At 52.8% G+C, this 69,275-nt stretch overlaps 2 protein-coding genes and 1 pseudogene across 10 annotated transcripts; 2 read left to right on the forward strand and 1 right to left on the reverse strand.

The window, feature by feature from the left end:
* Positions 1–7,464: 7,464 nt before the first annotated feature.
* On the reverse strand, positions 7,465–11,896 carry JMJD4 (jumonji domain containing 4). 5 transcript variants are annotated; one of them, XM_010375705.2, is made up of 6 exons: positions 11,409–11,896; positions 11,045–11,210; positions 10,296–10,421; positions 9,808–10,075; positions 9,327–9,425; positions 7,465–8,961 (listed from the first exon to the last, which is right to left on the reverse strand). In XM_010375705.2, the coding sequence occupies exons 1-6, from the start codon at positions 11,806–11,808 to the stop codon at positions 8,677–8,679; spliced, it is 1,344 nt and encodes a 447-aa protein (XP_010374007.1). In that variant the 5' UTR covers positions 11,809–11,896; the 3' UTR covers positions 7,465–8,676. The 5 variants fall into 5 exon arrangements, with proteins under 5 accessions (XP_010374007.1, XP_010374006.1, XP_030791375.1 ...); XM_010375704.2 differs by having other exon boundaries at positions 9,279–9,425; XM_030935515.1 differs by having other exon boundaries at positions 7,468–8,961; positions 9,244–9,425.
* On the forward strand, positions 11,393–56,725 carry SNAP47 (synaptosome associated protein 47). 4 transcript variants are annotated; one of them, XM_010375703.2, is made up of 5 exons: positions 11,393–11,896; positions 23,511–24,051; positions 34,608–35,098; positions 42,541–42,665; positions 56,020–56,725. In XM_010375703.2, exons 2-5 carry the CDS (start codon positions 23,555–23,557, stop codon positions 56,164–56,166), a joined length of 1,260 nt encoding a protein of 419 aa, XP_010374005.2. In that variant the 5' UTR covers positions 11,393–11,896; positions 23,511–23,554; the 3' UTR covers positions 56,167–56,725. The 4 variants fall into 4 exon arrangements, with proteins under 4 accessions (XP_010374005.2, XP_030791377.1, XP_030791378.1 ...); XM_030935517.1 differs by having other exon boundaries at positions 11,832–11,896; positions 34,857–35,098; XM_030935518.1 differs by having other exon boundaries at positions 11,848–11,896; positions 23,752–24,051.
* On the forward strand, positions 48,803–56,725 carry LOC115899088 (annotated as a pseudogene). The gene is made up of 2 exons (XR_004058703.1): positions 48,803–53,263; positions 55,366–56,725. The product of XR_004058703.1 is annotated as an uncharacterized LOC115899088 (transcript).
* Positions 56,726–69,275: the final 12,550 nt, after the last annotated feature.

Genomic DNA, 69,275 nt, shown 5'->3' on the forward strand with positions numbered 1-69,275 from the left:
AAATCCCCTGTTAGGAAACCTCTTGGGTTAAGGGAATTTTCAGTGGTTAATGATAAATCATCTTTTCCTAACAGAATAGCCCCAGTACTCTAAGATTTTTGAGTTACTAAGCTAGCTTTTTTGCTTTTTTTTTTTTTTTTTTTTTTTTTTTTTTGACTTAGGATAGTTCTGAAGTGGTGAGGTGTGCTCACAATGAGGTTTCCTCAAAAAGTTATTTTTCTAATTTTTTCTGTTAGCAAAGCAGTTGCTGCTACAGATTGAATGCATTTGGGCCATCTGCAGGTTACTGGGTTAAGGATTTTTTATAGGAAAGCTACAGGTTGTCAGTGGCCTTAGTGCTTTCGGGCTACGCCCTTGTTTGCACTGACAATAAGGTGGTATTAGAGTGTTACAGGGTCATGAAGAAGACCTCCAATTATCAACTATAGATTTTAAATTTACCCTGGCTTTTGAAGGAATAGGGTACACTGTTTTTTTCTTTACTACTATTTTTCTCCTTCTTTTTGTCTCTTTTTCTCTATTACTTTCTCTTTCTGACTCCCTCTCTGTCTCTCTCTTCTCTCCTGTCTCTCTCTCCCGTCTCTCTCTCTCTCCCCCCTCTGTCTCTCTTCTTCTCTCCTCTCTCCTGTCTTTCCTCTGTCTCTCTCTCTCTCTCTTCCCATAGGGTAGGGACCTATGAGAGTGGAGCTACTCTTTCTTCCCCCAAGAAGAAAGGAAAGGCTGGGGGAGGGGGTGTTTTTCAGGTTTAACCCTTGAAATTAGCTGAAGGCCCAACCCCTCAACACCAGGGATGTCTCATCTTTCCTGTCCCGGAAGGCTCAACCCCTCAAACCAGGGGGTGTCTCACCTTGCCTGTCCCAGAAGGCTCGACCCCTCATACCATGGGGTGTCTTGCCTGTCCTGGAAGACTCAACCACTCAAAGAGGGGGCATCTTGCCTTGCTTGTCCTGGAAGGCTCAACCCCTCAAACCAGGGGGTGTCTTGCCTGTCCTAGAAGGCTCAATCCCTCAGATCAGGGAGTGTCTTGCCTGTCCTGGAAGGTGAACCTGTTTCTCCCCTTTCCCCCTCTGAAGGTCCTTTGCACACTTCCCACTCACACTGTCCTCTCTGGCTGCTCCCCCAAGGTATGAATCAGGCCCTTTTTAGTGTTGGCATACCAGTATAAATCCTACGGCAGGATCCACCTAAGCCATGTAGCTATAGAACCAGAAAGGACCCACTCACTCTGTCCAGCAGGACTTGTCACCATCCACACGAACAACACCGCAAGCAGTGTTGTTTGTGATCATTCATGCACACACACATTTAGCCCGCCAGAATTTGACCACCAAGGAAGAACTTCACCAGCTCCTGCAGCTTCTCTTTCCTTGGTCAGTGCACAGAATGAGGATCCTTTAAGCTAGGTTGCTGGCCGATTCCTCTCCTCCTCCTCCTCCTCCTCCTTCTTTTCTTCTTCTTCTTCTTTTCTTCTTCTCTTCTTTTCTTCTTCTTCTCGCTGCTGAGAGCTCAAGTTATTCCTTGCACTGGGTGGGTCTTAGATTTCTCACCCCCGAGGCTGCTACAATAGGGCAGGGTGCACCTCCTCATGAGAGAGAACCAGAGACTGTCCCTGGAGGGAGATGTAATCCTAGATAAGCCCCCAAATTGTTATATATAAAGTTTCAGTGTGGCAAAAGAAATAGCACTCAAATATAAAATTTTCTTTTTAATTCTCAGCAAGGCAAGTTACTTCTATATAGAAGGGTGTGCCCTTACAGATGGAACAATGGTGAGCGCACACATGGACAAGGGAGGGGAAGGGGTTCTTATCCCTAAGGCACGTAGCCCCTGCTGCTGTGTCATTCCCCTATTGGCTAGGGTTAGACCACACAGGCTAAACTAATTCCAATTAGCTAATTTAAAGAGAATGACAGGGTGAGTGCTTTGGCAGGAGTCAGGGCAGAGTAGGTAGCAGGTAATTGGAATGAGTTAGGGTGGAGCGGTGATTGGAATGTAGGATGGAGCAGGTGATCAGAATGAGTCAGGGTGGAATAGGTAATTGAAAAAGGTTGCTTTACGAGAAAGTTAAGTTTAAAAGTAGAAGGCAAAGAATTGAACATACTGACATATTCTTTGAAAAGAAATTTAGAACTCATATCTAACAACTCTAAGCCCCCAACCCTCCCCCAACCATCTGAATGGACTTCTGTGCCATGACATTCCAAAGTTAACCAGAAAGACTGGAGCTGGCAATGATAGGAAGTGAGGGTCAGACATGCCTCATTATACCTTCCAGCATTAACATTAGCACAGACCTTATGTCTGACAGGAAATATTTACAATCTATTCTCTCCAAAGCCTGCTACCTAGAGGCTTCATCTGCATGATCAAACTTTGGTCTTCTCAACCTCTTATCATAACCCAGACATTCCTTTCTATTGATAATAACTCTTTCAACCAATTGCCAATCAGAAAACTTCTAAATCTACCTAGAGCCTGGAAGCCTCACTTCAAGTTGTCCTGCCATTCTGGACCAAACTAACGCATATGTTAAACGCATTTGATTGATGTCTCATATCTCCCCAAATGTATACAACCAAGCTGTGCTCCAACCATTTTGGGCACATGTTCTCAGGGTCTCCTGAGGGGTGTGTCATGGGCCATGGACACTCATATTTGACTCAGAACAAATCTCTTCAAATATTTTACAGAATTTGACTCTTTTCACTGACAAGTGTGTGTGTGAGGTGGATCTGAACTAGGCAGGAGATCCTGCACGGGGTTTTCTTGGAGCCCCTGCCATCACTGCGCTTCCTCTTCAAACAACAAAATGTGGAGTTTGAGTCATTGACTTGGTCTGGCCTTGAGTGGTGACATGGAGGGTGGAGCAAAGTAGGGGTAAAGTTTGGGGGGTGGTGGGTAGGAGTATGAGAGGTTTCACTCTTGCCCAAGACCTCCTTCTGGTTTTCTATTTTCCTGGTGCATGCCCTGCCTTGTTCAGATTCCAGTATCCTGTTAGAAATGCTTGTTCCCTGGTGCCACAAAGAAATAGCACTCGAACATAAACTTAATTCTCTCAGCAAGGCCATTTTTACTTTCTCTTAGTAAGGGTGCTCCTTGCAGATAGAACAATGACGAGAGCACACTTCAGCAAAGGAAAAGCAGACATATTTATCCCTTATACATTTGGGTTGTCTTTCTGCTGTGTCCTGCATCCATTGGCTGAAGCTGGACCTCACAATCTTAAACTGAACCTGATTTGCTAACAACCTGAAACTTCCGTAAATAGGTAAGTGCAAGGGAGAACAAAGGAGAGAAAATTGCTTATGAAAGGTTTAAAGAAGCAATAACATTTCCAAATAAGGAAGTGGAATAAGCTATGAACTAAGACTTGCAGGGGCCTGTCCGGACATGCCAGACAGGCTTTGTTTAAGGCAAAGCAACTAACTGGGCTAAAGTGTAAGAACTAATAGTTGATAGGGGGCTTTAGACTAAGAAGCTATTATTTCTAGTGTCTATTATTTTATTTTTAAACTAAGACGAGCTCTGAAGAGGAACTTATCTACTTTTCACACTCTCTTATCCTACAATTGACCCTCAGTGACTCCATTCTGTGGAACCTGGAAGCTAGCCTTGATCTTCCCAGGGCCCTCTTGCCCCTGTGAAAGGAAAGTAAATCTCAAGACCCTAAACTAAATAAGCCAAAGTGAAAAGTCAATCTGGCAACTGGGTCACATAAACTTGCCTCCCATTTTGTGTCTAAATAAGATAGCTACAAAGATTAAAAAAAAAAAAAAAAAAGCATTGCACCTCTCTCACAATTTGCCCACAAATTGTGGGCCCCAAGATTTTTACCCGAAAACAGTTCTGTTTCATTTCACCCTGACAATGTACATTGGTAGCTTATATTCACAGGTATGCAACAAAGGACAGAACTCAAAGTCATCCCTCTGCCTGAAATATATGCATATCTGATTGCTTCCTCTGCCCTATGTTTATCTTATGTAAAAATGCAGATTCACCAAGCTAGACAAATGTGTAAGTGACTATTTCTTTACCCGCCCCCCACATGTAAATTGTGTATTCATTGAATGGCTGATCAAAGACTCAAAAGGATGCAACCACTTGCCTCTTATTTACCCACATCCTTTTCAAAAATTTCTTCCTCAATCCCCAATACCCACCCTTTTCCCTTTAAATGTTGAGGTCCCCAGATCCTCCTTAGAAAAACCATGGACCACAATTTTCCCTGTGGTTCTGTATTCTTTTCTAGGCACATCCTTAACCTTGGAAAATAAACCTCTTAAAATGATTGAGACTTGCCTTGGTCATTTTTTTTTTTTTTTTTTTTTTTTTTTACACCTCAAACTTGGAATCCCTAAGCCCCCTTCCTCAGACACCTGGACCCCAGGGACACAAGGGCAGGGAAGGGTTTTGTTACTGGGTTTCTTAGCTGGGGCTGCAGGGCCCGTGCTTGCCACCAGGGGGCAGCGGGCCCAGCTGTGCTCAGAAGGCACCTGAAGCCAGGGAAGCCCCCAGGGTCATCCTGGCCCCCGCCGCCCGCCCTGCCTGCCCCTCCCATCCCGTCCTCTCCCCGCCTCCCGCCCCTCCCCTCCCGATCCTGCCTCCTCCCCGCCTGTCCCTCCCGCCCCCACGTAGTGCCCGACAGGAAACTTCCCACCTGGCACTGCCCCCAACCAAAGTCATGAGGGCAAGACTCCGGTTCCTGCCCTCACAGGGTCCCAGAAGCAAAGGCAGTGAGGACCTGGCCCACGTCCCTGCTGCAAGTCCCTGGCACGGGGTGTCTGATTCTCCTTCGCTGTGGCGGGAAGCTGGCTGGATTTGAAGGTAATACCCAAGACCCCGATTCCCGACACGGGGCAGAGGCGAGGGGAACGGTCTAGGGAGCAGGCAGGCCCTGCCTTGAGGCCGAAGGCCTCCGATGTGAGCAGGCACGCATCTCTGAATGGGGCTGCGGGGGTGGACACTCTGGTGCCTTCCTGCAGGGGAGGGGGATGGCAGGCTGCAGAGGAAGGCCAGAATCCACCGGCCTGCGGCTCCCTAGGCGGGGCCAGGGGTCCAGGCAGGGTCTGTTTGGGGCGTGGGGCCCCAGGTGGGGTCTGTTTGGGGTGTGCTTATGCAGGATTCTACCCCTGGATTTTCCTCTAGCTTCAGGACAGGGTCTGGCTCTCCCAGAGGAACAGGGTAGGAGCCCAGCTCCAGCTGTTTTCCTGTAGGTCAGAGCCTGCAGTGGGAGGGTAACTGGGGCCTGTGGAAGGGGACTTCTGCCCCCAGGCAGGAGAGAGAGGCCCAGGTCCCTGGAGTTCCTGCCTCCAGGGCTGCTGAGTTTGGGGGTACAGACCACAGGACACTGGACATCTTGCTCCCTACCCTTGGCCAAGCTCAGGCCCAGGGCTTAGGGAAAAGGACTGTCCATGCTCCTCTAGTGGCCCAAGGTTGTAGCCATTGGCATTGACCACATGACTGACCACCTGGGCTAGGCCAGGGTCTCCTGGATCAGCCCTGCAACTCTGAGGATAATGTCTTTCCCCACCCCACATCCCCTCTCCCCTTTCCTGGACAGATGGGAGGGAAGCCTGTGAAGCCAGGGCTTGGAAACGAAGCCTTCTACGCCAGTGGAAGGAATCACTGACTTGGAAACCAGGGCCTACCTTCTGTCTGCCCGGGGATCCAAGATGCAGCTGGTAGTTGCAGTTGGGTGGAACGCTGGCACCATTATCTGCCACAACCACCCACAGTGGTGGATGGGCGACAGGGCTGAGGCTGACACTCTGGAGCATGGATGAACAAAGGGTAGGATGTGGCCCTGTATGTGGCTATCAGAGATGCCCCAGACCTGGGATGTGGGCTTCAGGGTAGCTGGCCAAGGAGTTGCCCCTTCCACTGGCTCAGTGGGCGGAAGGGCACACGCACGAGGATGGTCTTGGTCCCTGGGGGAGACACCTTCTCCAGAGGCCACAGCCCTCTGGATGCAGGGAAACTGGCTTTGCCACAGCCAGCAACAACTTGACTTGGGGCTGCTGTCTCTGCCTCCACGGATTCCAGCCAATCACAATTGCAAGCTCAGGGCAGGGCAGGCACGTGCTAGAGGTGCTCATAGGCCCCATCATGCTCCCTTGCTCTGTGTCCTCCCAGGCCAGAGTCTGTGCAGACACAGCAGGGCCTGACTTTTCCAGCCTTCATGTGGGGGCCCACAGGTCCCACTCCCCAAGGAATCTGGGCCACTGCATGCCCTCACCCAGCCATGGTGGGGTGCGCAGCCATTGTCCCCACACTTGCAAGTATATCCATCTTTGTGCAGCAAACACGTAGCCTTAGGTCGAGCATCTGCATTATCTGACCTCTTTCCTCTGGAGCACCAGTTAGCTGCAGCCTGCCTGTCCTTTCTCACACTTGATAGGGATGACACGCAAAGGGCAGGGCCTAACTGCCACACATCTGCAGCTCCTTACCTCGCCCTCCAGGAGGCTAGTTCCCAGGGCAATGCAGCTTTTCAGGCTTCTTGCAGAGGCGCGATTCACTCTGTGAAGACCCTCACATGTGCTGACAACATGCATCCCCAACCCTGGACAGGATCCCAGGGCAGCATACTTGGGAAAGGGGCATCCTGCCTGACACTTCAAACTGCTGTATAGCCACACTCTGCACAGCGGCTGCCCCACCCTGGAGTGAGGTAGGCAAAAGGACTCATGGTCTTTGACTATGGAGTCATCGATGCCAGCTGCAGTTCAGCCGTTGCCCTGTGGAGGGCTCTATCTCCCCCACAGAGCTTCTGGCATTTGCTGCTTTGCTGCATCTGTAACAGCCCCGGCCCGAGATTCTCAATGCTTGCTTTAAGAAAGTGACTGAGGCTAGCAGGGCTCTCGGGAGTGTCTGTGCACTGCCTCCTGACTGCGGAAACACGAGGGCCTTCACACACAGTTCAGGAGTGCAGGACCACGCAGCCTGAATGATAATGGGCTGCGACCTGTGCTACCTTGAGCTGCCAGCTCGCATTGGGCCCTGGCTGCCCTGGGGTCCTCAGTGCTGCCTTCATCATGAGAAGCTGAGGGACACCTAGCACCCACCACCTGGTGGTGCCCCTCCCCTGCAGGTGCTGGACCTGCCGCTCAAAGGGGAGCCCCAGCTCAGGCAGAGGTACCTCAGCTGCCTGCTGGCAGTGCCCAGGGCACATACCCCAACCCTTGGCCTCAGCCTGTGCGGTAGGTGCCAAGAGGCCCAAGCCCAGAGGTTACTGGAGGGGCTAAAAGGGTGTGCTATGCCCACACTCAGCCTGGGCCTGGTCCTGGCAAGTCTGCAGTCATGCATATTTGCTACCTCCCCCACAAAGCACCTTTGCCGCCTGTGGTTTGGGCAGTGCCAGCTCCATCTGTAGGAGGCCGGATGATGTCTCAGGGCATTTCCGTGCAGACCAGGGATCCCTGGGAGCTAGCAGGGGGGCCCAGCATACAGGTCCCTGGAAAGTTGTTGGCTGGAGCTCATTCATTGGACAGACACATATGAAGCACCTACTGTGTAAAGCTGCTTTTGCAGGCACTTCACATGATTCATTGAACAGAGCAGACAGAAACCCCGGCCCTTCTTAGGGGCTTCCATCCTAGACAAGTGCCAGCGGCCCCAGTGGATGCCATGGGCAGGCAATGCACACAGCCATGGCACGTGCCATCCCTGCGGATTCAGATGCCTCCTCCCCTGCTGGGGTGGGGCAGCCAACCAGGGGCCAACTGAAAAAGTGCTGCACTCTGGGTCAAGGACAGGGCTGGCAGAGTGCCAGTCTCCACAAACTGTGGATCCACTAGAGGGTTCAGGCCTGGGGCATCCTCTGCAGGAGGATCCCACGAGAGTCCATTCCCCATCACAGGCCTCCACTGCTCACCGCTGTGCCTTGATTGGCCTGGACAAGCCCACCCACACCTCCATCATGCCCACTGTGAAGAGGGGCCGGAGACCCACCACTCCTGAGAACAGCATCCTTGCGAAGACCCAGCTGTGAGCGCACAGCAGGCACAGCCCCTCAGGCCCAAGTGAGGATTCAGCAGCAGATGGGATTCCACCCCCACACCCGTGGCCTCTCCAGGTGCCCACAGGCCCTGCGAAGGCTACTCCAAAGGTAGGGAAGTGGCAGAGGCCAGCCCAGCCCAGCCCAGCCCTCCCCTCTGGGTACCCAGAGGAAGGCCCTGGCCACTGGCTCCAGAGCCCATCACCTGGAGGTGATGGAGGCCAACCCAGTCCTGCCTGGAAGCCCTGGTGAGCTTGCCCAGCGCTGTTCCAACCTCTTCCTGAGCCCACAGGGCAGAGCCAGGGGGTGGCCCAATGGCCTGAGACGAGGGGACCGGGCTGAGAGGAGACTCCAGAGAAGGCACATCAGACAGACTCCTATCAGCTCAGGCATCCTGGCCTAAGGAGGCAGGGCCCCCAAAAGAGCCAGGTCATGGTGCCATCTCCAACCTCCCAGCAGACCTGCTGCAGGTCAGAAGGGCCACATCCCTTCTTGGGTCCCTGACCTCATTGGTCCTCACCTGAAAATGGGCACCCAGGCAGTGGCCATGAACAGGCAGGCCACGAGCCTCGACAGGGATGGGCCCCAGGTCACAGGGAGGGCAGTTTATTTCTGGAAGGGCCCTGGAGCAGGAGGCTGCCTCTCGTCCACCCGTCCTTCTGTCCTCAAGACAGGTGCTATGGGGCCACAGTGGCATCAACAGCCTCCCTCAGCTGCTGCAGCAGCTCTTTGGGCTGTGGTGAGAACGCACTGGTGTCCACTCTCTGGAAGTTGGGGTGCGCAACCAAGGAGGCCAGCACCTCTGTGATGCGCCCAGCATCAAAGGCTGCCTGTTCGAAGCCCAACCCAGCACTGTCCTCAGCGGCTGCCTCCCTCAGGACCAGGAGCCTCTTCTCAGCAATGACCTTGAGGAAGTGGTAAAAATCTTCAAAGTTGATGCCCGAGCAGGACCTCATGATGACCTGGGCAGAGGGAAGAGGCCAGTGAGCTGACACCATGGACACAGTCCAAGCTGCAAAGCATCCGACATGCGCCCAGTCCCCAAGGACGAAGAGGGGACCAATAAGACAGAGCCACTGAGAAGCCGGACAGTGACCAAGGGAATCTGAGCCTGAAAGCCTGAAATGCAGCCTGAAAGCCTCCCCCAGGGCTCAGCCCAGGCTGTCCCACAGTCACAGCCAGCACCTACCCACAGCTCGGCCTGACAGCCACACCCGCCCTGAGCCTGCAGGCCTCCCAGGGACCTGGCACTGATAGCCTCCACACGCAGCTGCTCCACCTGGCAGTGGTGGTGCCAGTCGGGCATGGAGTCCCTCCACTCGCTGACCTCTTCCTGCACGGCACATAGCTCCTGCTGCAGGAAGCGCCACATGTTAGCCAGGTTGAAGCCATTGACCCAGTTGTGGTTGATGGAGATGGTGTCGTCCTGGAAGGGGCACAGTACAGGCAGGCCTGAGCCCATGGCAGGTGCCTCCCAACCAGCCCACATCTCCTGCACCAGGAACCCACTGTGGGGTCCAGCCCTCTGCAGCCAAGAAGGCCTTCCTATCTCCCAGCAGGGCTTGCTCAGCAGGGAAGTGGGTGGTGGGCTCGGACCACCTCAGCCAGTGAACCCAGAGCAAGCAGACCCAGGGACCGGCAAGGGGTGAAACAGAAGTTAGGCCTCAGTGACACCACCTTGTGAAGGGGTCAGCCTCACCCATGTGCCACCCCATTCCAGCCCCACTCTGGCTGGGAGAGTGGGTAGGTGGTGCTATCGTCTTCCTGCAGGAAAGCCCCTCACAGGGGGCAGGAGAGCAACACATTACCAGGTTGTGCACCTGGTGGTGCCACCCACTGGGCACAAACACCATCTCGCCCGCCTCCTGCGTGATCTCCAAGGGTGGGCCTGCAAGCTGGCTCCGCGGGTGCAGGTGCGTATCGCAGAGTGCCGGGGAGGTCACGTCATAGGGCAGGTTGCCGTGGCGGTCCCGCAGGGCCTCTTCCTGCCCTGGGGGGAAGAGGAGCCACTTCTTCCTCCCACAGACATTGACAGACCAGCTGAAGGAGCGGAAGATGTCAGCATGGAACGGGGACCTGCAGCAGCAAGAGCGCCTGGTTCGTGCCTGTAGGGGCTGGTATGGGCTTTGTTTGGCACCCCAGAGGCCTGGTCCAATTGAAGGAGGGGTGGCCCCTTGGTCTCGAGGAATGGCACCCACTGTGAAGCCTGTGCCAAGCAGACCCCTCCTGCCACCCTGAGCCTCCCGGGGTCCGCTCCGTCACCAGGTCCCTTTGGGTTCCACATCCGTGGCCTCACCAGCTGCCTGCAGGCCCTGCGTAGACAAAGCGGTAGTCATCCACATCCAGTGCATCCCAGAACTCATTCAGCCAGTCGGATGAGAAGTACACAGGCAAGGTGAAAACGTCCTCCACCGGGAAGTCCCTGTGAGGAGGGCGCAAGGGCACCACCGACAGCACGTGAGGCACGAGGACTAGGGCAGCACGAGTGGGGCAACTGAGATCACTTGGCTTCAGTGGAGCTTTCAGATGGTTGCAGCCCCCAAAGAGCCCCAGCACCTACTCTGAGCCAGCTGCTGGTGGGGGAGTGGGGTGGGGGCAGTCTGACCACAATGGTTCTGCTTATGAAAAAGTACTAATCATGCCTATAATCCCAGTGCTTTGAGATGCTGAGGTGGATGCATCACTTGAGCTTAGGAGTTCAAGAACAGCCTGGGCAATATGGCGAAATGTAGTCTCTTAAAAAAAAAAAAAAAAAAAAAAAAATTAGCCGGGCGTGGAGGTGCATGCCTGTAATCCCGGCTACTAGGGAGGCTGAGGGGATCTATCTAAAAAAAAAAAAAAAAAAAAAAAAACATATTGATCTCCCAAAGAAGAACACTTGCAGCCATGCGGAAGACAATCCAGTTTCTTTTACACCGATTAAAATGCCTCACGGGGAAAAATAGCTCCTCTTTGTGCAGCTAGGGGCCACCTTCATCAGAAAGGCCTCTGGATTCCCGCAGCGATAGGGAAGGTAGCGCCTTGGTGCGTCCCAAGCCCCATTACCTGCACAGGTGCCAGTCTTTGAGGTAGAGACAGCCCCTGGGAGAGGAGTAGCCCCCCTCGATGTACTCTTTCCAGTAGGTGATGTAGTCTCTCAGAGGCATGTGCTCTTTGGGGTTCGAGTTGTATTCTTGGACCCCACAGTTTGCAACTGGTACAACCACGTCTCCTGAAATGAAAGTCAGGCACGGTCCATGCCATCTCCCTGGGCCCCGTCCTCACTCCAAACCGTCTGCAGAGAAACTCTCCGGGGTCACGCGTCTGGCCCCCCTCACCCTCCCTGGTGCCCCTCTCTAGGCAGAGGCCTCCTGGGCCTGGGTCCCGCCGGCCTGTCCTCCCCGCCCGGGGTCTGCGCCCGCCGCCCCACCGTAGGTCCGTAGCAGGTGGTCGAAGTCGGGCCTCCCCGCGGGCGTCACCCAGCGCCGCCGGCTGCCCCAGCCCTGCGTGAAGGCGCTGGAGAACACGCAGGGCAGGTTGGGCAGGAGGAAGCCCCGCACAAAGTCGGCGTAGGAGAAGGCGCCCGGCTCCGAGACGAAGGCTACCCGGCCCGGAGCCTGGCCGATGCCGGGGACACCACCCCCCAGGCCTCGGAAGTGGCGGTCAGCGAGGGCGAGCGTCTCGCGGTCCATCCAGCTCGGCACGGGTCGAAGGACCCTTCTCCTCACTTCCGCCGGAGCGGAAACGGTGAGGACCAGCCTCGAAACCAGAAGACAGAGAGCGCCGCGTTTCCGCTGGACCAGCGCCTGGGGCTTCGGCCCTACACGCATGCGCGCGGCTCGCCGCGGTCTTCACTGCGCAGGCGCCGAGGCGTAGAGGCGCAGCAAACGCCTGTGGGTTACGTCTGGCTTTCCCCAGGTGAGCGACGGCGGTGGTCTGTTGGGGGCCCGACCCAAGCCGTAGCGTACGCCCTCGGCTCAGTCCGCGCGCTGTGGCTGACAGCCCGAGTCCTCCTTCCCACATCCCCGGGGGGTGGGGAGTATGCGGGCTGCGCTGGAAGAGGGGCGGAGACAGAGGCGGTTCTAGGGGTGGGAGTGCGGCGGTGCGGGGGCGCCCAAGGATGGTGGGACCCAGAGGGAGAGCTGGGGGGCCCTGGGATGGTGGGATCTAGCGGACATGGTAGGGTCCTGGAGGGGACGGTGGGGACCTGGAGAGAACGGTGGCACTTGGAGGGGATGGAGACAGTGGGGATCTGGAGGGGACGGTGGGACCTGGAGGGGATGGGAAGAGTGGGGACCTGGAGGGGATGGTGGGGTCTGGAGGGCATGGGGACAGTAGGGACCTGGAGGGGATGGTGGGATCTGGAGGGGATGGGGACAAATGGGGACCTGGTGAGGACGGTGGGGACCTGGAGAGGACGGTGGCACTTGGAGGAGATGGGGACACTGGGGACCTAGAGGGGATAGTGGGGATCTGGAGGGGACGGTAGCCCTTGGAGGGGATGGAGACAGTGGGGACCTGGAGGGATCAGTGGCACCTGAAGGGGACAGTGGGGTCTAGAGAGGATGGTGGGGACCTGGAGGAAAATGGTGGGGGGGGGGCGCTGGAGGGGGCAGGGTAACCTAGATGGGAGAATGGGGCCCACAGGGGACCTGGAGGGCATGGCATGGGGCCCCAGGGGATGACGAGTGTCTGGAAAAGATGGTGGGGAATGAGGGAGGGTGTGAAATGAAGATGTGGTGGGAGTGTGGGTAGGCATTTGGGGCTGTGTACACATGAGCGGGGCTGAAATGGGAGGACATTGGAGTAGTGACATGAGTAGTGTTTTGCCGAATTTACAACTGGAGTTACCCCAAAAGTGGCGGCAAGGGAGTTTCCCACACTGTCCTCAGGTGGGACCAGTTGGGATACCAAAGAAAGAAGTGCTAAATGCATGGTGAGCCCAGGGCAGTTTTTTTGGGGTGGGGGAGGTGGGGAGACGGTGTGCAGTGGCGCGATGACAGCTTACTGCAGCCTCCACCTCCTGGGCTTGACTAATTCTCCTGCTTCAGCCTCCCAAGTAGCTGGGACTACAGGCATGAGCCACTGTGCCCAGCTTAGTTTTCTGGTTGTTTTGTTTTGTTTTGGTTTGGTTTGGTTTTTTTTTTTTTGTAGAGACAGGGTCTCTGTTGCCCAAGCCAGTGTCGAACTTTTGAGCTCAGGCGATCCTCCTGCCTTGGCCTCCCTAAGTGCTGGGATTACAGGTGTGAGCCACTGCGCCAGGCCCTGCCTAGAACTTTTGTTAGGGTAACTTTCATATAGAGTGGGCTGCAGCAGTCCTCGAGATGGGCAGTAAGGGAAAAGGGATGTCCTGCCTAGGTATGTCTCTTGGAAGAGGGATGGGTTATGCAGTTTATAGGAAGGTTTCAGGAATTTGGCTCAGGGCCAAGGTCATTTTCTTTGTAGTAAACGTAGATACTTTCTTCCATGCCTGGAAATGTTCAAGGCCCTGGATTGGGTTGAAGCCTGGTGGGGAAAACCTGTGGTTGGGGCACAGAGGGGTCAGGGTACTCTGATTTTCGACCAGGACACAGAAGTGGGGGCCAAGGGGGACCCTTTGTGATGTATGTCTTGGTGTGCTGGAGAAATCAGCTCAGACTTACCCACATGGATGCAGAAGGGAAGATAGCAAATTTATTGCCCACAAAGCCTGGCAGGCTGTGTGCGCATAGGCGCTCTGTGAGAGAGTGCAGAGTCTGGGCAGCATTTCCCAGGCATCTTGACAGGGAGACAGAAGGAGGAGCAGTTAGAACCGCTCATCTCTCGCAGAGAAATGAGAGGCAGCTTGTGCTGGTTTGCACACAGTGAGAGGCCTTTGAGTTAGGTTTGGAGGTCTGATGACAGTCTATGGGCCATCAGACCGTGACTGTGTCTTGTAAAATGTGGACACTGGGGTGTCTCATTCCAGACCAAACAGAGGCATCCTAAGGGGGAGAGGGGCACCTGCCTTCCCCTTATGAAGCAATGGAAATGTTTTATTTACCCTTATGAGCGGGGAAACGGGAGGTTCTAGGAGTGCTGGGGCTCTGGGCCTTGCTGGAAGACTCTTTCCAAGGGGTGTGAGGTTTACCCAGGAGAACAGGGAGGAGCAGAAGAGGGAGGACTAAGGTCTGAGGAGTTGGAGGGAGGACTAGGAGGAAAGTGAGTTTTGGGAGTCTGAGTCCAGGTAAAGGTGGGATATGGGGGCAGGAGCAGGAGGTGGAGAGTTGTTTTGGGGATTGTGTGATTCAATGTGTGCTACGGTCCCTTCCTGGTCAGCCCCATTGTGACTTGTGTGGTAACGGTATGCAATCGTTTGTTGGGTTTTTTTTACACTAGAGAATCAGAATGTCTGGAGAAGCTACAGTGCGGAGAAAGAATCACCTCCAGTTCCATCCAGAGATGACCGGGTTTTTTTGCTTTGTTTGTTTTTTGAGACGGCATCTTACTCTGTCGCCCAGGCCGGAGTGCAGTGGCACGATCTTGGCTCACTGCAACCTCCGCCTCCCAGGTTGAAGTGATTCTCCTGCCTCAGCCTCCTGAGTAGCGCCTCCCAGGTTCAAGTGATTCTCCTGCCTCAGGCTCCTGAGTAGCGGGGATTACAGGCGCATACCACCATGCCCGGCTAATTTTTGTATTTTTAGTAGAGACAGGTTTCACCATGTTGGTCAGGCTGGTCTCAAACTCCTGACCTCGTGATCTGCCCGACTTGGCCTCCCAAAGTGCTGGGATTACAGGCGTGAGCCACCACGCCTGACTGAGATGACCGGTTTTTATTTCCTGGTGCAGAGCCAGTTTTTCCACGTTCCTTCACATTCATTCATTCCTTCATTCTCGCTCTCTGCTCTTCTGTCCCCCTAGTCCTTGCCTATACGTTCATGCACAGGTGCGCACACACACACACACATACACAGAGTCTCTTTCTCCATCGTGTATAATATACATATGTAAACTTTTGCTGCTTTTAGCCTTTTGTTTTTTACTTGACAGTATGCTGTAGCATCTTGCCACATATTGACCTCAATATTGACAATTAAACTGACCTTAATCGACCTTGGTCCCTAGTCCGCAGGGTGCCCCCTGGGGTCAGTGTCACTGCTGTATACACAGGAGGCCTGGAGTGTTATCAGCTCTCATGGGACTGGAACACAGGCTTGTGTCACCCAGAGCCCCCTAGGTCAGCCCTGGGATCGCTTGGGAATGGCAAGAAATCCACATTCTTGGGCCCCACACAGTACTCCATTAGGATGTTTTTATTGTTTTTGTTTTAAGACAGGGTCTTCCATTGTCACTCAGGCTGGAGTGCAGTAGTACAATCTTGGCTCACTGCAACTTCTGCCTTCTGGGCCAAAGTGATCCTCCCACCTCAGCCTCCCAGAGTGCTGAGATTACAGGTGTGAGCCACTGTGCTGGCCAGGATGGGTTTTAAGTCAGCACTTTGGAGAAAATGCAGTACGCTTTGTGCTGAATGTGTGCTCCTCTGTCACTGTGTTGAATGCAAACAGCCCCAGTGAGCGTATCTGCACCTTATGGCTAGAGTTGGGAACCTCTGAGGGAGTGGAAAGAGGGTCTGGGGAGCAGGGGAGGGGACCCTGGAAAGATTGGCCGCACCCTATCGCCCCTGTGGGCACACACAGCCACCACTGTTCTCACTGAGCTTCATGGTCGCAAGTTAGTGGAAGGTGTGCAAGATGTTTGTTCTGTGACTGTGGAAATTAACTAAAAATAAGTTGTTTACTGGGTACTGAGCCTCACTCAGGGGATCCTTGAGTGATGGAAATGCTGAAAGAGACCCATTGTACAGATTGTCCTGCGTGCTGAGCCATCCCTGTGCTGCAGACTTCCTCCCCGAGAGCGTCACTTGTGTGAGTTGGCTGCAGACACCCTTGGGCCCCTGGCCATGACCTCCCTCAAGGATTCAGCTGTGTGTTCTCAGGGTCAGCCCAGGTCCCCAGGCCCATACCTGCACTGGAGGAGGCAGGTTGCAGATTGCAGCGGGCAGGGACACTGTGAGGGCTCCAGGACTTAGACTAATTGCAGAACTGTGTGGTACAGGAGGGCATTGGCACAGCCCTGTTTCCATGTGGTGTGGTTGTGGTCGACTCAGCACAAATTCACTGGGTGCCTATGGTGTACAGCGGGCCTTGCAGCCCTCCCATGACAGTTGCCTTCTCTAGTGTGACAGACATGACAGCACCAGCTCTCTTGAGTTGTGCTTGGGCCGTGGTTGGTGACAGTGCCTTAGGAAGGTGAGGAAGCCCTCTGAACAGAGACCTGAGGAGTGGAGCCACCAGTGAGACTTCCTGGCATGGAAAGGCTGCTGGGAGCAGAGGGCAGAGGAAGGCCAGGGCGGGGAGGCCGCACATCCCGTAGAGCCCATGAGGCTGCGGTGAGGAACTTGGATCCCATTCCAAGTACACAGGGAAGGGCTTTGGGCAGAGAAGTGACATATTCTAATTCTGTTCAATGACTGTCTCATTGACTGCTGGAGGGGGAGTGGGTGATGGGGACAGGATGAGGTCAGGAGGTTGCCTGAGAGGTTGTCCAGGTGTGGAGGGAGGGAAGACTGCCTTGGATGGTAGAACTGTGGAAAGTAACTAAAAGTAGGTTGTTTCCTGGATATTGAGTATCACTCGGGGTCACACATATGATGGAAAGACTGAAAGAGACCCATTGTACAGATTGCAGTGTGTGATGAGTGAGTCCCTGTGACTACGACTCCTTCCCCAAGTGTGTTGCTTGTGCTGGTTGGCCCAGACAATACCTGTGCCAGGTCAGTGGTGTGGTCTTGGGGTAGAAGGCGGGGACACAGCTGCCAGGACATGCTCATGGCATGTTTGTGAGGGGGAGGAAGAGAGGAGTCAGAAGTCCTGGGCCCGTGGTGCCTTTACTGAAAGAGGAACCGACTCTGGTGCTGCTACACTGGGGTGCCCATTAGGGGTGGGAGGAGATGCCCAGCAGGTGATAGGGGAGGAGCTGAAGGAGGGGCTGTGAAGTTGGGGTACCCATTAGGGGTGGGGGCAAATGCCCAGTGGGTGATAGGGAAGGGACTATGAAGTTGGGGTGCCTGTTAGGGTCAGGGACAGATGCCCAGCGGGTGATAGGGGAGGGCCTGTGAAGTTGGATTGCCCGTTAGGGGTTGGGGCAGATCAGCAGGTGATCAGAGGTCCAAGTTTGAAGCGTGAAGGAGTCTGGCTGGAGTGGGTGTTTGGGAGGTAGCGGCTTGTGGGTGATGTTGAGTTTCTGGCCTGTGTTGTCTCACCTGGAAAAAGAGGGTGTGCCCTGTGCAGTCAGGTACATGAGGAGGCTATGGCCAAGGAGAGTGGATGCAGGCACTCATGGAGATAGGGTTGGAGACCTGGAGAGAGTAGTGGCCAGGGAGCCAGGGTTCAGTGACTCTCAGCAAGGCCCCTCGGCTCAGGGACCAGGTCCAGCTACCACGTTTTTGTAAGTGAGGTCCCGTGGGGCAGCACACCCTGTGTCGGTGTCTTGTGTGTGGCCACTTTCATTCCACCCCAGCAGAGCTGTGTAGTTGTGACAGAGACCATGCATGGTCCTTCACAGAGAATGCAGTGCCTGGCATGGGAGGGGTGGAGAGGTCTTGGGGCTGAGAGAGAGAGGGTGGGATCAGGGCCCCAGGAGGAGGGTCTGGCCTTGGAGGTGAACAGGGACCATGTTCTCCCATGGCCTCTGTGTGGGGCCAGGGGTGTCGTCGGGTAGGAGAATGCCTGGCCAGCGTGGGGATCGTGTCCAAGATTGGGCTGCTTCTGATGTTCCATGGGGTGTCCTCGATTCTGTCGTTGCACTGCATCTCTGTTGGCTAAGGTTTTCTGGGAATGAAGCCCTGGAAACCTGCAATTGGAAAAGCGAGGCTACAGGTTTCTCTTCTGGCTTCTTCCTGGGTTGTTGTCAAACTTGAATACTTTCCTTATATTTATTGTTTAAAATGTGATAATGAGAAGAGCCTTGGTTGTTCGTGTCCTAGTTGTTTGGTCTGTTTTCCCTTCTTTCTTTTTTTTCTTTTTTTAAAGAGACGGAATTTCACTCTATTGCCCAGGCTGGAGTGCAGTGGTGCAATCACGACTCACCGCAGCCTGGACCTCCCAGGCTCAAGTGTTCCTCCTACCTCAGCCTCCTGAGTAGCTGGGACCACAGGTGCACACCAGCATGCCCAGCTTTCTTTTTGAATTTGAAACATTTTAGAGCTGGTGACCTTAGGTCTTCTGGTCTTATTTTAACAGTGGGTAAACAGGTCCAGAAGGTAAGGTGATGTTTCCAGAGCTGTAAACTGTGCTGCAATACCAGTAACAGGATTTCTCCGGGAAGTTTGTGCATAATTTCCCTCCACACTCCTGGAATACCTCCCAACCATGCCTGCTTAGCAATGGTTAGCACACGTTCACTGTCCATGCCGTGTCTAGCTCTCTGTATGGAGGTGGTGGTGGTAAGGTGTGGTCCCTCCCCTCAAAGGCCAGGTATGGCTGAGGTCTGGGCAGCCTCTTCAGCCAGGAGCACAGGCACAGCAACTCCAGGGCTGAGCAGGGAGGGCCACGGCCCCTCCTGTGGGTACTGGCTTGCCTGACTTTGGGGACCATGACTGAGTTGGTATGGTTTTTCCTCCTCCTAATTCTGAGAAGCAGACATCTTTGTGTACCCATAGTCCAGAACCTGCTGGGTGGCCCTGCAGCTGCTGTGGCAGAACAGCATCATAGGTCCTGTGTGTGGCCTGCCGGGCCCTCGCCATGGCCCTGATGGGGAACAGGTGGCCCTGGAGGGGGCGGGTCCTGTGTATGGCCCACTGGGCCCTTGCTGTGACCCGGGGGGTGCTGGGGGTGTAGCTAGGTTGGCCATGGTACTGAAGGTCTTGGTGCCCTCTTCTGTGTCTCCTGAGGGGTCATGTAGGGTGCTCAGGTGAGAGTTCCCCTGTTGCAGAGGAAGGTGCAGTGAGATACCTGCTGCCTAGGGCTCCCTCTGGCCTCCACCTGGTGGTGACAGATGGTATCGCCTAGGAAGGGCAGCGCTGGCCCACCCGTGGATCTGCTTGGCCTTGGTATGTGCCAGGCACTGGTGTGCCAGGCCCTTGGTGTGTGCTGTAAGCCCATCTGTCAGGCCCTCCCCAGAGGAAGAGGCCAGTCTTAAATCTCCCAGAGCCTTCCTGGGCAGGGAGAGTGCGAGGTGCTTTGTGTGTGTTGATGTTGGGATTGCCTGCAGTCTGGCTGAGACAAGTTCTCACAAGGTCTCCCGTGGGCTCCAGCCTCCCTGAGCCCCGGCTCTCCTCTGTGACTGGGTGCTGTGGTCACTGCTAGCCTTGGCCCGTTGCTACCCCTGCATTGCGTGTTCCTCAAGACTGCAGAAGCCTCCCCTTCCCGGCAGTCCCAGGCCTTGCAGCCTCTTCCAGAAGGTTCTCTGGCACCTGCTCCCTTCACTGCTCAGTGGCAGTCAGAGGCCGTGTCATCATTGCTGGCCTTTAAATGTCTCTATCTGTCTGCTCCCCTGGACCTCCCTTGGTGCCTGGACTGTGTCCTGTGCCTCCTTAAGAGCTGCTTTCTTGGAGTTGGGAGACATGGTCAGCCAAGGTGCCCTGGGTTCCTCGAGCTTTCATCGTGATAAGCTGCCTACAGGGTCCCTCAAACCCTGACATTTTTGTTATTTCTAAGTCTCGTATCTTATTTTGTGTTGATGATAGAATTCTGTTACTTAATATAGCAGCTTCCTTTTCGGCTTCTCCTAATTTCAGGTATAGTCAACCCTCAGTACCTGTGGTTTGCTCCCAGGACCTCCTGCAGATGCCCAAGTCCCTGGTGTGAAGTGGCGTGGTATCACGTGTCCCCTCTGCACATCCTACCGTCAGCCTTACGTCATCTCTGTCACTTACAAGCCTGCCATGGTGGCATGCTGTGGGGGTAGTTGGTGCTGTGTTGCTTAGGAAATAAAGACAGGAAAAACAGTCTGTGCATGTTCAGTGCAGGGACAGCTCTTTTTTTGAGTATTTTTTGACCTGTGGGTTGCTGAATACACAGATGTGGAGCCCAAGGATGTGGCGGGCTGGCTGTGCTGGTAATTAGTGATTAGTTCACACGACCGATGAGAGCTGGTGATCTGGACTGATGTACAGAGTGGACACCAACAGCTGATTGGCATGTATGCGTGTCTGGGAAATTCAGTCCTGACCTTTCTACAGAGATATAATAGGAGTACTGGGAGGTATTTGTGGAACACTTGAGCCACATCAGCGTAAAAGTTAGATTCATTGTGCTGTGAAGGAGTTGGGTCATTTCACTTTAATGTGACACCTTACTTTTGTATATATTGAGCACATTTCGAGTGAAGTTTCTTCTTCCTCTCTTCCCCTTCTCCCTCTCTCCGCCTCCTCTCCTTCCTCCTCATCCTTCTGTGTGTGAGTTTTTGTGGTTAGGTGTTGTCTGTGGCCAGTTCTGTTCAGATACTAAAGATACTAAAAACAGAGAGACCAATGGCAGATCCTGGGTGTGGCGACGCCCTGGCAGTCATGAAACGGGTGGATTCAAGACAATGGCAGGCTCTAGGCACTCTTGCCTGCCAGGCCAAGCCAGTGCTTGTGGGTGCTCCTGGGTGCTCACAGGGATAGTCCTGCCTCAGGGAATGGCTATGCTGTGCCGAGCACCTGAGAGTGCCCTGCCTGACCTCATGAGGCTGTGGGGCCACACAACTGTCAGCCCTGCTCAGGGATAGGGGCAGGAGGGAGGGGTTCACTCACTTGCCTGAGCCCGCAGACTCGGGTGGAGCTGGTTGCCCTGACTCTGCACCTATGTTGCCGGTGAGAGAAAGCGTGCCAGGATCTGTGTGGCCTGTGTGGCTGTGCTCTTCTCCCTGGGCTTTTGCATGAGGCAGTGGTTTGAAATGCTCTTGGAATTGTAGCACCCAGCTGAAATTAGTTCTGGTACCCCCGTCATGCATGCGTTTATTAATTTTAATGTGATTTTCTGTTGTTTATTATAAACATCCAATAAGCCTTTTATTGAACCATTATGTACAGAAATACCAACGAATCAAAACAGAGCCTGCAAAATCACAAGTGCACCCGGGGCACGGGGTGGACAGAAGCAGCCCTATAGAGGCCCCTGCAGGGCCTTCCCCTCTCCCCAGGTGCAGCCATCTTCCTGACCTCCTAATGTTGAACTTTTCATATGCTTACTTCCCAAATGAAATAAAATTTGTACAAAGTCTTGATGTTCCCGAATAGAAACATCTTAGGGTGTTGTGAGCTGAGAGTGGGTGTGTGGCATTTGCTGCCTAAATATTTAGTGGCATCAGAGAGCAGTCTGGTGGGAAGGACCCACACCCTGGAGCAGAATGGCCTTGCAGATGTCATATGCATCACCCAGGGGGTGCAGTGGGTCTGAGATGGCTTCCACCTTCCTGTAGGGGGCCCCAGCCTTCGTGGTCTCTGCCATCTTGGCACAGTGGGCTTCCTGTCTGCCTGGATCCCAGGTGGATGCTACACACGTGGTGGATCTGCATCCCAGCTGGAGAGCCCTGGGTTCAGGAAATCCCTCATGCTGTAATGGGCATGTCCGCAAGGCAAGCCTGCTTACCTCTGCCCCCAGAGGAGATGGCATCCTTAGTACCCAACTCACATCTTCTCTCTGGCCAAGAGGGAGAAACCAGTCGCAGCCCCAGGCTGCTTGCCATGCAGGCATTCTGGAAAACAGTCTGGGCCGAAGCTGCCGTGGACACACAGGGATGTAAGGAGAGCTGCATCCCATCCACATCCACCCAGTCTCGTCCTGTCTAGGCTTCCAGCAGGATTTCTCATTGATTAGCCTGGTTGGGACCGAATCTGTCTGGTCACAGGGCATTCAGTCAAGGCCACCCCCTCAGCCATGTCCCAGGGGCCCAGCTGCACAGACATCCTAAAGTCCCAAACATCCATCCCATTCACTCAGTGACAGGTTGTTGCCAAGGAGGGTAATGAATGAAATGGGGCCCTTCCCCCTCACAACTTCCAGCCAGATGAGCAGGTGGCACTCTCCATGTGCTGAGTGCCATGCCCTGGAGGGAGGGCGGATGTGGGAGAAGCTGGGTGGCGGCTCTGCCTGTGGCCACATGGGCAAGCTGTGGACTGGGGAGACTAGCGAGGCAGCCACCACAGTCCAGCCACACCTCCTTCCCTGCAGTGGTTGTGCACCCTGTGGTCTGCGTGTGACAATATATTGTGTGTTCTCAGATGGCTGCGTACTCATATATCATATAATTAGGGTCCCATTTGATGCAGTCTCTTCAAATGCAGGTGTGGCTTTTCAGTGTGTCTTATCTAGCCTTGTGTTGGGGACATGGTGTCTAGTGCAGCAGTTGCATGAAAGACCTGGCTCTCGAGAGTGTAAACTGCATGAGCTGCAGGAACCAGGGACCGGATCAGGGTAGGTGGTGCCCAGCAGGGCATTTGGCACACAATGGGACTCATGAACATGCTGCCAGAAAGCGGAGGACCCCACAGCCTCTAGCTGTGCCATGGAAAGCCCACACTTTTTGATGTCTGGGGGAATTACACTGGCTGGCTGTCCTGTTTGTATAAGTAAAGTCATGTTACAGCGAAATTCTGTGAGAGAAGTGGGAGAAATGGCACTCTACCCTTGGACCCCTCTCTGCTGTCAGAACCTTGGCTAGGCATCCCCGGCCTGGCTCTGACCCTGGCAGAGTCCTGCACTAGTGCCTGGATCTCGCACAAGGCCCTCGTATTAACTTGCACAAGGCCCTTAACTTTACGTTATCTGTACGATGAGAGAGTTGGGCTGCATGTTCCATGAGGGTTCGTTCAAATCTATCATCCAAGACTTTCCAAACTGTACTGATAAATGTAGACGTGAAAACATGATAGGACACCTTCATTGCTTGCAGCTATGTAAAACTACATACATACAGTAAGTTAGTACATGTACGTGTTACTACTCAGTTCTGTAGAACGCTGTAAGGTTAGCTGGGGTTATGAGAAGGGAAAACACTTGTCTGCAGGATTGTTTTCTCTATGCAATGAAGTTGATGAATGGAAGTTTCCGAAGGGGAATGTGCATCTAAAGGGAACATCACGGCCAAAAGACAGTGCTCTTTGGAATGGTCTGAGAGTACATCCTGGGACTGAGGTCTAAGGCCCAGGGCCCTGGCAAAGTCTCCAGTGATGTCCTCCTCAAGTCTCGTCCAGCAGTGGACACTGATCCAAGCAGGGTGGCTTTGCTGGGTGCAGGGGCACAGAGTGTGGTGAGGGAGATGACAGTATGAACCCTCTGCCTAGGGGATGGGCATGAGTCTGGGACTCAGGGGTCCTGGTTCCAAACCAGCCCTCCTGCTCTGGCTGCTCCTCCTTCACCTGCTGAGAGGGTACAAGGGCTTTGTCCTGCAGCCACAGGTGGATAGAGAGTCAGCCGTGTGCTGCAGCCTGTGTGAGCCCAGAGCTGCAGGGGAGGCGGCATCCTTTCGTGGTTGCTTGTGTCTCCAGTCCACGGGTGATGGCACAGCGTTACTGTCTCTTCTCCTTCAGAGGCAGAAGAGGCCTGACCTTGGTGCAGACAGACCCAGGAACAGATGAGCAGGGACATCTGCATCCACGCCTGGCCGTGCACCTACTACCTGGAGCCCGAGAGGCGATGGGTTGCTGGACAACTGTCCTTAACGTTGCTGTCACTCAGGTTCATGACTGACAGCACTGGAGAGATTCTGGTCAGCTTCCCCCTCTCCAGCATAGTTGAGATCAAGAAGGAGGCTTCTCATTTTATCTTCAGCTCCATCACCATCCTGGAGAAGGGCCATGCCAAGCACTGGTTCAGCTCCCTGCAGCCAAGTCGAAATGTGGTCTTCAGCATCATTGAGCATTTCTGGAGGGAGCTGCTGCTGTCTCAGCCTGGAGCTGTGGCAGACGTGTCTGGCCCCAGGACCCGGGGCAAGGAGCTGACGGGACTCATGGCCGGATCCCAGAAACGCCTGGAGGACACAGCGAGGGTCCTGCACCACCAGGGCCAGCAGCTGGACAGCGTCATGAGAGGCCTGGACAAGATGGAGTCAGACCTGGAGGTGGCGGACAGGTGGGCTTGCTGTGTACACTTTGCAGGGCACACACAGAGTAAGATGCACATGTGTGGGGGCTCATTGTGCCAGGCACCGTTCCAGGCCACTGCAACATATTTGCCCACATCCAGCATTCTGAGATCATGGCTGTTCACCTGCTGTACATGCTTAGTGGGTACCCACAGTAAGATCCAGCACTTGGAGACGGAGGCTGTGAATACACTGTACGCTCTGCTGGAAACACACAGTGAGATCCGAGTGAGTGCTGGCTCACTGGGTTCCTGGCACCACTGCTCTCCACTGCACCATGCTGAGTCCACACCCAGCAAGCAGAGACTGTGCTGTGACCTCCTGTTTCTGGCTTCTGTGTGGTGATGGGGATAGGCCCTGGCCTCTGAGGTCACAGAGGGTAGAGTGAGGTCTATCTTGATGATGGCCTCTGTTAGTGAGGTGTCCCCTGTCAGTGTCTGTGGCTCGTATGTGGTAATGGGGATGGGCCCTGGCGTCTGAGATCACAGAGGGTGGATTGAGGTCTGTCTTGGTGACAGTCTCTGTGAGTGAGGTGTCTCCTGTCAGCATCTGCCATTTGTTCATGAGCTATGTTCTCCTGTTATGTTTCTTAGTATGAAAATCCCCGTGTATGTCCAGAAAATTTCTTCAGTTTGTTTAAGAATGCTTTTCTTTTTCCAAGTCCCATTTTTGCTTTCTGAGTCCTGCTGTCTTCTGTTTGGGTACTCATTTCTTATTTGGCTTTCTTTTAGTGTTGCTATTTTAGTGTATGTTTCTGGTTTTTATCTTCCTACCATTTCTCATTTGTACTTGTAATTTCTTAGAACTCTTTTGTGTTCCTCCAGTTTCCTGGAAAAACCTTTGGGTCTTACATCATGGCCTGGGCATCTTCTCTGGATATTATTAATAGTCTTGTTTTGCTTATGGTTTCTTGGTTTTCAAGGTGCTTGTTTACTGCCTGTTTTTTTTTTGTCGCAGTCATTTTTCCTGAGATGGTGTGTGTGGGGCTGAGGTATCAGCCCCGGCCCCTTTACTGGGACCCTCAGTTCCTCATCCTGGGGTCTCCTGTCTGGAGCATGAGTCTTGGAGGGCTGCTTTCTGGCTCAGGTAGAAGGTTCACTCCCTCTGCCCTCGGGTTCCATCCAGTCCCTCTTCTGGGACTGGGGGGTGCCCACTTGGGTGGGTCCATCTGGGAGCTGAGGGTCTCCCAGTGCAGTGCCACATGGACTTCTGCCTGCGTGTTCCTGGTTCTTCCTGCCCCTGCTGGGAGGGTGCTGGTACTCCCTCCTCGTCACCCCATAGGGCTCTGGCATCCTAATTGCGTCATCTCTCAGCATCCCACTGCTGGCATACTGTCCGCCTTCCTGGATTTGCCAGTCTGCCCCCTTTTCAGTGTCAGGCTGCCACTGTGTTTGTCTGTTTCCTTTGTCTTTGGAGAAGTGTGTGTTGAGTTTGCCGTCCTCTATTGCTCTCTGCCCCTTTTTTAAGGACATGTCTTTGAGAGCACATGTGTGTGCGCACGCGCGTGTGTGTGGCTGTGTATTGTCTGTGTATGTGTGTCTGTGTGTGTCTGTGTGTTGTCTGTGTGTTTGTGTCTGCATGTGTATTTGTGTGTGTCATCTGTGTGTGTGTGTTTCAGTACACATAGTTCAGGTTTTTAAATGCTTTCAATTATTTTTATTATTTCTTGAAAAGTCGTTTTGAAGCGTGTTGTTTCTCGTTTTGTGATTATTTGGAGGAAAGTGAGAACTTCCTCCCAGCACCCACAGCTGCAGTGGGCAGAACCTCTGTGTCCCTGGAACCCCACCTCAGCATTGGCCACTGTCCCTCAGCCCTAAGGTAGGGTCGTATTGGTGCATCAGTATGGCATGCGGGTTAGTTGGACTGAGGTCACATCTTCTATTTGACTAAGAGGAGATCCTTTCAGTCAAAGATTTGCTGGCACAAGACTGGAGCCGGAAGATGACAGAGCCCCCGACAATCCCAGCTCCTCTGTGTAACTGGCAGGTATGTGTTCTACCCTGGCCAGAGTCTGCAGGGGGCCAGCAGCTGGAGCCGCAGGGACAGTCATAGGCCCAAGGCCATGACTCTGTTGCTCGGATCAGTTCTTGTTCTTTTAAGGCCTTCAGCAGGTTGCATGGGGCCTGCCCACATTACAGGCCCAGCTGCTTTCCTGGGAGTCTGCCAATTTCTATTTAATCTCATGGACACATACACCATCACAGACACGTGCAGAGTAGTGCTTGACGACTGGGCCTCGTGGCCCTGCTATATGGGCACTAATGTGACCATCCCGGCCTCCTGGTGAGGTCCCAGCCTCCTGGTGAGGTCCCTGCCCTGGTGAGCTGGGACCAGCCCTCTGCCCTCCAGCCCGTGGGATTCTGGAGCCCTCCTCATGGTGCCTCCACCCTGGCTCCTCCCTCCCCTGACTCACTGCTGAGGGGTGTCCCAGGGCTGGACCCTGAGAGTGTCTGCAGGGGGAGGTCCGGGGATATTCGCAGAAGACTGAGCCCTAGCCATAGGTGAGGGTGCTGTGGTCCTGGAGCGGAGGCTGTGGGTGCACAGTGTGGCTTTCCTTGCTTCCTGGGGTGTCGTCCTCCTCCCAGTCACAGACAAAAAAATGCCATGGAGAAGGAGCATCTTCTTCTGTGCCCAGCCGAGTTTCCACGTGGCCACCTGGCATCGGTGCCAGCTTTGTGTGCACCCAGAGACTGTGTAGAGGGAGATTGGGAGGAGGCTGCCAAGGCAAGCGACCTGCAGTCCTGCCAGGCTCATGACCTCAGTCCTCCTGCCTGGCGGGAAAGAGCTCTGAGCACCAGCGCTAAGAACGAACCAGACACGGACGCAGGCAGGCACAGGGCCTCACTCTGACGTGCTCCTCGGCACATGAGAATGGGGGTGCCGAGGATCAGCTGAGAGCGCGCCTGGCCGGCAGCGAGGCCTGTGGTGGACAGGATGGGTGGTGGGACAGGTGGTGGGGCTGACGCAGGGTGGGCTACTCCTGGGAGACAGCTACTGAGCAGGAGAGAGACGTGGTGGTGCAGGCCGACGCAGGTGAACATAGGACGGCCTGTCCCATGAGAGTGGGAGACACGAGGTGGGCTTTTCACCTCACAATCAAGGCCACAGTGGTCAGGGAGCACTAAAGGGGCCCAGGTGCTGGGTCAGATGCTGGTGTTGTGGGTGGAACTCTTGTTTCTTTGGCTCAGCCCATCTTTGGGTAACCCACTACATTTCCAGAAGGGACAGGCCCATCGCTTGGTGCACGGCTCATTTCCCCAGGCCCACAGGCAGGGCTCCCAGCCTCCAGTACATGCAAGAAACAGAACAGACACAAGCAAGACAAATCTGACACAGGATTTTGAAAAGCAGGTCAGAAAAACAATGTGAAAGATTGGGGCCAATTACATAAAGACTTTGTTTTTAAGTATAATTATTTTTTGCAGCTTTATTGAGGTATTGCTGAGAAAACCTGTGTATGTTTCAGGCATGTGGCTTGGTGATGCGATGTTTGTACCCACTGTGAAGTCGCCACCACAGTCATGCCCATGAGCACAGCTCTCACCTCATATGCCTGTCATTTTGTTCCCTTTTTCTTTTTTTCCTTGAGAGTGTTGAGAACACCTAAGATCTGTGTTCTTGGCAGATTTCAAGTGTACTATTAGTATGGAGAGCTGCAGCTACCATGTCATTACTGCCCAGAGCTTGTTCATCCTGTAACCAAAGGTGGCCCTTGGCCACCCTCTCCCAGCTTCTCCACCCGCCCCACATCTGCCCTTCTCTCTGCTTCTGTGAGTTTGGCTTCTTGAGGTCCCACATGCGTCATGCAGGGTTTGTCTCTGTGTCTGGCGCCTTTCACTCAGCATAATGTGCTCCATGTCTGTCCATCTTGGTGAAATGGCAGGATTTCCTTCTTTTTTATGGCTGAATAAAATTCCATGGCGTATAGACACTATATTTTTGTACCCGAACTCAGGTCTCGGCCACTCATTGCTTGAAAGCCAAAACCCAAGAGATGAGCTTTGGTGAAAGGAAAGTTAGCTTTATTAAGGAAGCCAGCAACCTCTGGGTGGTAGACTCGTTTTCAAAAACCACCTCCCTGAGTTGTGACTACAGGTCAGGGGGTTTTAAGGGAAATTAGGGGAAATGATTAAAACACCCTTGTGAAACCTGCAAAGTCTCAGATGGGCAGTTAATCCTTGCTTTCTTGGTCAATGCTTTGTGGCCTTCTGCAGGCATCATCAGCCTGTTCTCATCAGACTGATCAGCCCGTTCCCAGAGCTGTTGGTTCCCAGAGCTGTTGAGTCCCAGAGTGAGTTGTTGGTTCCCAGAGTTGTTGGTTGGTGTATTTTCTTTTATTTCTGTTGAAGGTCCTGTTTTCCCAAGGCATTTTTAATAATCTACAGACTCAAGCAAAGCAATAATTATATTCAAGTAAACAAGCTTTTCTCTAAGTTGGAGTCAGTACTGTTCCATTTTCTCAATCCATTCATCTGTGGATGGACATGTGGTTTCCATGCCTTGGCTATAGTGAAGCACGATGCAGTGAACATGGGAGTGCTGGTGTCGCTTTGAGATACTGGTTTTATTTCCTTTGGCTATTGTGGAGGCTAAAGCAACTCCATCTTGGATGCTAATCGGCTTTGTTAACATCTGATTAACCCCAATTCTGGGGATGCCTCTTAAGATTTCTACCTCACTTATTGTTCCTTGTGTAAGGGCAGGTACTTACCACATACCCTGCCCTTGGGCAGGTTCATGTGGCATTCTTATCTTTTCCTGCGGGGTCTGTCTTACATATATGTCCCCTGTGGTGCAGAAGCCCTGGGTCTGGGGGCCATGGCGTGGGATCCACTGCCTCATCTCACTGCTGCCCAAGACACAGACCTGCCTTCGTGTCCATAAGTCGCTGTTAGATGCTTCCTTCTGAGAAGCGGGGTCTGTCATCTTCTTTCTGCAGCCTCTCAGCTTCCTCACGTCGCAGGCAGTTTTACATAGGCTTGCCCACTGTGGAACAGGTGTAAACCCACAAGCAGGATTGCGAAATCATGGTGGTTCTGAAAAGGAAAGGTTTCCTTGTCCCCCTCACAGGGCATTCGACAGGGGGAGTGGCTGGCTTCTTCAGTGCCCTGCTGCCCAAACCTCTAGGGGAGCATACAGACGGGCAGGCTGTGGGTCTCCAACCCCACGATAGCATCTAGGGGTGGATGTTTACAGCTCCTGGAGCCCCAGTGGGTATGTGCTACCATGTGCTCTTTCAGTTTAGCCATCTGTAGGTGGCTTGTGTTAACCATCTCAATCAGATCCTCTATCCTTTTACAAGGACAGAGGGCTTTCTGTATCCTGGGATTCTTGCCTTGGTGTACCAGAAGAATGAGACTGCACGTCGGCTTGGAAAATAAGTGCAAGGTTTTATTGAGTGGAAGTAGCTCTCAGCAGATGGGGAAGCCCAAAGGGAGATGGTTTTCCCCTGGAGTTGGGCCACTCAGTGGCCTGGGCTCTCCTCCAACTGCCCCAGCCAAACTCTACATCATTCTGCCCGTTGGTGGCCTGCAGCTGTGCTGATGCCTGTTGGTGCATTCCTGTCAACATCCAGCCACCCTTGTATCCCTCTGCTGATGTGCTCCTCTTGATGTCTGGCCACCTGTGTGTCTGCCTGCTAGGGTCTCAGGGTGTTTATAGGCACAGGACAGGGGTGTGGCAGGCCAGGGTGGTCTTGGGAAACGAATTTGGGCAGGAAAACAAAAATGCCTGCCTGTCTGTCCGTGAGGATGGAGCCCTAGTCAGGGACCATGCCCTCCTCTACCCAGCATTTCCCTTCCCCTTTTCCATATCATTTAAAGGGACTATGCCCTCCCCTTTCCAGCACTTCCAAAACTGTTCCTTGTTAATTTTTTGAGGAGCCTCCATGCTTTTTTCCGAAGTGGCGGGATAGAGAGATTTTTAAAGTGTGTGCACCCATGTCATTGTGTGCTTGGCAGGTCACCTCACAGCACTGTGATCAGAGCTGGTGGCCTGCCCTGCTCCTTCAGGAGGCACAGGAGCATTGTAGGCCTTTGAGGGGAACACTGAGGAAATGAGGGGGTCACAGGAAATTGAGAGGACTAAAACCAGGACCTGTGAGAGGGAATCAAAAGTGTTTTGCCTGGAGAGGAAAGCTGACCAAGACTGCCTAAAATAACTGATGGCTGTCACTTGAGACCTTTTTCTTTAGAAAGCTAAACTAGGTCCTTTAGTTGTGTAAACTAAAAGTAAAATCCTAAGCACCCCAGCTGACTGAATGGATCCCGTCTTATCCAAGGGGATACCAAAGTAATTCTGAAAAACTAGTTCAGACCATGAAAAGAAGGAGGGGTTCAGACATGCCTCATTATGCCCTCCTCCTCCTGCAGGTTGGAATAGGAAACACTTGCCATCAGTCATCTCTCAGTGCAGCCACCTATAAGACCTAATCTCCGTAACAACCTTGTCCCCCCCCATCTCCAGCCCAGACACTCCTTTCAGTTGATTCCAGGTTTTTATTTATTTTACTTTTTGAGATAGGGTCTTACTCTGTCACTTGGGCTGGAGTGCAGTGGCGCGATCACAGCTCGCTCCAGCCTCCAACTCCTGGGCTTAAGTGAGCCTCCCACCTCAGCCTCCCATGTAGCTAGACCACAGACATGCATTACGACGTCTGGCCAGTTTTCTTTTCTTTCTTTTCTTTTTTCTTTTATTGGAGATGGAGTCTCGCTCTGTCACCCAGTCAGGAGTGCAGTGGCGTGATCTCGGCTCTCTGCAACATCTGCCTTCGAGGTTCAAGCAATTCTCCCACCTCAGCCTCCTGAGTAGCTGGGATAACAGACACACACCACCATGCCCAGCTAATTTTTGAATTTTTGATAGAGACAGGGTTTTGCCATGTTGGCTGGGCTGGTCTCAAACTCCTGGGCCTCAAGTAATCCACCTCAGCCTCCTGAAGTGCTGGGATTACAGGTGTGAGCCACCGTACCCAGCCTAGTTTTTAAATTTTTTTGTAGAGATGGAGTCTCACTTTGTGCCCATGCTGGGATTCCAGGTTTTTAGATAATAACTCTTAACTAAAGGTGACAGGAATGCACCGACAGGCACCGGCTCGCCTGCAGGCCACCAACTGGCAGAACGACATGGAGTTTGTCTAGGACAATTGGAGGAGAACCTGGGCCACTGAGTGGCCCAACGCCAGGGGAAAACCATCTTTTAACCAATTGCCAATCAGAAAATCTTTTAATCTACCTGTGACTTGTAAGCCTCTGCTTTGAGTTATCCCGTCTTTCCAGACTGAACCAATGCATTGATTGATGTCTTATGTCCCACTAAAACATATAAACCCAAGCTGTAACCCACTACCTTGGGCACATGTTCACAGGACCTCCTGAGGCTGTGTCACTGGTCATGGTCCTCACATTTGGCTCAGAATAAATCTCTTAAAATATATTACGGACTGTGGGTTTTTCTTTTTGTTTTTGTTTTATCAACAGTGGTAAAATAATAGGAAAGAAAATTTGGCTTCATAAAAGCAACATTTCTGACTATATACAGTTGTTGAAAGCCTAGTAAGTTATCACATGAGTTATCACTCATCTCTGTTGGATTGTGTAACATGACTCACATTGGACACTGGCCCAGAGGACCTTCAGTCCCCTTTCAGTTTTGAGATTCCTAGGTATGAGTATGATTTTTCTTCTTCTTTTTCAATATCAATTTCCTTTAAGATCTAATTTGCAAATTAGTCACCTTTAAGAAAATCCCAGCCGGGCGTGGTGGCTCACGCCTGTAATCCCAGCACTTTGGGAGGCCGAGGTGGGCAGATCACAAAGTCAGGAGATCGAGACCATCCTGGCTAACATGGTGACACCCCCGTCTCTACTAAAAATACAAAAAAATTAACTGGGCATGGTGGTGGGTGCCCATAGTCCCAGCTACTCGGGAGGCTGAGGCAGGAGAATGACATGAACTCGGGAGGCGGAGCTTGCGGTGAGCTGAGAGCGTGCCACAGCACTGGAGCCTGGGTGACAGAGCAAGACTCCGACTCAAAAAAAAAGAAAAGAAAAGAAAATCCCCTGTGTGTGACCAGGTGCCACTTTGATACACAGAATATTTCTGGACCCGGCCTCAGCCATTTAGATCAGGCTCCTGCCTGTCCTTCTGTCTGCTCAGAAGCCTCCGACCATCCTCAGCAGTACCCTGATGGTGGTGCCTCTTCTGCCCACGTGTATTTCCAGCAAACAGTTAGGGTGCTGCCTGTCTGAAATGGGGTAGGTCTAGGAATGGATGTCCCAATCGTGTGGAGAGGCTGGCGAGGGGCTTTGCCTGGGGTCCTGGGGATTACACCTCCCGTGGCGTAGTACTGCCCAACAGCTGCTCTAGGTGTCTCCTTAGGCTGAGTTACTGTGCACAGCACCCAGGGCTGAGCGTCCTGGTCCTGCCATGCCCCACTGTTTCTGGCTGTGCTTAGGGCCGTTTCTTCCTTGGCAGTGCTTCCCATGGGTTCAGGTAGGAGCATGCCTCCTGCCAGGGAGCCCAAGAAGGCAGGGAAGCAGGTTGTTCACCTCGATCTCTTTTTTTCCAGATAGGAGACTGTGAGTCAGGGGAACTTTATCCGGGTGAGGAGTGTCTCGGATGTGGAAGGTCAATTCCCTTAGTCCTCTGTTCGGAATTGTTCCTTTCTCTGTGGCCCCAGAGGCCATCCCATTCTCACATTTGAGTTCTGGGATATTGGTGGTGCTGTGCCTTTGTTTCTGGTTTTCAGTGGGAGGAGTGGAGCCACCTGGTGTCTGTGGCATGATTTTGGAACCAGAAATCTCTGCGTTCATCCCTAGACCTTCACTATAGTGCTAGGAGTCATCACTGTAAAAGAAAACGTGTGAGTGTTGCTCTTGGCAACTAAAACAGACCATTTTGGGTGCAGCTACCACTTTGACATTTCACATCCATCTACTGCACCACAGATATTACGGTCACTTAGAGGTAAGTCAAGGCAAGGAAGCCACGGAGTGCTCACTCATCTACCTTCATCAAAATCCCAAATGCCAGTGAGCAAACTGTCTGCGCACCTTTTGTTTTAATTTGGATAATAATACATAATCTTGACTAAGAACGGCCTATAATAAATGCAGGCTGAGGTCATATGATGTCTTCCTATTGATGTGTGAGATACTGAAGCCAACGGCAGGTCTAGTAACTGCAGTTATTTTAAAGCAGGGGTTGATGTGATATATTGAGATCTGCAATAACTAATGTGATGAGATTTCTGTTGGTGACAGTCAAAGGTTCGACTAATACTCAAGCTGTCTACATTCAGGATGGAAGGAAATGCCACGTTCAACCGGAAGTTAGTGAAAGTAGCCATGATTTTCCCCATGTAATCTTGCTAATAATTCTAATAGGCTGGCCCATGGCAGTTAGCTTAGGTGCAGTGTCACAACCATGGGAGCCATTCCTTCAAATAACCCCATCCTTCCCTCCCGCCGACATACCCACTGATTCTGTTATCTGGAGAACTCTGACTGGTGCAGTCACCCCTCTGGGCAGCATGGGGAAAGAAACAAATGAGCTCAGGGTGCTCCAGGAACAGCCTGGACATTTCTGGATCTGCTCCAAGGGAAGCCCTTAGCTCCTGTAGTTGCAGGACAGAGCTTTCTGAAAACAGAATCTGGAGTCTCCTGCTGCAGGTGGCTGAATTCTAACTGCGCATGGCATCTATTGTGACATTGAGGGCGTGACCGAGACGGAACGGGACCCTGAGAACCCCAGTGCAGACATGTGACTGCAGCCTGCAGAAGCTGGGGACGCTGAGTCCCTGAAGGCTGCAGAAACTTCCTGGCCAGTAGAGGCAGCCCTTCCTCCCAGTCTAAGTAGATTCATCCTGCAAGATGTGCTGGGTTCTCCTCAGCTCCTGTCCCCACACCTGTAGATGCTCAACTAGACTCCAATTCCAGCAGAAGCTGAAAGGATACAAAGTGTACTCTGAGGAGGAGGTGCAGTTGGCACCAACAGGAATCTGGAGCATGCGGATGAGAGTGGGTGCTGAGAGTGTGGGTGGTGGGGAAGCACTCTAATGCTGGGTCTGGCCGAGGCTGGGGGAAGGAGCCTGTTAGGCAGAGCTTCAGTTGTCACATGTGCCTCCTACGGTATGGACAGCACAGACGTAGAACATTCCATCACAGCAGAAAGGTATGTTAGATAGCTCCCTAGACAGTAAGTACAGGTTTTATTTTGAATCAAGATGACCCGTCAAGGCAGCATGGTGTGGGCAGAGCGATATTCTAGGCAGAAGGTGTGCATTTTTGCTGTTTTTTTGCTGGTTGGCTTTGCATCTGTGGATGAATGTTCTCACTGCCCTGGCCCCCAGCTTTCTCTTCTCACACTGGAAATAAAAGTCCCTGTGCCTCCTGCTTCATGGAGTGCATGTGGAAATGAAGTACAGTAAAATGGCAACATGCTTTACAAAGGTTAAAACAGTTTTCCAAAAAAAAAAAAAAAAAAGGTATTACTCCTTAAACATGAATTGATCCAGTTTTCCATGTTTTGTTTGTTTTTTCAGATTGCTGACAGAACTGGAATCTCCTGCTTGGTGGCCCTTTAGCTCCAAGCTTTGGAAGACGCCATCAGAAACAAAGCCTAGGGAAGGTGTCTCTGTGACCAGTTGTGAACCCTTTGGGAAAGAAAGGATATTGATAAAAATTCCTGCCATTATTTCCCACAGAACAGAGTCTCACGTTAAGCCAGGGAGGCTCACTGTCCTTGTGTCTGGGTTGGAAATACATGACTCCAGTTCTTTGCTCATGCACAGGTTTGAAAGAGAGGACGTGGATGACATCAAGGTCCACTCACCTTATGAAATTAGCATCCGCCAGCGGTTTATTGGAAAGCCAGACGTGGCCTATCGTTTGATATCCGCCAAGATGCCAGAGGTTATCCCCATTTTAGAAATGCAATTCAGCAAGAAGATGGAGCTGTTAGAAGATGCGTTGGTGCTCAGAAGCACAAGAACCTCTTCACCCGCAGAGAAGAGCTGCTCAGTCTGGCATGCAGGTTAGTGACTGACAAGGCAGTGAGCGCATGCACAGACTTCTAAAATTACAGCCAGACTCAGCACGCCTGTGGGAAATGCCTAACAGATGCGTCACCTAGAGCAGCTGCTGGCCTCCAGCTTGCTAGAGACAGCTCGTTTGTTTATACATGAAAACAATTCCAGACCATTTTCCTTGTACTTGACATCTGTGAATCTGAAATCACTGAGAGTTAACTATACACTTGATAGGTGCATGGATTCCAAAGCAGGTCGGTACCATGCTTTGGATACAGTTTGTCCTCACCGAAGCTCATGTGGAAATTTGGTCCCTGGTGTGGCAGGGCTAGGAGGTGTTTGGTCACAAGGGCTCTGCCCTCTGGATGGCTCAGTGATGTTCTCGTGGTAGTGAGTGCTTCCTCTGGGAAGCCTGGATGAGTTCTGGGAATGCATTAGTTCCCAAGAGTGAGTTGTTAGGAGGCAGGATGCCCCTCTGATTCTGTCTCTTTGCCTATGTCCGCTTCCACTCTTGAGTGTCTCTGCCACAACGCGAGAGTCCTTGGTGGAAGCCAGGGCATGCCCTTGGACTTCCCAGCCCACAGAACTGTCAGCTGACTAAAGCTCTGTTCTTTGTAAATTACCCAGTCTCAGGTGCTCAGTTATGGTGATGCAGAACCTGCTACGACACAGTAAGGGCTTTCAGAATGATTGCATCAGAGCAAAAGGAAGCTCCTGCTGTTGTCTCTCTCATCTCCCCTCGTTTTGATGTGGGAACCAGCACCTCAGGATTGTGACTGGCACCATCTCACTTCCCCTGGTGGGGCCATTCCCATCACCCCTACTTTGCCTACTCCTGTTTCCCTGGACATTTAATCTAGGTTTTCCCAGCCTGGCGCCCAGACATGCTATTAGAGATATGTGTGTTTGAGAACTGTGCAGCATGATTCTGTGTGTTTGTGGCATTCTCAGATGTGTGTGGAGTGGCCACGGTGCCTTCCTGCAGACTCCGTTGTAGATTGTGAATGCTCAGCTGGCCTGTCCTTGGGGCCGGGCTGAGGGGCAGACACCCTGCTTCTTGGCATGTCCACCATGTTTGGCCCACCTCCTCCCTAGCACAGGACCGAGGCTCATGTGCTAGGAGCCACCATGGTCCTGCCTGTCTGATGGGAGGCTGGTGGCCCCTTGGTGTTATTCTTGCCTTTACCCTTTCTTTGGTTAGGAGGTGGGACCTCTGATGCATTGTATTTGTTTTGGCCCTGCAGGTTTTGCTCTATGGATGGCCTGTTGTGTTTTCTTCTTTCCTCATATGCTTTCTTCCCCGACAGATGTGCAAGACTTTCCTGCTATCCTGGACCATCAGCCTTGGCTGGCTTAGAAGCTGCAGCCACTTCCTCTAGACTCTCTTCCTCCCTTACAGGAATCTTTTATCTTGCTATGGTAAAATCCACCAATTTTCCCCTGCAGTTTGTCTTCAAGCTCTGATTAAGAAATCTCAATGTCATAAAAGACTCCATTTTCTAATATTAACATTATAGCTAATACGCATGCATGTATGTATATGATGTACACGTGTACCAGTGCATATGTATTGTGCATGTATGTGACATGGACATCCATACTCTAATGCGTGTCTATACGTAAAGCATGTAAAGCTGTGCTCTTAGGGATTTTGATCACCAGATGTCTGCTAAAAGGAAGAGATATTTGCTACCCTTTCGATTTCTCTAATTTTTCTCTTGAGAGAAAGATTTCAGTTCCCATGACCTGTTTCTCTAATATGAAAATGTTTTGCTTTCTATTCCAAATGGCTTCAAGTTTCAGAAAGAAATACACATAATAATAGATTGAGTCCCATGAGCCCCAGGGCTGAACACACACCCTAAAAATGAAAGGTGCACACCTTAGATATGCAGCATGTGGTTGAATCACAGAGAACCTACCACCTTCCTGTGTATGCCTTAAAGTCAGGGGTTGCAAAGACAGGCATTGACCCCTATGGAATGGAGCACATGGTGTGAAATGTAACGAAATCCATTGATCAAGATGGGAGATCAAAGGTCACCATGAGCTGCTGTCACTAAAGTGCAGGCCCAAACCCAAGTGTCCTAGTGGGAGACAGGCTACAGAAGCATAGAAAGTAGAGGTCTTCACCCACATTCAAGGTGAATGGCACAGGTGCACTGCTGCACATGGCTTCAGGGAGGAGGTGTGTGACGTGCTGTGGAGTTGGGGACTGTCCTGGTGGTATGGGGACTGAAGAGGGATCCCCGGGTATGGCTTCAGGCGGGAAGTTTGTGACACTCTGTGGAGTTCAGGACTACTCTCCAGGGTCCCAATAAAGAAGCACTCAGTGTGTTTAGTGGCCCTGCCATGTCGCCAACCTGGCTGCACCGTGGTGGCCAGCACTCCTGTGTTCTGCGGGCTGGTGTTTGTAAGTGGGTTCCTGCAACCTGTGCTGTTTGAGGTCGGAGGGGAATCATGACCTTTTCTGGGGGCCTCAATGTGCATTCAGGATTCAGGACTGATGGCATCACCCTTCCTGCTTGGCTAGGAGGGCCCCGTTAGTTTAGGTCACCTGAGTGCGGGTTGTAGCCACAGCGAGCACCATCTTTTCACTTGCACGGCTGCACCTGGCCCGTGGTGTTTCACGTACCTGGGGCAGCCATCTTGCCACGTGGCACACGCAGCACATAGTCCCACAGGGACCTGCCGCATGTGTGGGATGGACTGTGTCTCCTGTGGGGGACTGTTGTGCCCCCCTCCATGCTCACTTTCACCCCCATGGGCAACCTGGCCTGTCCAGTTAGGTGCTGGTCTCATGGGGCAGCTGTGCCTCCAGAGGGTGTTCTTGGAGAGGCTCCGTGCAGGGGTTGGAGCGTGCAGTGCCCTGCCTGGTGCTGTGTTAGCAAGAAGGCAGCGCCCCGTTTGCTGGGAGCTCAGTAGTGTGTGGGGCACTCGCAGCTCTGAGGCCTTGCCTCTGCCTGCTGCCTGCTGCTGTTGTCCATGCGTAGGCACAGGGACTCTGTGCCAGCTTCCTTGTGTTTACTGCTCTCAGCTGGAAACTGTGGGCTCCCTGGAGGTGGAAACCATGACGGATGTCTTAGAAATCTCTGCCTCTGGGATGAGCGCTGGTGCACGTGTGGCCACAGGGTGGCAGCCTTATGATGCTGGATGGGCACTTGTCAGGGAGGGCACCCAGGGCAGGGAGCCTTTCCAGAGACCTCTGCAGGGCTGTGTGCCGAACGCACATTTTATTTTATTCTAGACACTCGTCCTTGCCTCGAGGAGCACCCAGGGCCGCACGATCACCCTCCTCCGTGTCTCTGGGCCCTATGGGTTCTGACAGCCTTCTGGAGGCCAGGCTAGGGCTTGCACAGCAGCCTCCGTCTCAAATTTTCTTGCAGTCAGCCTGGGCTGTGGTTTGGGAGGAAGGCCACAGGGTGAGGTTTCCTTCCCACACATCCTACCAAGGGACATGTGCAGTATTTTCTTTTTCTTTTTATTTATTTTTTTCTTTTAGAGACAGGGCCTTACTCTGTCACCCAGGCTGGAGTGCAGTGGTGTAGTCATAGCTCATTGTAACTTTGGCCTCTCAAGTAGCTGGGACTATAGGCACATACCACCATGCCCAGCTAATTTTTTTTTTTTTTAGAGATGGGGTCTTGCTGTGTTGCCTAGGCTGGTCTTGAACTCCTGGGCTCAAGTGATTCTCTCACCTCAGCCTCCCAGAGTGGTGGAATTTCAGGCGTGAGCCTTCACCCTGCTGTGCACAGCATATTTGAAGGCTGTTTGTTCACTGAGTTTTTTCTTTGTCACTCACTGCCTGTCTTAGGGCTAAGGCCTGCCTGGGCTTGCAGCTCTCTGATGACAGCCTTTCCTGTACCTCTGCTTCCCTGGGCCATGTGTCTGTCTGCACAGCAGCACCAGCAGCAGGACAGGGCAGGAGGCCGGCGTGGAGAGTGGGCAGTTAGTAAAGGACCAGAGCATCGGGGTGGCTGAGGTTGACTCTGCAGGTCGTTAGTGCCAGGCATCTTTTGAGGCAGGGAAGTTCCCACTGGAGCCGAAGCACCCAGGAGCCTGCTGTGGCACCGCAGGCCCAGGATGGGCTGACTGGGGAGCCCGGGGGTACTGCGTCAGCTGGCCTAGAGCCTATCAGAGGAAGCTGCTCGGCCCCCACCTCCATGCACGTGTTGGTCAAGTGGGAGATGGAGCACACAAGCTGCTGTCTCCTCCATTCAGCTCCCTATGCTGTCCTTAACCTTTGTGCTAGCTTCACAGGCCCACCAGGCCTAGCAGAGGCCTTTTCCTGGGTGACAGGTGAGTGTTGGAGGCCAGGGCTGAGGGAAGGGACTTGCTGGGGAAAGACAGGCTGGCAGCCCAGATCCCCGCTCCCAGGCAGGTACAGGCAGCCCCTCATGAGCACTGGCAGTGAAGACGGAGCTGTGTCTTGCACAGGGGCTTCTGGCCTCAGGGCACCCTCTTTCCAGCTGACCCACACATTCTGCAGCCCGCAGTGTGCCCTGGGCTCTTCCTGGGCTGGCTTCCTGTACCCCCAGGCCAGCAAGGTGACTCCCGGACAGTCGAGTCACCCCACCCCTCTTGCTGTGAACCACCTGTGATGCTTTTGTTTAATTGCAGTCACTCATGACCCCAAGACAGAAACCATCCTTACAGAACCACATTAAGCTTTCCTGGAAGAAATGTTAAAAGCGTGACTCAGCAGCTCCATGAGCACTGTGGCTCTGGAGATGGCGGGGTGCAGCCTCACCAGGACCCCAGCCATCACGCCCAACAGAAACATTGTGGCTTGAGGCTTAAGCGCTCTGTCCAGACTTCTGAGTGTTTAGGCAAAGTCCTTTTTGTTAAAATTCCAGAACGGCCTGAGTGTCCCTGTCACACAGCCTCAGGTGCTGAAATGAAAGCCATGTCCTAGGTAGGGAGGCCTAGGGGCTCTGCCCTTAAGAGCCTGTGTGGGCTGGGCACGGTGGTTCATGCTTGCAGCCCAGCATTTTGGGAAGCCAGTGTGGGAGGATCACTTGGGTGCAGAAGACAGAGGATCAACTGGGTAACATAGCAAGCCCCCGTCTCTATAAAAAAATACAAAAATTAGGCCAGGCGCCATGGCTCATACCTGTAATCCCAGCAGTTGGGGAGGCAGAGGTGGAATCACAAGGTCAGGAATTCAAGACCAGCCTGACCAATATGGTGAAACCCTGTGTCTACTAAAAATAAAAAAATTAGCCGGGTGTGGTGGTGGGCGCCTGTAGTCCCAGCTACTCGGGAGGCTGAGGCAGGAGAATCCCTTGAACCTGGGAGGCGGAGGTTGTGGTGAGCTGAGATCGCGCCACTGCACTCCAGCCTGGGCGACAGAGCAAGACTCCGTCTCAAAACAAACAGAAACACAAAAGTTAGCAGGTTGTAGTGCTGCATGCCTGTGGTCTCAGCTACTCAGGAGGCGGAGGCAAGAGGATCACTTGAGCCAGGAGTTTGATACCAACCTAGGGACATGCTATCTCTACAAAATAAAGCTTTTGTTTTGTTTTGTTTTGTTTTTTAAAGTTCACGTCGTAGCCAGGGAATTGCAGCTCAAGAAGATGCTGAGGAAAGCACATGGTCCTTCAGCTCCCAACACCCAGCAAGTCAGATCTGGGGCACCAGCACGTAGCAGTCTTATAGACCATCACGCAGCACACTGCAGACAGCACACTGCAGACCAGACTACGAGAGCCTTGGGCAGGGCAGGGTGGGGTGTAGGGCTCTTGGAGGAAGGGGCCACTGGTGTAGCACAGGCTGGGCAGTTTATGCCCCTCCATTCCTGTGGCCTAGGCTGTGCTGGTGCTGTGAGGTGGACGGGGGCCGCCCTGTGATCTCAGGTCACCAGGGGCATGCATCCTCTGAGTTTGTGGCTGTGTCTTCCAGCCTAGCTTGGCCTGTGCACTATGGCTCAGCATTTCAGAGAAGGGCTCCTCAGTGAGCAGCTTCTTGTGAGGGCCTGCGGACTCCCATGGGTAATGTACAAATTCGGAGAAGCACAGTAGTGGGCCGCAGCTTCCCAGAGAGCACCCATATACAGCTTGGGTGTTGCAAACTTACGTTGTAAAATTGTTGTGCTTGGTTGCAACCAGATTCTGTTTCTGAAGAGTGGGATAGGAAAACAGCCTTCTGGGCGATCTGTCCCACTGGTACTGTCTGTGAAGGGAGCCCCTCACCTCCCACCTGAGTCTTACCCAACTTCCCCACTCGCACCTGCACCCATCTGCTGGGCCTGGAGCCGCTCCCTCTTTAGGGCCATCTCTGTGCTCAGTCCCCTGTGGCCCTGGGCAAGGCTGTTCCTTCTCTGCTCAGCCGAGTGCTATCGGGTGGTGAGCTTGTCAGGATCATTTGGGGGGTGATAGGCTGGCAGGGGTGGCGTGTTGGAAGTGGCATCACTCCTGTGGAGGGTGGAGTTGGAAGGTGAGCTTATAAGTATCATTTAGGGGGTGATAGGCTAGAAGGGATGTGCCCTCAGCCCCAGCAAAAGTGCACTCCCAGATATCCCCCCTTTCCTCTCCTTTCCTGAGGGCGTGCTCGGCCACTGCTCCCGGGCTGCCACATTCATCAGGAGTGAGGAGGGCATAGACTCTGCTGGCTGAGGTAGGACCCTGGGAGGGATGCTGAGGCCGCGCACCTGCCTTCCTGCCCCATCGGGAGCTGGCACTGCAACTGCACTCTCCCTGCCTGTTTCCTGGCATCTTCCTAGATGATGGCTACACCAGATGTCGGGGAGCTGCCTGTGCTGCGGAAGAGCAAACAACATTGCGCACTTATCTGGGCCCCGGGGTGTCAAGGCTGCCGTTGAAGCTGCTCTGTAAATAAAGGGCAGGTGGCCTCTGCAGGAGGCACACTGGGCCACCTTCTGTGGAGCGAGACTGCCTCTGGCAGGTAGCCTGGAGCCCCGAGGCTCACTGCAGGGAGGAAACACCCAGGTCCTCTCTGAGCCTGACCACGGGCAGCTCTGACTCACCTCCCACCTCGGTGGCGCAGACGTGTGGCTGTGCTTGGCCCGGGCTGTGGGCCACTTCCTGTGCTCTCCGGAACCGCAGCCTTCTGCAGAGTAGCTCAGATGTCACTGCACTTCCCCAGTCTTGTGTGATGTGCATTTCACCAGAGTTCAATGATTCTTGTGTTGTATACTACAAATCTTAAGCCTTTCTCAAAACAAAACAAAACAAAACAAACGCACCTGGGATGTAGGGCTTTTACTCTGAGAGGTACAGAGTGGCCACCATGTGTTTGCAGTGTTGCAGATCCTGATCCTTCGGGGCTGGGTGGCAAGGCAAGGCTTGCACAGGTCGAGAGAGGAAGCAGTCCTGTGTGTGGTGGCGGGAAGAACACCACCTCAAAGACCACGCTCTGCCATCCAGAGCACACAAGGGTTGTTGCACCTCCAAGAGATGTCACCGCTGACCATCTGCTCTCCTTGCAGCATCTGGGCTGATGGGCCGTACCCTGCACCGTGAGCCACCCATAGTAGACCAGGAGGGCACAGCACTGCACCTGCAGACAAGCCTGCCAGCCCTTTCCGAGGCGGATACCCAGGAACTAACACAGGTAAGATGTCCCCAATGCCATGCCAGCCAGCGCTGTGTCCCAGTCTTCCCACAGGCTGCTCCCCTCACCCTCCTGACCACAAACAAGCTCTGGGTCATCCATATTGGCCTCGCACCCGGGAGGAGCTGCTGGCCTCCACTCGGCAGCTGCAGGGAGGGAGGAAGGGCAGTGTCCGTCCCAGGTCCACACACTTCCTGGAACACAACATGCACCACATTCAGACACATTTGTATTTGTATGCACACATAGCTGCCTTGGTTACCACCTGCACCCATTGTACATGTCTGTGTGTGTGTGCACAGGTGTGTATGTTTACTGTGCATGTACATGTGCATGCTGTGTGTAGTGTGCATGTACTGTACACATATTGTGCATTTATGTGTACTGTGTGTGCTATGTGTACATATGTTATGCATGTACTTGTACTGTGTATATGTCCATGTGCATGTGTGTATACTTGCACTGTGAGTACCTGTGTGCCTTGTGTGTTGTATGTGTATGCACGTGTGTGTGCTGTGCATGTGGTGTATGTGTTGTGTGTACTGTGCATGTATATGTGCTGTATGTGTACCTTGTGTATACTGTGCATGGGCATGTGTATATGTGTATGTCTTGTGTGTGGAGCGTGCAGGCACTATACCTATACATGCATGTGTACTCTGTGTCTGTGTGTGCTGTGCATGTGCATGCATGTGTACTCTGTATACTGTGCGTGCATGCAGGTACCTGCCTGCTGTGTGTTACGTGTTATGTGTGTGCACTGTATGAGTGCATGCACAGTCGGGTGCATGACTCACTCAGCCCTCCTGTGCTGAGCACTGGTCCTTAAGGAGGCTCAGCACTTTGTGCCTGGGAGACTGGAATTTTAATGTTCAGTGTAAATACTCCTGTCTTGTCCCGAGGTTGCTGGTTAATATGCTGCCTTTCCAAGCAATTTTTGAAGCTATACCCAGTCATCATATCACTTCATTTATAAATACCTCCATATGTATCATTAAAGAATAAGAGTCATTCAGAAAGAACCATACTGCCACTATTGCCTTAGGAAACAGGAAGTCATTCCTCAGCACCATCCAGTATCCAGGCAGTGCTCCAACCTGCTGAGCCCTTACTGAAGGGCGTGTCCCACAGGGTGTGTGGCGCACACACAGCTCATCTCCAGGTGCAGCTTCCGTCTCATCTTCCCTTGCAGTTGATTCCTTGAAAAAGCGAAGCTGTCTGTTGGGCTGAGACTGTGCACTTTGGATCTTGCAGTTTTGTGTCCACGCAGGGCGTGGGCTCCCCATCCCTGAGCCTCTGAGTCGGCAGGTGGGTCTAGGGCTCTGTTAGGCCTGGCCCTGTTTTTGTAGGGAGTGTTTTGTGGGTGGCTCCCACAAAAAAAAGGAGGTGGATAAAGACGCTCTGTCTCTTAAGCCTGTTTTTAAAAACCAATTCTTACTTTATGTGTCTGTGTAGGCGTAAACTCCTTTGAGGCCAGCTTGTCTGGGGAAAAAGGTGTTCATCTTTGCTCTAGGGTAATTCAAGTGGACACGGCTTGTCACTTTTTCCTCTCGGCCTCACTTAGTCATGTCTGGTAATGGCACACACAGCACTGCCTGGTAGGTGTAGCCAGCTCACTCTGCAGGTTCCTAGTCACCTTCAGATATACTCACTGCCTCCAGAACATTCTTGGCCTGGGTCTCATTTGCTTGGGGTTTTTGAGAAAGCCCAATACTATAAAGACAGACTTACCTGATTCTTCCCTAGCCATCCTCCTGAGTGCCTCAGGGCACGTGGCTGAGACTGGCAGGATCTGAGCACACCCCACTCCCACACCCCGCAAAGGTGTCCATGGCCGAGACGCTCGCTGTAACCCACGGTTGTGTTTAGACTGAAGTAGGAACAAAGCTTTAAGATGAAAACGTAGGAATTTTACCTGTTAATTGCAATGGTAGTCATGTAGTTGGAGAGGCCCTGAAGTGTCCACACATCAGACTCTCCTGCCATGTGTGGCGTGTTCTTTGCCTCAAAGCCTGGGAGCGATGGGGAGGTGGTCAGGTGACTGCAGAGAGCTGAGGGTGAGTGGCACTCCCCACCAGCTGTCCAGGCTGCATCTCCTCTGGGGCTGCATGGGTGCTGCCATCATTAGAGATCCAGCAAGCCCAGTGGCTCAACACCGGGAGGAACAGTCTTCACATTCAGGACTCTGGCATCAAGGCCAGTGGCAGAGCGGGAGGAAGCAGTCACCTGAGGTATGGGGTTGGGAGAGCCTAGGAAGGCCTGGCATGCCTGGGGGGCAAGGGCAGCACGTTGGTCAGATGTGGCCTCCCTTCCTTGCAGGAGGAGCCTAGTTTCACAGGAGACTGTCTTTTTGAGGCAATACATGTGTTTCCTATTTAGAGAATTCCTAGTGCACAGTTGAAGCTCAAGCAAAAGCCAGAGTGAGTTACATTTCTGGGGAAAATAAAAATGCACGAAACCCCCCTTCATTTAGCTGTGGTTTTTGTTGCAGATGCTATTAAAGCCATCACGCTGAAACGTGTCCCAGTAGTGTGGGTTGCAAATGGGGTTGCTCAGGAGAGGGTGGCTGTGATCACACAGGACAGGCACGGGTGGCACAGTGAGCCCTGCTGTCTGTGGGGCCCTGGCCACTGTGTCACTGTGGCTGTGGAGGGTAGAGAGCCGGGGGCTGTAGGAGGTGGATTTGGCAGAGCCCCCGACTTGCTTCTGTTGTCTGCTCCTCTTTGTGGCTGTGGAATCCACTGCAGCCCATACCATGGACATGGGGCCTGGACACAGTATAACTGGAGGTGGTGTCGGGCAGTTCCCTGGGACACTCCATTTCATGCATCTGTCTTGTCCTGCTTTGGGGTTGCTGTGTCCACGTCCCTCTGTCCCCAGGGAAGAACCAAGTGGACACTCAGTGTAGACAGACACTGGGTCTGGCGGGAAAGTGGGTGGGAGCCTCGCTGGTGCCTGATGGTGGGAAAGAAGCCTGCTGCACTGCTGCCGTGGTTCCTGATAGGAACGGATGTGCCATGGCCAGTCCCGACGGGCACAGGTCCCAGGGGATGCTTGGGTGACACCTCAGCCTCCTGCCTAATGGCATGGGGCAACCAGCGTGCCACTGCCTGCGACGTCTCCATAAACAGCAAATGCAAACACACATGGTAACAGGAAAGCCATGCAACTCATTCCGTTCAAAGTCAAAGGGTTCCCAGGAAGCCAAGCCTGGTGCTGGGATGGGGGTGAGTCTGAGGGTGTGGCCAGGCTCACATGGGGCTCAGGTAGGGCTCACGTGGGGGTGTGGGATGGCAGCATCTGGGCATATGGGGACCCAGGTGTTTCTGTCCTCGCATCTTTGGCAGAAACCCTCTGCCCACTCCACAGCGTCATGTCCCATGTGGACCAGTTCTGGTGATTTGCTGGAACATTCCGAAGTCATTCTGGGGCTCCTTGCCTTCTATGAAACTATCTTCAGAAGGTAATATCCCTTTCTTTCCTTTTATGTTTCTCTTTTTTAGGAACCGGAGAACGCATTGCATCTTCCTCAGGACCCCCGTTCCTGGTCTGGCTTCCCTCACTTCCCTGTCCCTGATGTCTCTAATCTAAACTTCCCTCAATTAATCTGTGTACTCTCCTAGTCGGGGGAAAAAAGTCAATGGTTTCCTGCGTACCTAATGACGATCTTCGCAGAGTGTCTCCCTACTACTCGGAGTAAGGGTATTGATCAGTGCATGACCGCCCTGGCTTCTTTGAGCTCATCGACCACGTCGGAAGCCAAAAGCCTCATGTGACTTTGGGGCTCCGCAGTCCCCGGGGCCAGGAGAAGCTGCATGGACACCGTGCTCTGTCCTGAGCGCACCTGACACAAGTGTTGCTCTCCTGCCTGGCCCCAGTGGGAGTGTGTGAAGCAGGCGAGTTGGAGAGCAGGTTATGGGCAGAGGGGATGATGAGACTGGCCACCCCCAAGGTGACTGGGCTCTGCAGGGGCACTGGATGCAGCACCCACTCTCCGAGACTAGCCGGGCAGAAGTGGGCCTTGCTTGTGAGTGAGGAGGGGTGGGGAGGCCAGGCTCCTCCCCCACTCAGGCTCTCAGCGTCCCATGCCTTCCTGCTTTTCCAGGCTGTTCATGTCATGTGTTAACCACAACGTAGGTAGGAGGTCGATTTTGGGGGGCTGTGAGGTTTTGTGATGCTGTTTTTATTTATGGCTTTGATACCAGTCAGATAGGAGAGCTGAGCTGAGCCGCGTGTTTGGGGATCTGTGCCTTCACTGTGAGTTCCTATTAATCATGCTGCTGACACCACATTGCATGCACTTTCTAAATGCTGATCCGTAAGAAGAGGCTGGGAATGGGGACAGCATGCCCTACAGCCCGACATCCACACAGCAGGAGGCCATGTCCCACGGGCACCCTGGACCAGGTGTGGGGGCCCTGCATGCATGTGGCTTGAGGGCGCCCTGTAACTCAGACCTCTGGCAGCTAGGTGGAGGCAGCATCACAGGGAAACACCACGCCTTCCCTTTTAACCTGTATGCTCTTTGGCTAATGGGTTCATGACAGTGAACGCCTGCTCACCCACCTCTGTGCACCCTGTCCACCCCCACCCACACCCTCTGCTTTTGCGGGTGAGCCACTCCTGTGCCTGTGTCCCCCAAACTCCCATTGCACTGGGCATGACTGCGGAGGACCCAGGACCCTGGGCTGAGCAGGGCCCGTGGCTTCAGAGCGATGGGGGCAGGAGGCCATACCAGGCACAGCCCTTGGGGTCCCAGATACTCACACCAACGGGTACCCAGAAACCACCTGGGAAACTGCCGGTGCAAGGGGCCTGGCAGGATAGAGTGCAGGACCCGTGCTGAGGGCTGGAGCCCAGCACCTGACAAGCCCTCCCAAGGCCACTCCCAGGCTGTACCAGCTGAACAGGTCAAGCAGAGACCGAGTGCTGAGTGCGACTTCAGTCTTGGAGGACTCGCCCCACCCTGAGCCTTTCCTGTCCTCCCAGTTGTCGCGTTAATGAAGGCCAGGTGTGTACGGCAAGTGCTGGGTGTCATGGAGGCCCTGGCTGTGGAAGGTAATATGTGTTATAGCAGTGGGGAGTTTCTCATTATTCACTTTTTAAAAATTGGTGAAATATATAAACACAAATTTTGCCATTTTAACCATTTTTAAGTGTACGATTCAGTGGGGTTAATGAAATTCACCACCATCGTCCTGCACAGAAACTTTCTCTTGAGACACAAACCCACGTTTCTGCCCCAGCCCCCCACCCACCACTCTGCCTTCCATGTCTGCTAGCCTGCCACTCTGGGTTCCTTACAGCAGGGGAGTAACGCAGCCCTTGTCCTTTTGTGCCTGGCTTATTTCACTTGGCCCATGCCCTGAAAACCCCTCTGTTGGTGGATGTGCGAGCTCTTTCCTCCTTTAGGCTGCTATGGAGAATGCTGCTGTAAGTGTTCACATGTGAGCGTCTGTTTGAGGCCCTGCTCTCAAGTCTTTGGGGTACACAGTGATCCCCCTTATTAAGGAAAATGCTCTAAGACCCCCAGGACGTAAAGCTTTACCCCCATGTTTTCTTAGGAGTTCTGTGGTTTTGGTTTCCTCTTTAGGTTGTGAACCCATTCTGAGTTAATGTTTGTGTGCAGAGTGAGATGAGGACCCAGATTTATTCTGTGTGTCCAGATCGAGTTTTCCCAATACCATTTGGTAAGCCAACCATTCTTTCCCCATTGAATGGTCTTGACACCCTTGTTAAAAATCCGTTAGCCATAGATATATGAGTTTATCTCTGGTTTCTGACTTAATTCCATTCTGTGGTCTAGTGTCGCTGTTTTGATTACTGTAGGTTTGTAGTAAGGTTTTTTGTATTTTTTATTTTGAGACAGGGTCTCACTCTGTCTCCCAGGCTGGAGTGCAGTGGCATGATCTCTGTTCACTGCAACCTCCACCTCCCGGGCTCAGATGATTCTCCCACCTCAGCCTCCCAAGTAGTTGGGACTATAGGTGTGTACTGCCATGTCCACCTAAGTTGTTTTTTTATTTTTTTGTAGACATGGAGTCTCCCTATGTTGCCCAGGCTGGTCTTGAACTCCTGGGCTCAAGCAACCTTCCATCCTCAGCCTCCCAAAGTGCTGAGATTATGGGCATGAGCCACTGTGCTGGCCAAAAAAAAGTTTTAAAAGTAAAAAATAAAATAAAAAGAGAAAACAGCATATAGGATAACAATATAAAGAAAAATTATTCTGGCACAGCTATATAGTGTTGGTGTATGAAGTTTTATTACAGAAGAGTCAGAGTTAAAAAAAATCATAGTTTGTAATATACAAAAGTTACAGGAAGCTAAGGCTCACTTATTACTGAAGAAAGACTTTTTAAAATAAATTTAGTGGAGCCTTAGTGCACAGTGTTGATAAAGTCCACAGTAGTGTTCAGTCAAGCCTAAGCCTTCACGGTCACTCACCACACACCCAGGGCTGCGTCCAGTCCTGCCTGGACTGCTCACGGGAAGCACCCTATACTGCGTGCCATTTCGTATCTTTATGCTGCACGTTTACTGCACCTTCTTCACATTTAGATGTGCAGGTGGTTACTGTGGTGCTCCAGCTACTTGTGCTGCTTGGTGCTGTGGTGTGCCATGCAGGCCTGCAGCCTGCGGGGATGTGCCCCACTACGCAGCCGGGCACCACAGGCCCTGCCCCCTTGGTGTGTGTATGTGTGCTCTAGCATTGTCCCACGATGAGACCCTGAGCCATGGTTCCTCAGGATGCATCCACATCATTACACAGCACATGACTATTTTAGTATATCATGCTTTTGTTTTCATTCATCTCAAAGAATTTACTGATTTCCCTTCCATCACCTGTTGGTTGTTTAATTTGTGAACACTTCAGTTTGCCATGTTGCTAGCTTCCCTCTGCTATGGTTGGAGGAGACACCTGCTGTGGATCTGTCTCTCTAGGCTTGTTGAGGGCTGCCTCCCAGTCCGTGGCCCACCTCCCAGCCTGTGGCCCATGGAGGCATCTGGTACAGAGGAGAATGGGCTCCTGTGGTTGTGGGTGGAGCGCTCTGCACAGGTCTCCTGGGCCATGGGTTTATAGTGCTGTGCAGGCTGCCTGTTTCTGTATGGATCCTCTGCCTAGCTGTTCTGTTCATTTTGATACATTTGCTAGCCTTTAAATGTGGTCAGCAGATATTACGCAGTCTTGGTTCAGGCTGGGAAGTGGGTTTGTGCAGCTGTTGACACCATCTGTTGAAGGATGAGAGAGCAATGCCAGAGGCAGGTTCACTGGGCCAGGCATCACCCACTGGGAGAGTGAGGCTGCAGAGTGGCCCTGGATGGCAGGGGTCAGCACTGTGGCTGCTTCTGAGCTGTGTGTCACAGCCCTGAGTGTTGGGTCCTGTTCCTGTCCCCTCTGCACAGCAGCGTCCCGCCTCAAGTTGTAGATGAGAGGCAAGGGGGACAGGGCCGCAGTGTACAGGGCAGAGCATGAGGTGCCTGGCAAGTTGGGAGCAGATTCGTTGGCCACAGCTCTGGCCGTGTTGGTTCAGGCTGGGAAGTGGGTTTTGTGGGGCTGTGGCCGACCCCTTGGAAGAGCCACATTGTAGTGCGTTTTCAGTTTGTTTCCTATTTTGAGGGTACCACTGAGGTTCTTCCACGTGTGAGATGCATCTTCAGTGGCACTCAGTTCACATTCACTGAACACTTTAGTGAGGATTAATCGTCCCTCAAGCACTTGGCTCTCTTAATGGGAATCTCCATCTGTGGTCTAGGAGCAGGGAGCGCTCTTGGGCAGGACAATTTAGTCCAGGCCCGGCTCCTTACTCTGCACGGCGTTTCCTGTGCGCGCCTGGAGTGAGCTCAGCTGGCCCGGCTGACTCAAAGTCCCCTCTGAGCAGCAAGGCCTCTGTGCTCATTGCCTCAACGCACCGCCGCGGGGGCGTCCTGAGGAGGGGGGCCCTGTGCCTGCCCCCCTGCTAGTGCACAGACCACCTTGGCCTCCAGGAATGCAGCAGAGGGGACTCGGGCGGGCCTCAGGGTGGTCTGCGAGTGCCGAGTGTGACAGATCGCAGCAGAGAGTGTTCTTTACAGCCTCCAGAGCTTGGCTGTGGTGAGAGCCAATTTTCCCCCTTTACATTCTCTGCAGCATATTAATGGCCCCAACTGGTAGAACTATTTTGAGTTGTAGACAGCTTGATTTATCCCAGCTCTGTTCTTAAATGGTTGCTAATTTCTCACTGCAAGAAAATTCACAGTTCCTCGGTGAGTCAGCTTAATGACACGGCCAGGGCAGCACAGCTAACAGCAGACTGCTCTCGATGCTTGGCTTGGTGCGGTGATGTGCCGCACTCCGGCATTGCAAGGCGAGCCAGAGCAGACATGTCGCGTGGGACACAAGAGCCGATGTCCCGCAGAGTTTGGAGGCTCAAGGCCCTGCGTGCCTCTGGAGCAGCGTCTTCCCGGGCTGCTGGTGGCAGCGAAAGCACAAGCCCGGGATGTCTTCAGGCCCCCGGCACTCAGCCTTGCCCTAATGGTGCACGCATGGACACACAGCAGCTTGGTAGGTGGGCCCACCCTACTTCATTAGGCTATTTTTCCATATTTATTTTTTGTCTTTATAAACAAAATGGAAATGGTGAGAACGCTAAACGCTCTTGTCTTTGTTGTGCAGGGCTTCTGGCCTATGTCACTGTCAACCCAGACAGTGTTGGTGATGCTTTGCTCTGAGTCTGCAGGAGCTTCATGGAGACAGAGGCTTTCCTAGCAGGGCGGCGAGCAGAAGCTTTTCTTCCAGAACAGCCTTTGCTTAAGGGCACGAGGGAGCCGGCCAGGCCCGCAGCACACAGGGCATCCTCCTCACAGATGTGTTGGAGGAAAGTAGCTTTGGTGCTATCCTAGGGGACCATGGCCATAAGCTGGCAGTGTCGGCCACACTCAGTTGTGTTTCTTTGTTCAGGTTGTGCCTCCTGCTGCCTGCCTAAGTCACCTAGGGCTGCTCCCCTTCCTGGCTCTGACGCGCTCAGCGGGTCCCACAAGCCGCTCAGGACCACAGAGTCTGGGCCTAGGTCTGGCCAGGCATCCACTGACGTTCTAAGCCACAGCTTCTCTTAGGAACACTTCTCTCACGTCCGGCTCGCAGGCATGCCCCAGGGCCTGCCTAGATTGTACTGTCCTTCAAGCACTCCCTGCTCTATTTCTTTGAAGTTTATAAAAGTTTGTTTCCCCTAAAACCCAAAGCACTTTTAATCAGGTGGTTTCTATGGAGGTCGAACTGGCTGGAAGGAAGGCCGGTTCCTGGGTTTCTTTACTTATGTAGCAGGGACTCAAGGAAGTCTGATTTGCACCTGGCCTCTGACTCAGAGCCCATGAGGGTTCCTCCGTGAGGCCACTGGCTGCCCCGGAGCTGACAGCATCCTACACAATGGCTAGATGGCTTGTCACCCCAGGCCGCAGAGGAACAACTGTTTCTAGGGTTTGGCCAGACTTCACATTCTCCGTTCTTTCCATCCCCGTTATGTGGAATGCACACGATGCCATGTAATTACTTCAGTCCCTTCTTAAAGGAAAAAGAATCCGGACCCGCATTCCAGGACACTGGCAGATTGAAGGTTCGCTCAGGAATGTTATTTGTCTGCAGACCTAGCAGCCGTACAGATCGCTCTTGTGTTTTTGCATTATTAATTAACTTCAAGTGCAATTTTGGCAGGCAGGCCAAGGGTCTCAACAGGCTATTTGGAATGAGTTCTCTTTTAAGGCCTTCAACGTGGTGAGACATTTTCAAATCAAAAAGTACAGTAGGAGCCAGCCTTTATTTTGTCTGTGTACACAATAAAATATTCCACTTCTGTAGACAGATCAGCTGGTCTTGGTCACAAATTAAATGTACATATTATTACTGTGCTTATTAGGCAAAAACCGAAACTATAGAAAATTTTGCTATTTCCACTGCTTTCTTATGCACTAGAAAAAGGCATGAATTTGGTGTCTTTTTTAAAAAAAGGTTATGTTCTTCTTTATATTCTGGGGAGATGTCATAGATAATATTTTTAGGTTGAGAATAATTGTACATACTCATGGGTTATGTAGTGATGTTTTCCATACATGGAACATAAAGTGATCACATCACACCAGGGTCACTAGCACAGCCAGCATCTTGGGCATACACCACTCAGCCTTGCAGAAAAGGTGGCAGACAGGAGTGCTGGCCTGCCTGGGTCTGTTGGAGATGACCCGGGGGGACAGGCGTCATGTGGGGAAGATAGTGAACAGGAGTGTGGGGCTCTCGGGGTCTGTGTGGAGGTGGCCCCAGGTGGATGGGCTTCACACCTCCCTGTGGTCCTGGTCTCCATGTGGCTCCTGATCTCTGAGTTGTTGCGGGTCTCTGCTGGGCCTTGCCGTGGGTAGTATAACCTTCATGGCGGCTTGCTAGGACTGTGTTTAAAAGAAGATTATGATGTATGTTTAATAATTATTGGCATTGATGTATGTCAAATGGTACTCTGTGTCTGTTGGGTTCAGTACAGGATTTTGTTTTCCCTATCATTTTTACCTTTGAACATCTGGGTCAGGGTTGGACAGATTAATATGGCTTATTCTGCTACCCTTAGTGTCATCCTGCCGAAGACACTCCAGTCTGAGACCCACAGCAGGTCCTGGCCCAGCCTCCCTTGGATGTCCCAGGGCCCTGCCACCACCTATAAAGGCTATGGGACTTCTGGCAGTGACCTGGGACGTGACCTGGGTCATGCCGCACAGCATCTCTATGTGCAATGAGTGTATCCTCAGGACCAGGGGCGGGTCACCCTGTCTGTGAAACAGAGGTAAAATGTGCCACGTTTTTAGAACAGTGTCAGCTTACATTGCATATCCAATAACTCAGCTTTCATTCAGAATAGCTATGGGATGGTAAAAACAGAAGACAAAGTTGTGTGTGTACTTTAATCTCAAATTTGAGTTATTCGCAAGAGTGTATGGACATAGCAATGGGGGAAAAAGCCAGATGGGAGTGTGCTCTTGTCACTGATGGTGCCAGCCTAACAGTGGTCTGGATTATGGACAGGTTTTGTTTTCTTCCTGAACTTCTCTCTTGTTTCCTAGTTTTCTACATGCAGTTATTAACAGAAAAGACAAATAGTGGTGTCTCCTGATAGCACTCCACGCCGTGGTTGTGGAGAGGGCAGGGCTGACACAGGGGCTGGTGGGATGCCTTAGAGCAGTGGGTCCTGGCAGGGGCTTGGGCCATCTCCCCAGCTGTCAGCTTACAGGAGCCCTATGGCCCTGAAGGACATTTAAATTCTCAATATGCTTAAATCACATTTTAGCATGGTTGACGAGGGACATAGGGACTGAGACCAGAGCCCGAGCGGATCCATATCCCTGGCTTCCGGGAGGCCTCCTCACGGGATATAGGCACAGGGACGGTGTGAGTGTGTAGCCCGGCCATCCTTTCCAAGGACTGTGCCTGCTGGTTCCAGCAATGCCCTCAGGATCACACTGAGAGCAGTGGCAGGTGAGAAGGGAGCGGGTTAGCAGAGCCAGCGAGGGGTGGGCTGAGGCTTTCTTCCCTCTCATGGCACAGTTTGGGTGTGGGCCACGTGAGATCATGGGCCAGGCGGTGGAAAAGACCTCCTGTGTGAGGTCATCTGCCCGTCCTCCTGGAGCCACTGACCCCACCATATACTTTCCAGAGCCCCATCCAGCGATCTAAGTCATGACTCAACAGATGGAGTTTCTGCCAGCTCCTGAGGGTGCAGGAGCCCTGCTGTCTGGAACTGGGGCTCTAGTCAGGCATTTATTCATCTGTCTTATGACAAAGATCTCAGCAGGAAGGCCACGTTTGGAAAGGGACATGTGGCTCATTTCACCTCTGCTGTGTGCCTGTGAGTGACCTCAGCCCCCAACTTCCTATGCTGTCTGCAGAGAGGGGCTGGGCACCCGGCCGGGAAAGGGCTCCTGCAGCGCAGCAGCGACCCTGGCTGGGCCCTTTCCGGTTTTCACAGCTTGTTCGCATTTGTGATCTATGTGAGCCACACTGTTCAGTGGAGGGAGCTGGATCTGACTGACTGGCCCTCTGTCCTGGCCGCCTCCATACTGTTTCTCATGGGTCAGATGAAGGCCGGACCATGGGCGGGGGCATTGCTTGTGACCCTGAATCCCGAGATGCATGTGTTCCACCGCTGGCCGCCCTGCTGCTGGGGAGCACTGAATCCCCTGCCCTGGCTGCCCAACCCTGCAGGACGTTGAGCCTCCTGCCATGTCACTGGGCGGAGCATGGGGAGGCCGCTCCCCGAGGGCTCAGGTGTGCTGTTCCTAGAGGCAACCAGAGGAGCTGTAGGGGCTCCCCTCAAGATCACCACCCTCTGGACCCTGGGCGGTCACTGCCGTCCAACTGATGGGGACACAGAACACTGAGGGTTCCTTCTCCTGTCTTAAGCAGTGATCCAGAGCTTTCCCTGAAAGAGGACATGGACATTTATTGCAAGTGGTGGGTCACTCAAGTTTCCTTTCCAGTGTATTCTTCTTCATTGTCAGGTGGTGGTATGAGGCTTCTAGAGCTAGGCTGAGTGTGTAAAGCGGTGCTTCACAGTGAGGTTCACCTTCCTAGATTCCTCATAGAACACAGCCGGTTAAGCCACAGACACAGCACCAGCTCAGCCCTCAGCTTATCACCCCCGCTGCACCCAGGGGACACATCTCTGTGCTGTCGTTCCTGGGGCAGCCCACCCATCCAACCTTCCCTATCGACACCTGCCTGGCCCTGCATGCCTCCAGCTTCTGCACCTGCTGGGCCGGGGACTGTCTCCCACACCCCCACGGTGCTGGCTGCCCTCCACCGTGTGGAGAGTTTCGTTCTGTCATTTGCAGTGTGCATGAAACATCTCACACTTAAGAGACAAGAGAAAGGGTTTGTGTTTCTTTTTAATCCTGCTTTCCCAGTCCGTCTGCAGTTAGGGACCCACATGCAGACAGGTCATGAGCATAGTGGCCAGGCGAGAGCTGGGACTCAAATCTGAGCTGCCTACCCAGGTCCCCAGCTGCCCTGCTGTGGGCAGGAATTCCACACCCACATGCAACGCTCCCACAGGGTCAGCCAAACAGAGCACTCCACAGCCTGGAGATGGCAGGCCAGAGTGTGGCCGCTGCACCAGGCAGGAGGTGGGGCAGGCACCTCATCTCACCAGACCTGTACTGGCAGAGGCAGAGCCATGACCTGACCCTGGTGCTGGGCTGCTGGCTCCCTCCTGCTGGCTCTCAGATGGCATCACCCAGGTAGTCACGCAAAGGCTCTTGGATGTGTGAGACGGGGAGATGTTGTCTCTGCTAGGGTTTGCAGAGATGGCAGCCTCTGCTGTGATTTTGTGCTTCTCCCCAGATCCTGAGGAGGATGAAGGGGCTGGCCCTGGAGGCCGAGAGTGAGCTAGAGAGACAAGACGAAGCCCTGGATGGCATCGCAGCAGCTGTGGACAGGGCAACCTTGACCATCGACAAGCATAACAGGCGAATGAAGAGGCTGACCTAGGGGCAGAGTGTCTCTGCATTCCTGTCTCTGCCTGCACATCCCCCTGAGATGGAGAGCTGGGAGTTGGTGCCAGGGCTGCAGAGACCTGTGGCCCTCCAGTGTGGTCTTCCTCTGGATGGGGCTGCTACTATGGGGCCACCTCCACACTAGGGGCCTCCCCAGGTGTCTGCTATGCCTGCCCCCTACTCGGCTCTCCCTGTTGCCAGACAGGACCCGGTGACATGTTCTGCAGATGCCGCAGAAGTGTGGACCATGGCGGGACCCCAAGGACACTTGGCACAGGCCTGGAAGAGGCCAATGCACCGCCCTCGTCTTGTCTTGGCTCCCTTTCATGGACAGACTGGCCTTCTTAGCTGTACTACGAATTTGTGAGTGAAGTTAGAACCCAGCTCACTGAGCCAGCTCACTTTGAGGGCATCCTATAAACACCCAACTGTTCTTTTATCGTCTCGGTTTTAGCCAAAAGTGAAATTAGCATGACTGCACTTTTCAAACAAAAATATTGATTTCTGCTTTTATGGCCCCATTTCCATCCAGAAATAAAGGGAAATGCTGGCTTTAGAGTGGTTTTTGAAGGTGGGTGCCAATGTTTCTACCTGGTGCCTTGTGTCTGGGTCAGCGGCCACTCCCTCAGAGGCCTTGGGGGAGGTGAGTATGGCCTCTGGCGGGACTGCACGTCACGTTACGGGTGGTGCCCCTTCGCCATGCTGCTTCCAGATGCCTCATGCAGGGCTGCAAGGAAGGGTGCAGGCACATGGGAGGCGAGGCCCAGGATGGTGCCACGGCCCAGCCTGTGGGGCCTCCATGCTGGTGTACCCAATGCCCAGTGGTGCTGCCTTCCTAGGCTGCTCAGTGAGCCTCACACAGAGGGGGGTCCTCGCAGCTCTGCAGCCGGAAGCCCCACATTGAGGTATCCCAGGTGTGCTCCCTCCAAAGGTTCTGGGGAGGACCCTGCACCCCGCACGGCCTCCTTCAGCTCCTGGTGGCTCAGGCGCCTTGGGCACGTGGCTGCACACTCCAGTCTCTGCCCATCCTCTTATGGCCAGTTCCCGATGTGTGCACCTTAAGTCCCCCTCCCCTTTCTCTTAGAGGGTCACCTGCCACGGGTCCAGGGCCCACCCTAATCCAGGATGGCCTGGTCTCGATGTCACTCACTGAGGATGTCTGCCAAGACCCCAGTTCCACAGGAGGTCTTGCTCTGAGTCTCCAGCTGGACTAGGGGCTGCAGTGCCAGCTGCCAGAGCCAGTGCAGGTACCTGGCAGGAAAACTGGGAAGCAGCCTCTCTAGAAAGCCACAGCCTAGGGAGCTCTGATTTTTTTGTTTGTTTTTGTTTTTTTGAGACGGAGTTTCCCTCTTGTTGTCCAGGCTGGAATGCAATGGCTCGATCTCGGCTCACCACAACCTCCACCTCCCAGGTTCAAGTGATTCTCCTGCCTCAGTCTCCCGAGTAGCTGGGATTACAGGCATGCGCCACCACACCTGGCTAATTTTGTATTTTTAGTAGAGATGGGTTTCTCCATGTTGGTCAGGCTGGTCTCAACCTCTCGACCTCAGGTGATCCGCCCGCGTCGGCCTCCCAGAGTGTTGGGATTACAGGCGTGAGCCACTGCGCCCAGCACCCTGGTGTTCTTTTTTGATTTGGGAAATTGTTTTCTGCTCTCTTTTTCTTACTTGATTTACACTTAGCAGCCTGCAGAAGGAGATCTTGCCCTCTGGGGTCCTTACACTAAGGCCACAGGTAAGTGAGTGCTCCCAGCCTGGGCACCCCAAGGAGGCCAGTGTTGGCCCCCAAGCCCAGCCCGAGGCATGCGGACACCATGGCCCCTCCCTTCTCTCAGTGCTGGGAGGCAGCAGCAAGAGCTCACCATGCCTGCAGCCACCAGTGTGCACCCCCATCAAGCCTGGAGGAGGCTGTGCCCTGTCCTCAGGACTTCACAGTGTACGTGGGGTCTCCCCTGTCCCTGACCCCTCACTGTTCTCAGGAGCTCACAGTGTGGGTGGGGTCTTCTGTGTTTTTAACCTCTCACTGTCAGCAAGTCCTTGCAATATCAGTTGAGGCCTTTTGTGTCACTTGGCGGTTCCTTGTCCACTGGACCTCAAAACTAACATGATATACTGTAGTAAGAATGTAGAAACTTTCCCACTAAAATCATGACCAAGGCCCGTACGTCCGCTCTCACCACCTCCTTTCAGCACTTTAAGCTCTAACAGATGGAACAAGGCAAGAAAAGGAAGTTAAAGTTTAATGATACTGAAAGAAGAAACAAACTCTCTTTGTTCACAAATGACATTTTTCAGGTAGAAAGTGTAAAAAGGGATCAAGAAAAACCCCTAGAATAATGAACAACTATTCAAGATTTCAAAATATACAAAAGTTAATCACTTTCCTGTATACCAACAATGGATGAGTGGATTTGAAGTTAAAACAAAATACTTCTACATTAGCACCCCCAAACAATAAAATACTTACGTATAAGTCAAAAAATGTGTACTCTTTCTATATATATGAGAAAAACTACAAAACCCTGATGAAAAAAGAACCAAATAGAGAAAAATTCCACGTTTATGGATAAGAAGACTCAGTATTTTCAACATGTTCTTTCCAGCTTGATCTATAGATTCAATGCAATTGCAATCAAAATCCCTGCAAGTTATTTTGTGGATATTAACAAATGATTCTAAAGTATATGTGGAGAGGCAAAAGACCCAGAATAATCAATTCAATACTGAAGGAGAGGAGCAGAGTTGGAGGACTGACACTACCTGACTAGAAGACTTAGAAAGCTGCAGTTACCAAACCAGTGTGTTACTGGTAAAAGGAGAGACAAATAATAGAACAGATTAGAGGACCCAGAAATAGACCTATATAAATATAGTCAACTCATTTGCTAAGATGCACAATGCGGAAAAGACAGTCTTTTCAACAATGGTGCTGGGACAACTAGACATCCACATGTGCAAAAGAAATCAAACAAAGACCCTACACCCTAAACAGAAATTAATGAAAAGGAGCTGGGCACTGTGGCTCATGCCTGTAATCCCAGCATTTTGGGAAGCCAAGGCAGGTGGATCAGTTGAGGTCAGGAGTTCGAGACCAGCCTGGCCAACATGGTGAAACTCTGTACTAAAAATACAAACTTTGCTGGCAAGCACCTGTGATCCCAGCTACTCAAGAGGCTGAGGCAGGAGAATTGCTTGAACCTGGGAGGTGGAGGTTGCAGTGAGCCAAGATCGCGTCACTGCACTCCAGCCTGGGTGACTGAGATTCCGTCTCAAAAAAAAAAAAAAAAAAAAAATTACTAAAAGGGATCATAGACCTAAAAGTAAAATGCAAACAGAAATGTCCTGGAATATATCATAGGAGAAAATGTAGGTTATCTTGGGTACGATGATGGCTTATCAATTTTTTTTCACTCATTTATTGTTAAACTGTTTTCCCTAGTGGTTAATTGATGGCTAATTTACATTCCCTTGGTGATGGCTTTTTAGATATAGCATAATACCAAAGCCATGATCCATGAAACAATAAATTGACAAGCCAGACTTTATTAAAAAGTAAAAGTTAATGCTCTGCAAATGACACTGTCAAGAGAATGAAATGACAAACCACAGACTGGGAGAAATATTTGCAAAAGACGTCTGACACAGGACTTCATCCAAAATAGAAAAAGAACTCTTGAAGCCAGGCATGACTCCCAACGACTCAGGGGGCTGAGACGGGAGGATCCTTTGAGACCGTAAGTTTGAGACCAGCCTGGGCAATCAAGCCAGACCCCATCTCTAATAACTGCTAAAATCTAAAAAAAAAAAAAAAAAAAAAAAAAAAATGAACTCTTAAAACTTAGCAAAAAAAAAAGAAAAACTTAAGTAAAAATGGTACCAAAGACCATAGCAAACACCTCACCAAAAAGATATAAGCAAATAAGCATCTGAAGAGATGTTTCACATTGCATGCCATTAGGAAACTGCAAATTAAAACAAGGAGGTGCAACTACACACCTGCTAGAATGGCCAGAATCCAAAACACTAACACCAGCAGTTGCTGGGGAGGACGTGGAGCAACAGGAACTCTCATCCATTGCTGGTGGAAATGCAAAATGGTGCAGCCACTTTGGAAGACAGTTTGGCAGTTTACCATATGATCCAGCAATCATGCTCCCTGGTATTTACCCACATAAATTAAAAACATGTTCACACAGAAACCTGCACATGAATAAACCTGCAGCTTTATTCATAATTGTCCAAACATGAAAGCAGCCAAGATGGGCTTCAGCAGGTGAATGAATCAACTGTGGCCCATCCAGACAATGGTATTATTCAGTGCTCAAAATAAATGAGCCATCAGGTCATGAAAGGAAATGGAAGAAACGTGAATGCATATTGCTAAGTGAAAGAAGCCAATGTGAGAACTAGAGGACACACTGGAAAAGGCTGAACTATGGAGACAGTGAAAAGATCAGTGGCTGTCAGGCATTGGAGGGGGAGAGGGATAAACAGGCAGAGTGCAGAGGAGTTTTAGGGCAGTGACACTGCTCTGTTTGATGCTCTAATGATGGATGCATGCTGTCATACATTTGTCAAAACCCCTAGAATGTACAACATCAGGAGTGAACCTTCATGTAAACTTTGGGTGATACTGTGTCAAGCTAGGCTCATTGATTGTAATAAATGTTACCACTGTGGTGGGGGATTTTTATATTAAGGGAGGCTGAGGGTGTAAGCTGGGGTATATGGGAACTATCTTCCACTCAACTATTCCGTAAACCTAAAACTATTCCTCTTTTTATTTTTTAAGATGGATTCTCACTCTGTCGCCCAAGCTGGAGTGCAGTGGTGTTATCTCGGCTCACTGCAACCTCTGCCTCCTGGGTTCAAGCAATTCTCCTGGTTCAGCCTCCCAAATAGCTGGGATTACAGGCATGCATCACCATGCACAGCTAATTTTTGTATTTTTAATAGAGGTGGAATTTCACCATGTTGGCCAGGCTGGTCTTGCACTCCTTACCTCAGGTGATCTGACTGCCTCAGGCTCCCAAAGTGCTACGATTACAGGTGTGAGCCACCGCACCTGGCTTCTTTATATTATTATTTTTAATTATTATTACCATTTTTGAGACAGTGTCTCACTCTGTTGCCCAGGCTGGAGTGCAGTGGTGCCATCACAGCCTTGACCTCCTGGGCTCAAGTGATCCTCCCACCTCAGCCTCTTGAGTAGCTGGGATCACAGGCATGTGCCACCATACCCGGCTAATTTTCGTGTTTTTTGTAGAGATGGGGTCTCACCATGTTGGCTAGGTTAGTCTCAATCTCCTGCCCTTATGTAGTCCTCCCACCCCGGCCTCCCAAAGTGCTGGGATTACAGGCGTAAGCCACCAGACCCAGCCTAAAACTATTATTTAAAAAAGAAAAAGAACGGAGTCACCATTCCCAAGCAATATTGAAATCCAGCAGAACAAATTTCATTAGGTTTCAGGACCTGAAAATAATTTTCTGGGATTCAAGGTTTTGGCCTCTTAAGCCAAAGCTCCACCTGTGGGGTCATCCTTTTTCTTTAAGGGTAGAACCTGGTCTGTGGTCCAGTAGCTCCATCAGCCTGTTTCCTGCCTTTAAGATTTTGGGATTCCAACAGCCCTTTTTCACACTGCCCCGGCTCTGCACCTTTCATCCAAGCTGGAAATTTTTCTGTTGATCTAACAATCTCAAAATCCTTGTGAGTCTCCTGTGCATGTCACAGGGATCAATGCCTTTAGATAAGTGGATCCTCCACAGAGCTTTGCTGCCCAGCCCCATGTTGACTGCTGGCCTCTGCTGAGAGGGCAGAATGCACCGTGAGTCCCACAGCGAGTCACTGTCCAGTTACTGCCCAGACTTCTCTGCAGATCACACTTTCCCAACAATGGCGCTCCTCATTCTATCATCTTTTGCTATCTGGACAGGCTGAGAATTTTTCAAATCATCAAGTGCTGGTTGTTGTTTTTTATTTCTGCAGCTCCATCCTCAGTGCTTCTTTCCTTTTGCATTTTACTACAAGCCTCAAGGAGAAAACAGGCCCACACTTCCAACACTTGGCTCAAGCCTCCCAAAGTGCTGGGATTACAGGCGAGAGCCACTGTGCCCAGTCTAAGAAACACCTGAGACTAGGTGATTTACAAAGAAAAAGGGTTTAATTGACTCACAGTTCTGCATGGCTGTGGAGGCCTTAAGTGCCTTACAATCATGGCGGAAGGTGAAGCAGAAGCAGGCACCTTCACAGGGCAGCAGGAAGAAGTAAGTGAGTGCAAGCAGGGGAATTGCCAGATGCTTATAAAACCAGCAGATCTCGTAAGAACTCACTGTCACAAGAACAGCATGGCAGAAACGGTCCCCATGATCCAGTCACTTCCCACCGGGTCCCTCCCAATGACATGGGGATTACAGAGATTACAATTCAAGATGAGATTTGGGTGGGTACACAGCCAACCCATTTCATTGGGCCTTAATGACACCCGCAGAATCCTTTCCAGCCCTTAGTGTTTGACTGAGGGGTTGAGAGAAGCTGCCAGTGCACTAGGGCCAGGAGTCTCAGGCATCTTGGGATCCACCACCCAGCGTTTCCTCCATCCAGGAGGCCATGGGCCAGCCCTCCCCCTCACTTACCTGGTCGGGGTGGACGCTTCATTCCTCCATGTACTGTGTGCCAGGCCTCAGGAAGGTACCTGCTGTCTCTGAATGTCTGTCTCTGAATCAGTAACGAGGGGATGTCCACACATCCCATGCACAGTTCTGAAAACACAGTGTCCCACCCACTGGGAACCTCACCCCAACCCCACATACAGGTCCCAGTGAGTGGGCATTGCCACCTCTCTGCAATTTCTTGTCCCACTCACAGCACATGTCACCACCTGCCACTGCTGTTTCCTCCCTCAGCTCAGGGGCTGATGGAGATGTGCTGATGCCCCTCCTGAAGGTCACTCGTGTTCAAAGTCCCACAGAGGTGGTTAGCCTGGGAGACATTCCCTTCTCCCTTGGTGTCTTTGAGGGAGGTGGAAGGCACGCAGTGCACTGTGGAGAGACCCTGCTGCTGAGAAGGGTGTGGCACCTGTCATAGGCACGTCTGGCTGCTACAAGTTCCTGGGCATGGCAGCTGCAGGGTGGCAGCCAGCCCGGAAAGCCAGGATGGGCCAGGGAGGTGTAGCAGCCCACAGCAACTGCAAGCCCCAGGAAAAGGAGGGCTTCCTCTGCTCTGTTGACTTGCTGTGAAAAAGGTCAACTGGATACAAGCCCTGCCATGTAGATGCTAGAATTTGTTCCACATGTTTCAATTCAGTGGTCTCTATCGGTGGAGTATTTACAGCAGTGAAGTCAGGAGTCCAGTACAGGGAGCACTGCTACCGGTCAGGCCGAGAGGGGAGGTCACAGTTTGCCCACTGGTCTCGAATATGGAACAATTGATGGGCACCTCAGTCCCAGGGAGGAGTCAGAAGGAGAGGCGGCAGGACCAGGGGCCCGGCCTTTAGCGGCTTGCTCCACACACTTGGGGTTTCCTGGCCCTCTGGCGCTGGGGGAGTTGGGTCGGTTGTGCATGCCGCACGGCCTGAGGCTCAGGGCCAAGGCAACCCTCCTGCACCCCACTCTGGGAGGCTCCAGAGCGCGGCCCTGAGATCGTGCTACACTCAACCCCTGGGAAGGAGGCAAGGCCGCCCTGGACCAAGGCGACTCGGAGTCCCGGGAGGAAGGAACTGGCACATGGGCCTCTCTGCGGAGGAGGGAGAAGTCGTGGTCCCCGGTGGTATCAGGGAGAGGCAAGGTCGCTGGTGAGGAGGACCGGGAGCCTCCACTGTGACTCCGAGCAGGGGCCCAGGGTCAGAGGTGGGTGTGTGTGGTGTGTGTCTCAGGAGGGCACAGGGCACAGCTAGTCGGAGGGAACCAGGGTGTGGAGCAGGGCCAGCCTGGCAGGCCGCAGTGCCTCTGACTGAAATGCATTAGACAGAGCAAGACACTGCAGCTTTGCAGCTGCGGAGAGGTGGGCGCTGTTAACAGGCACAGAGCGACGCTGACACCGGCGTGTCCCCAGAAAAGTCAGGGTGCCTGACCTCCACAGGGTCTCTGGGAGGCGGAGAAAGTAGGGGTCTCGGTGTGGCCGGAGCGATTCACTGTCCGGCACCCACGATACCGGTCTCCTTTGCTTTCTTTCCATTTTGCACCATGAGTGGGAAGGAATCCGAGTGCAGGAGGGAGGAGCGGGGCCCCGCAGGGCGGGGCCGGGACAGGCAGGGCGAGCCCAGCAGAAGAGCGGTCCTGAGGCCCCCGGGTTCCGATCCAAGGCCCAGAGTGTGCACGGCAGAGCCGGGCTTCATCGAAAGCACACGCTCAGCTGCCGTCCCGGCCAACCGCAGCCCCAGTGAACCAATGGCTCAGCATTTTCAGAAGAAAGCCTGTAGGCATAGACTTTCAGTGATTTCAAAGGAGACGCTTCCAAAACCAAGGGCTTGGCCTAGATTTGGAAGCGATCTCTCCAGAGCTTACATCTGGAGACCGGTAGAGACCGGGCCTGTTGGGACGACAGCCCCGCGGGCTACGCTGCGTGGACGAGGTTCCAGACGCGCTGGGGAGGCGCCTCCCGGCTAGTTCCCAAGTGCGTTAGGGAGGAGTGTGCGCCGCACGTGCAGGCGCCGGGACCAGCCCGGGCAGAGCTTGCAGGCCGCGGTGGGCGAGGGAGGGGCTGTGGGTGTGGCAGGGCGGGGAAGGGGGTTAGGGCGCGACCTGGGTGGGCCGTGACGGTGAGCGTGAGCTGGGGTATGCGTGGGGAGATAGGCATGGCCTAAGGGTGAGCAAGACACAGAGGCGAGCCCTGGGTGGGCGCAGAAGGCGTGGGTGGGAGGGGAGGGAGTGGGTGGGAAGGAGGGCGGGACCATGGTATGGGTGGCATGGTGGGCGAGGTCCTGGGTGGGTAGGGGCGGGCGGAGGACGTGGGAAGCGATGGTTGGGTCCTAGGTGTGGGCGTGGTAGCGGGGCTGGAACGAAGTGAGCGGGCCGTGGGTGGGCGCGGAAGGCGTGGGGTGGGGACGGAGGGCGTGGCCAGACGAAGTGGTCGGCCTGGGACGGGTCTGTAGACACCGGCGTTGGGATCTGGGCGGGGCGTTTGGCGCGGAAAGAGTGTCCGGCCCGGGTCCGGGGGCGGGAGCAGGGCGTCCAGCGGAGAAGGCAGAGGAGGGGAGATGCGGGCTCCTCCAGGTAGCGCAGGAACCCCTCTGGCTGCCCGAGCCCAGCGAGGGCGCGAGTGGAGGATGGGAGCCGCGGCGGCGGAGGAGCGGAAGGGATGCTGCGTTGCCTTGGAGTGTCAGGGTGGGGGAGGAAACACCAAGGGATCCCCGTCCTTCGCCCCTGCCGCGGAGTCCCGGGCCTGCGAGTCTTCCGCAGCCTGCCCAGCGCCCGGCAGCTAGGGCTTCGCAGGAGTCCGCCCGGGAGCGCCACCAGAGCGGTCGTCCTCCCCGCCGCTCCAAAGGTGGCTTGGGGCAGGTGGGGCGTCCCCGAGGGATGGAGGGACCCTGCCTAGGGAAGGTGAGTCGTGTGTGCTCGAGTGTGTGTGCACTGCGTGGTGTGTGTACACTCAGGTGTGTGAGTGTGTGTGTGCACTGCGTGGTGTGTGTGCTCAGGTTTGCTTGTGTGTGTGAGTGGGGGAGGGGCCGTATCCACTGGACACTAAGAACTCTGTTGCTTTCAAGCCCCCATTTGGGGACCATTCTGGATTTTTCACATTTCTTCCAGTCTGGCACACTCCTCCCTGAACACCGGCGTCTTCCCATGGCAGGAGGGATTTCCCAGCTTGTGGGGTTTCCGTGCTGAACCAGGCAGCCCTGAGCAGACCAGGACTGAGCTTCCCAAACCTCACGGAGAAGGAGCCCTGGTGGATATGGGATCCACGTGGTCGACAGAGAATCAGCTCACAGCTCACCACCCCAGCGACTTCAGGGCAGCCCACCTTCCCCTGGCGCTCCTCAAACGAGCCAGGGAGTGGCCCCTGCTCAGACTCCCCTCCTGCATCCCAGACTCTGCAGGCCCACCCGCCCCAGCTGCCCTGTGCCCTCCTGCGGCCTTCTGGGGGTGCTATGTGTCTGAGGCCCTGTCTTCTGTCCTGCTCCTCCTAATCGGGGGTCTGGGCACTCTCCCTAATTCATCGCAAAGACTGACACCACTGTCCATCTTCAGGCCCCAGCACACGCAGAGACGTGGGCTTCACACCCACACCTGCCTGACCTCAGGTGCTGGCTCCTGCAGCCACAGCCCTGAGCCTCGGCCCCTCCAGGCTGTCTCTTCCTTCTCCAGGTGGGCATGAGCTGGTCAGTTCCTGGCCGCTGCCCTTCAGACCCCATGCCAGGACTTTGGGTTGGGCTCTGGGCATGGCACTGGCCAGGTCTGGGTGCCTCCTTGAGCAGCCAAGGGCTGGGAGGGATGATGATGTGAGCGGCTATCTGGCTGCAGGCCCAGGCTGGCCACCTGGTGGCCATAGCTCTCACAGGCTGGGCCCCTGCTTCCCCTGGCTCTGCTCTTAGGGGCAGGAGGCCCTCAGCGGCCTCACCGCGGACGGCTGGACAGGCCCTGTGTGGAGGCACCATGCAGGTCTGCTGTGCCTCGTAGGTCAGAGCATCCCTGTGAAGTTCGTGGTGTTTTCTGTGGCTGCCACAGGAGGCTCTGGCCAGGGTTGCACCCCACTGTGGCTCTCATTTTTTTCAAAACCCAGCTCACCTACTTCCTGAGCCGCCAATGCCTGCACAGAGCACAGAGCCAGGTGGATTGGGAACCCAGATGATGAGAAGCAGAGGCACTTGGTTTAAGCCTGATCTTGTGACAGACAGGAAGCGGAGACCCACTAAGGGAGCTCAGGCTGCCCGAGGCCACCTGCCCAGCGCCACCCGCCCAGCAGGCCCCACAAAGTTCTTCCGCTCTAGGAGCACTGCAGCAAGGTGCCCTCTTATAAGCCAACACAGACAGCTTGACTCCACTCAGGACCTCGAGTGGTCGACCCCTGAGTGGCCCCACTGGGCAAAAGCATCCCTGCCCAAGGAAGGCTTCCTTAACTCAATTTTTAAAGTTTAAGAAAATCAAACAGAGGAGGAGAAAAATAAAGCCACAAATACGGAATCATGGAATAATGAGGGTCCACCATAATTGTCGGGCCAATCCCTTTATCCAAGGCCTGTTTTTTTTTTTGTTTGTTTGTTTGTTTTTGAGACAGAATCTCACTCTGTCGCCCAGGCTGCAGTGCAATGACACTATCTTGGCTCACTGCAACCTCCACCTCCCAGGTTCAAGTGATTCTCCTGCCTCAGCCTCCCAAGTAGCTGGGATTACAGACACCCGCCACCACACATGACTAATTTTTGTATTTTTAGTAGAGACTGGGTTTCACCATGTTGGCCAGGCTGGTCTTGATCTCCTGACCTCAGGTGATCCACCCACCTCAGCCTCCCAGAGTGTTGGGATTACAGGCATGAGCCACCATGTCTGGCCGAGGCATGTATTCTTATGCTTGAGATAGAACATCTCTAGCAACATTGAATAGAAATCAGGGAGTGCTCACTGTTTGGAAGAGAAGGCAGACAATGAAACTGGGTAGACAGGCAGCCGTGGAACATGGCTCTGGCCTCTGAGATGCCTGGGGCCGAAGCCAAGGGTGGATAGATCTGTGTTTCTGTGCCTCACAGCATGAACCTAGATAGGTGATGCTTCCTGGGAGAAGCAGGCTTAATCCAGGCACTGATTTCTACAAAGAGCTGTTCTCAGAGGGCTTCTCTGAGGTCAAGGCAGGGTCTCCTGCCAAGGCATGCTGGGTGGGTGGGGTTCCAGATACCCACAGCTGCAATGGGATTTGCAGGAGATGCAGATCACCTCAACCCAGTGCTCTTTGTAACCTGCCCCAGTGTCTAGGAGCTCCATAACACTCATCCTATGACCCTAACACTAACCCTGATCCTCTACCTAATACTGACCCTACCAATAACTCTGACACTAACCCTGACCCTAACACTGACTTTAATACTGCCCCACCAGTGATCCTGACATGAACCCTGACCCTAACCCTCACTGTATCGCTGACTCTCACTGTAACACTGTGACCAAGACCCTGACCCTGACCCTAGGTCTAGCCCTAAACCTGATCTTAACACTAACAGTGACCATGAGCTTGACCCTAATTCTAACCCAGGCTCTAACCCTAACCCAGAACCTGACCCTGTGATACTGATACCCTAATGCCGACCCTGACCATAAGCCTAACCATGGCCCCAACCCTAACCCTGACCTTATGACCTTGATCCTAACTCTAATCCTGACCCTAACTATGACACTGACTCTAGTCCTGACCATAATTCTGATCCTAATGCTAACCCTAACCTTGACCCTGCCCACCCAACCCCAACCATGACCAGGACCCTAACCCTATGTTTGAACTAAATGTCTTCATGTATTAGGGATGTTTTAAGGTTCTTGAAAGTTTGGGATGCATCTTGCTGACTTGCATTACTTATAATTACAAACACAAGCAGCTATGATTGAGCTTTGCAGCAAATGTTTTCCTTCTCTTGAATTCTGGGTGAGTTTAATTAAAATGTGCTTTGCTGTTGCAAGTCAAGATTTTTAAAAAGCCATTGAATTTATTGGACAAAACACAATATGTTGTAGCTCAGACCACATGGCCATTCAGAGTCCCAGATTTTGCATTTTTGTGTGTATCAAAACAGTCTTGTTATCCTTACTGCCTTTAGAAGTATTCTGCTTGACGTACATAAAAATGCATAATTCAAAATACTGATTTCATTTGATTCATTGCCAAAAGTAAGTTTGAAATCCAGAAACACATAGACACAGACACATAACAGCAGGCAGACGCTGAGAGACCGTCTCAGGCACATGGGATGCACACACAGACACATGGGGAAACACACACACACAGCATGTGCATGGAGCATCGTGATGCACAGAATATCTCAGAAAGTAAATATGGAGTTACCAGAAGGTCAGGCTGCTTCCTCAGGTGAAGCACAGAACTCCCCTGCAGGGGCTCTGGGATCTCATTTGAGTAGTCCAGGACGGGCCCTGGCCCCAGCAGGCTCCCTTCAGAGGCCTCGGA

Source organism: Rhinopithecus roxellana, chromosome 8 (genome assembly GCF_007565055.1).
Source record: "Rhinopithecus roxellana isolate Shanxi Qingling chromosome 8, ASM756505v1, whole genome shotgun sequence".
Taxonomy (NCBI): Eukaryota; Metazoa; Chordata; class Mammalia; order Primates; family Cercopithecidae; genus Rhinopithecus; species Rhinopithecus roxellana.

Excerpts from the sequence above, each read along its gene's own strand:
- JMJD4 (XM_030935513.1), bottom strand. The coding sequence starts at position 11,808 with ATGCGTGTAGGGCCGAAGCCCCAGGCGCTGGTCCAGCGGAAACGCGGC. Across the intron at positions 11,211-11,408 it reads CCACCTGCTACGGACCTACG|GAGACGTGGTTGTACCAGTT; the intron begins GTGGGGCGGCGG and ends CTTTCATTTCAG. Across the intron at positions 9,426-9,807 it reads ACCACCAGGTGCACAACCTG|GACGACACCATCTCCATCAA; the intron begins GTAATGTGTTGC and ends TGCCCCTTCCAG.
- SNAP47 (XM_010375703.2), top strand. The coding sequence starts at position 23,555 with ATGAGCAGGGACATCTGCATCCACGCCTGGCCGTGCACCTACTACCTG. Across the intron at positions 24,052-34,607 it reads GACCTGGAGGTGGCGGACAG|ATTGCTGACAGAACTGGAAT; the intron begins GTGGGCTTGCTG and ends TTGTTTTTTCAG. Across the intron at positions 42,666-56,019 it reads ATACCCAGGAACTAACACAG|ATCCTGAGGAGGATGAAGGG; the intron begins GTAAGATGTCCC and ends GCTTCTCCCCAG.